The following is a 72,089-nucleotide window of genomic DNA, read 5'->3' as shown; positions in this document are numbered from 1 at the left end:
CCGCAATCGCTAGGCGAGCGCAACTCCCATGTGATGGATGCATACGGCTGATTACCGCAACATCCATGCGTTGATCGACGCATTCGGCCTTGAAATGGAGTGTTTCTCCACATGCGGTTGTCTATGTGGTGGTCCAGTTTTCGCGGTTGCGTCCATTTCCTGTTTTAGCTACAAAAAATAAAACATTTAATGCATAATAACACAAAATAACGGGTTAGCTGAGATTCAACATGCTGATCGACGCAAGCTCATTTTCTCGTTAATTCCTATCATGATTGCTGCATATTCTGCCTAACAACCTTTATAATTCTAAGTAAAAGGCCTAAGATGACATACATTTCTACATGTCATCAAATATTGCTTCAAATTCACCGATCTTATAATAATTGGAGAGACAGTTTAAAGAAAAAATGGTTCTACAAATATGATACGGTTGCAGAAGTTTTAGCAAATATTCTGCCAGAAATTACAAAAGAAGATGCAGAATATCTTTCAAAGTTATGGAAGTAACTGAATATCAGGTTGTATTCTAATATTTTTTTCATGTACATAATAAAAAAAAGTTGTGCTTATTGATTTATTTTTTATCGATGCTCATACGCTACTTTTGAAATACAAGAGATATGTGAAAGAAGCCAAAGAACCATTCTAAATTGAATGTATATCACATATGTGGTTCACAAAGTATACAACAAAGAGTTGAAAAAAAGGTAATTAAATGAAAAATTATATAAAATTACTTTAATTTAGTGAAATTATCTAATATATAATATTTTTCACTTAAATAAGTTCAAGTCACTAATGAAGAACCGAGTCAAATTAGAATTTGGGAGCTAATTCACTTGAGCAATAATGGATTGGCTGTGAATGAAACTACATAAGAGAAAATGGCAAGTAAAATAATGGATAGATATGATGTTATTGATTAGAGTTTGAGCAATGGTCATTAATTTATCATCTTTGTTGCTCTGTTCTAGAAAGGATTGACTTAAAGAAGTCTCCTTAATGTGTGTTCGGATTTGAATTTTGATAGAATTTATGTACTATATAAATGTTGGGTTTACTTTAGAATCTTCCAATTTAGAAATATCTAACCATACTTAGTTGTTGTTGTGATGGGATAAAGAGAAGCATAGAACATTTTAACTTTTAGGGCTTTTCTAAGTTTTTGTAAGTAAATTATTTGTTGATCTTGTCTTTTTAACATGTTAGTTAGAAAGCATTTGACTTGAAATAGAGGACACTACAAATTGGATCGAATAATGGTTTATTTCTTGCCCAATTATATTAAAGTCAATATATTATGTTAAACCATCAATGTTTATTTTGTTGTAATTGAGTGCAAATTGTTGTATTAATTTGAATGATAATGTATTTCGATGATAAATGATATGGGAAACCTTGACATTATTAGATGATGTATAGATTTTCATGAAGTGACATGCGTTTGTTCTAAACACTTGAATTTATATGTCTTAGTTTTGAATTATAATATATGAATTTGTATTTGTAGTCAGAACTTAAATCATATTCTTCTCAAGTGATTGATGGTATACTTGACATGAATGAGGATGAGATCTTCGTACGAATATTTGGAACGGAGAAACAGGGGCATGTTCATGGTTACGGAGTAGGTGTTACTCCTTCTGAGTTGTTTGGATCATCGTCTATTACACGCGATCTTGAGTGTCGTCTTAATGAGTCCAAACCACGGCTTCAAGCATCTGAACGACAAAGAAAAGAATCTGAACAACAAAGAGAGGTTGAGGTAGAACCACTTAGACATTAAATAAGCGAATTATAAAATTGTTTTGAAGATAGATTTCAAAAAATGATGGTAGAGATGCGTAAAGAATTTGTTTCTAGTTGATCGATAGTAATTTGATGTTATAGAATTTCGATAGTCTTTTGTTATACTTTTATGACATATAAGTTTACTTCCATCCATATCATTGCCTACTTTCTATTCTATTATTATACTTTGTAATTCAAGGTACTACAGATAGATGAATTAGTAAAAACAACCTTCTGAGATTTGTCAATAAATGTATTAAAAGGTTTTGTAAGAGAATTTTTGAAGGATGTACAATTGTTGTAAATAAGTATTTAGGAAGGTTTTAAAATTTTTGAAAATAACATGATAAGCCTTTAAAAATAATGAACAACTTCGAAAAAGATCACTTGATAATAGGTAATTATCGATAAACAATTTGACAATTATCGAAGATATATATCCTTTGAAAAATAATGTTGAAGGTTAATCAACTTTTGAAAAAATAATACTTTTCGAAGGCTAGCAAACCTTTGAAAAAGTTTTTTCAACAGGATCTATTTTGACACTTTTTAAAGGTTCAAATAACCTTTGAAAAAAGATATATCGAAGGTATATTGAATGTTTTTTCAAAGGTTGTTGCCTTCCAAAATTGTCAACTTTCTTGTAGTGATCTAATATGTTTTTCCCTTATCTCATCCCCATATCACATAAAAGAAAACCTAGGGCTTTCAAGATGAGCCAACCTAAAAATTAGGTCCAATTGGGCTCAGAAAACACAAGTTTAAAATAAAATATTGCTTATGCAACAAGTAGGCTGGACATCCACAACTATCTCCCCCTCCAGCCCAATAAGGGGAAGACTCAATCACATTCATGATCACTTAAACCTCATCCCGACAAGCTTACTACAAAGCTCAATCTTGCTTCCATGAACTAACTTAGTTAACATATCTGCATTATTCTTGTCGGTGTGGACTTTCTATTTTGATCATCAAGAAATATTAGAGAGCCAACAAGTTTCATGCTCTCATATGTTTACGTTATCAAAGATAAATAATCTGCCACAGCCGTAGCTCTATTCCTTGTGTTTTGAAGAATCACTCTTAGTTGGTTGATTCGTGTCTTTCTTGTAGCATCAAAGATCCCATCTAGGGCTAACCAAACTTTTTTTGAAGTTGATAATTTGACAACTTGAGCTGCATCAAATGGAGGCATTAACTCAAACATCCATCCTAAAAAAAGCCTGATTAGTTGATTCACACTGTTATGTTGTGGATGTCCAACCCACTTGTTACACAAGCAATACTTTATTTAAACTTGTGTTTTATGAGCCCAACTGGGCCTAATTTTTAGGTTGGCCCATCTTAAAAACCCTAAGTTTTCTTTTAGGTGTGATATGAGGATGACCTAAGGGAAAAAAAGATGAAAAAAGGCAAAAAAAATCAAAGAGAAAGACAGCAGTTAATTTTTCAACTACAGGCTCCACAAAGTTGTTGATTGTCAGAGTTTGAACCGTTAGATCGTGCTGAAATTTGGGGACACATAAGGTCACATTTTGAACGGTCGAATCATTATTTGGAGCTCTGGTTTGTCCGTAATCACTGTCGAACAAAACTTATGGGTGATTTTCATTTTTTTTATCTCTCAAGTATTGATCTTTTATGTATGAAAGTATTGGTGGACAGTGAACATTTGTAGAACTGATTTGAGTTTTTTTCTCCCAATTTTATTATAATAAGAGAGGTTGACAAGGATGGACTCCTCATAAGTCCTGTGTGAAGAGTAAAAACCACGTATAATTCGTGTGTGTTCTTTATTTTTAGTCTTCCAAAAATTTTGTTGTTTATTATTGTCCATTGTTGATTGATTGTTTGGTGATTATTTAATGATTTATTTATGGTGTTTTGGAGAACAATTATTTGGTTGATTATTTTGGAGCAGATCCTAATGGGATTTGTTATATTGTTTGGGTTCTATCATGTTCAAAGGCAGGGTTAGTGGTGGCTTCTATTCTCGCAGGTCCGAAAATGTCCTCAACTTTGATTAAAGGGTGAAAATTGTGAAGGTTGGATTTTAGTACAAAGCATGTTAGGGAGGTAAATAATAACAAAAAGGAAAAACAAGGAAAAGAGGAAGAATATCCAAAAAGGTGATTCACCAAGTCTGCCATCTGTTTGTATTATTTTGTGCCCACAACTGAGGGCCACTATATATAAAATGACAGATGATTATACCCAAAATACTATAAGCAATACAAGGGAAATATTCATCCCTAAAATAGTCATTCTTCAACTTGGTATCAGAGCTCCATGGCCAATGCCACCCCTACCGAAAGTTCTTCCTCCATTGAACCAGTGAAGTTCAGTACACCACCACTGAACCAACTACTCAACCAGCTCATCACAACAAAACTTGAACGAGGCAACATCATGCTATGGAAAACTCTAGCCCTACCCATTCTATTCAGCTACAAACTCAAAGGACATCTCTCGGGGCAGATCTCCTGTCCTTCCATGTTTGTCCAAACAGCCACGATCAGCAACGCCTCTGAAGCCACCTCCAACTCCCAGGTGGTCAGTGATGACAATGTAAATCCATCAGTAGAGAGATTCCTGAATCCCTAATATAAAGCGTGGTTGGCCATCGACCAACTACTACTAGGATGGCTGTACAACTCAATGGCTGTAGACGTTGTGGTCCAACTCATGGGATATGAGAATACTAAAGAACTTTGGGAAGCCATCCAGGAGTTGTTTGGTGTTCAATCTAGAGCTGAAGAAGACTACCTACGATAAGTTTTCCAACAGACACGAAAAGGAAGTCAAAAGATGAGTGAGTATTTGAAGTTGATGAAACTGCACTCCGACAAACTTGCTCAGACGGAAAGCCCCGTTTCAACTAGAGCATTGATCTCTCAAGTTCTTCTTGGCCTTGACGAAGAATATAACCCCGTAGTCGTGGGGATACAAGGTAAATTAGGTATTTCTTGGTTAGATATGCAATCTGAACTTCTTTCATATGAAAAACATTTAGAATATCAAAACTCTATCAAAATGCATAACTCCTTTGCCTAGAATCCCTCTGTCAATATAGCTTTCAACAGGCACACAAAGGGAAGAAAGCCACAGTTCAATCCTGCATTCAATACAAGTTGGCAACAAGAAAACAATCCAAAAGGTAACAGTCCAAACCACAGCCCATTCAATGGGTAAAATGGAGGTCGATGACATGGAAGAGGACGAAACAATAACACAAGTCGACCAACCTGTCAAGTTTGTGGAAAATACGGTCACTCTACCTTGGTCTGCTATCATCGGTTTGATAAGGAGTTTTTTTAGAACCCCGGTCAAGGCAGAGGCAATCACGGATCATCTGGTCCCAATAACAATACCACTACTGTATTCTCGGCCTCACAGGCTTCCAACCCTTTCATGGCTACACCCGAAACAATAGCAGATCCTAGCTAGTATATCAATAGTGAGGCTACGAATCATGTTACACCCGACTACAACAACATCAACAATCCCACTGAGTATGGAGGGAATCAACTTGTTATTGTAGGAAATGGCGAAAAACTACATATCTCTCATACTGGTCAATCTTACTTATCTGACGGACGAAATGAATTTATACTGAATGATGTACTATGTGTGCCTAACATTGCAAAGAACTTGATTAGTATATCCAAACTAGCTCATGACAATTATGTGGTTATTGAATTTCACACTGATTATTGCATCATAAAGGACAAGGATACGAGAAAAACACTGTTGAAAGGGGAGCTTGACAAAGAGCTGTACCGACTAAAAGGAGCTGACGCACTAATAGGCAATACAGAGAGAGTGAAGGAAATCGATCACGAGGATTTCCATGAGCAGCAGAATAGATCATTCCAAATTAAAATCATGTATGAACATTACATGTCACACCCCGTCCTAGACCACCCTCTTAGCCTAGAGAATGGCGTGACTGCAGCAGTTACCAACCCTTGGGTTGACACTTACTGCCTAATAACTTTTGCGGAATAACACTGATACCAATTATAATTCATATGCAACGGGACGTCTTTAGGCCCATAATTTATTAACTTAGAACATAATATGTTTAGAGCCATTACAACACTAGATTTACAAGCCTCAAAATCCACAAAATCCTAGTCCCTATGAATAACAATAACATGTGTACAATATTAACAGTAACCACCTAGCAAACGGTTATAAGTCTTTTAGTCCTTTAGTGGCAGGGCAGATACTGAGCTACCTTCAGAGGATTTGACCGCTACCTGTGNATACAAATTATATGCAACGGGACGGCTGTAGGCCCACAATTTATTAACTTAGAAACTTAATATGTTTAGAGTATTTACAACATTAGATTTACAAGTCCCAAAACCCACAAACCCTAGTCCCTATATGAACAATAGTAACATGTGTACAATATTAACAGTAACCACCTAGGAAACGGTTATAAGTCTTTTAGTCCTTTAGTGGTAGAGCAGATACTGAGCTATCTTCAGAGGATTTGACCGCTACCTGTGGTGGGCGGGGGGGAGAACAAAACATTTGAAAACAAGGTGAACTTACGCCCAGTGAGTGATCGAGAAAACATAGTAAATTCTCATGCATAATTTCAGTAAAGAGTTTTAACTGAAACATAAACTTTTACAGTGCTTGTACTGCAGCATAAACATTTTCCAAGCGTAAAACATATAAAGTTGTTTTAGTCATAAAACAGTAAAATCATTTCTCAATTCAAAGTACCCCTGCTATGGGTAAAATAACCCCAACACCAACTACTAGTCCAGAGAGAACCATTTTGCTCAATCTCTAACTTTATTCACCTGTGGCCACACTATGTACCCTCACACATTAGGTACTTCTGCTCAGATATCTTCTCCATGTCCTTCAGTATTGAGCTACTAGGATACCTTCTCAAACGTCCTTCAGTATCTCGTTGGCTTGGTACCTTCTCAAACGACCTTCAGTACTAATAGATACCTTCTCAAATGTCCTTCAGTATCTAGTTAGGTGGATACCTTCTCAAGTGTCCTTCGGTATCGCATTTTATCAAAACTATTCATAAACGACTTTTCTCTTTAAACCATGTAAAGTATAACACATATAAAACATGGCTTTAAAGATGTTAACGCATGCTGGATAAAATCAACACATGTAAATAGTTTTTCAACAATATGCATGCGTTCAAAACACAATTCAAAACTTGCTTGGAAACCATTTCATAAAACTAGTAGGAATGAGAATATTTTTTAAAACATGCTTTCTGTAAAACGTTGTAATCAAACAGTTTAAGTAAAAATTTTTAGTCAAAACATTTTAGCCACTCACCTTGCTTTCTTAGGAACTTTTCACTCTAGTAGCTCCTCGGGCTCCTTTTCACCCCTAGAATCCAGATTCAACTTACAGCTTAGATTACTCATAGTTTTGAACCTTATTTTGAAATACTTTCTTCTACAAACTTATTCTAAAATTTCTCATAAAGTTTAACGTAAAATATCAGCTTAGAAATTCTCGTGGTTTGGTCGGAATCTCAGAACCTGTAAGACTGGCCCAGACTGATCCGACAGTCTGACACTTCTGCCTTCTTCTCAATCTCCAGCCCAATTCCTTTGCGTTTTTTCTCCAGCAGCCCTACTTTGAAAACTAGACTTTCAGAGCTTTCAGATGGCTTTAAAATCACTCCAAACGCACGAGTAGATTGGGAGATCTCCTCGTCCAAAATTGATGCGTTCTTCTCAACCATCACTGCTCTCCCTCTCTTTTTATGAATTTTATGATTTTGGTGATTTGAAAATGAAATCCCAAAGGCTCTATTTATAGGCGTCCAAAATTCCTCTGGTGTTGACACCACCTACTTGGCTGCATGGCCAAGTTTTTACTTCTCCCCTTATCAACGCAAGCTTGCATCATCTTGGCCCAAAGTGTCTTCTTCATATGCGTCCACCACAATTCTTTAGCCCTTAAGAATTTCTCTTAAGAAGACATATAATTTGGCTGACGTTTGCCTTTGCGTTTTCACCCTCCTTATGTGTTCAATTTAGGGTTTTCAATGCATAATCCACAAGAACGCAGCCAAATTCATCGCACAGATGCTTGCCCGACTGTTCGATGCATAGGCGAGGCCCTTCGATCTCGTGGGCGAGGCGTTCGAATGCAGCTCCAGACGAGGCGTTGCTGCACAGACAGGCTGCTCTCGCTCTCTCCACTTTCTCGCTGGTCTCGTTCTCTCCATTCTTGCTCTCTTCCACTTTCTCACTCAAAATCTCGCTCTCTCCACTCTCGCTCTCTCCAACTTTCTCGCTCAAAATCTCGCTCTCTCCACTCTCGCTCTCTCCAACTTTCTCTCTCAAAACCCCATTCTCTCCAATCTCGCTCTCTCCCATTTTCTCTCTCAAATTCTCATTCTCTCCAATCTCGCTCTTTCCCATTTTCTCTCCAATCTCGCTAATCTCGTTGTTTAGCTACTGTAAACATTGTTTGTCTCCGTGCAACTTCTACACGTTTGCCCACCTCTTTATGCCACTTTTACACGAATTTTCCAGATTCTCCCTAACTAATTTTCCATATTTTTCTCAGTTCTTCAATTCTTTCTTCAGCCATAACGCATTTCACATAATTTCTCCATACTTAGCCAATTTTTCCCAAATTTTCCAAACTCAATTTCCATATTTTTCTTTTCAAATCCCCATTCCTTCTTCACCATTCCACACTAACTTCCTCGTCAACCTACTCATTATACAAATTTCATTACAATTTTACCAATTAAAATTCAACTTAAATTATTCAAGGAAAATCTACTTAGCATTTAGAAATTTCCTTCCCTTTAACTTAGGATTTAACTTTCACTTAGTTAATCCCTTTTATCACATGCTTAAGTAAGGAAAATAGAAATCCGGGTTTCACATTACAATTACAGTCATAAACAGAAACAAACGGTCATGTATTCATTACAGAAATTACAGCATGAAAATACAAATGAACAAGGAGAAATGCTACGAACATTTTTCGACTCGTCTCTACGCTCGAACAACATGACCGCTACACAGCATGAACACCACACACTTGTCCTTAGTGATCGCCTCGGTCACGAACACCCCAGCAACATGAACGGCCTCCATAGAACCTCGACGGTGTTGAGTTGAGTATGACACCACCAAAAAGGCTACCTTGATATTCTCGGTGTGAGAATACAGAGGGTGGGCTCTATGTGGACTTGGTTTGAGGCAAAAGAATGGAGGAATCAACAACCATGTAAATGATTGAGCAAGTGGGAGAAGACAGAACCTATCGTATTGATCGATGCCCAATCGTTTAGCAAAAGCTAAGTGATCGTCTAGCAAAAGTTAAGCAATTATTTAGCTCATCGCTTAGCACCGTGTCTGTCGCCTACAAACACTACACGATCATTTACCTTTTTCAAGTTGTTGCTTAGTAAATCATATTTATTTGACAACTACTTTTCCGAGAGAAAATTTACCAATTCAACATTTGCAAAAACTTACTAAAAATAGGAAAACAATTTTCTTTTTATCTCACGGTTACCATGAACCACCAATAACCTCCCACTCAATTGGTTATTAGATAAAAATATTTAATTATCCAATAATTAATATTATTATAAATATAAATGATAACCAACTTATCATACTATATCTATAACCTATAGTTTTAATATTTCATCTCATGAAACATATAAACCATAGTTCTTTTTCTATTCCGTGGTACTTAATGTAAATCTTATTTACATTAATCCTCCACTAGATGTATCTCATACATCATACCGATTATATCACCTATAAGAAAATACCTCTTGTCGATTTGAACAATTCAAATCAACACCAAGAACTGCTCCTCAACTGAATCCATTGAGCTACCAAGGGGACCTTATGGACTTGTAGCTCGAAGCTCCAACGATATGTGAACAACTGACTAAACTCTTTAGTCACGGGATCCACCATTCGTTAACTGGCAGACACTCCACTAAAGACCGACAGTTGAACTCTCCTTACCACGGATATATTATGTGTCCATCTTAACCAATCAGCAGTGCGACAACCCTTCACAGATTGCTCGTAAGTACAGCTCGGCCAATAATCGTTATGCTCCTATAGTTACATCTAACTCCTTAAGTACCACTGATCCCTCTAATGAACATAAGTCATAGTCCTACTATGGCTGAGTTCTCTCTTCCAAAGAGAAGCTATGGCCACTATGTTTAAGACCCAGAATCAGCCCTAAAGGGAGCAATCTTTTTACTTATCCCTACTTCGGGAAAGGAGTGAATTCCATCTTGTGGATTGAGTTCTCAGCTTCCAGATCAGGCAAGTCCCCAAAAAGGTAGGCATTTTGAGTTTGCAATTGGCCACTCTCATCCATACTAATCAAAGGTCCGCCCAAAGGTAGGAATTCCCAAAACACTCAGGATTGAGGTCGTATCACCTATGGTCGTTTAGGTGAGATGTAAGTCTATAGTATTAACACTGTTATATACAGAGTCTAGTCATCTCGTGGTTCGATCTTATACAAAATCTTTGTATAGGACACCCTCGCTCACACATCTTCATATGAATGGTTAGGATCTACCATCTGTAGTAGTTTACAACACTTGCAAACCTCTACAAAGTGGGCTGTATCCGTAATGTCACTAAGATCAGGTATCCCACCTTAATCCTTATACTACAGACCTATTTAGGTTATCACTTAGGGCATGATCCACTTGTATATCACATATACATGCTTAAGTTCACATAAGATAACCAAGGAGTTTTGTTTATTGGATATGAGTAAATGTCAGAATTAAATAAAATTTATTTTATTCATCAAACAATATGTATCAATACAAACAATGAGACTCCAGGAGAATTAGGATATCAATCCCAATAGAGGGGAGGACCGGCTCAGTACAAAAATAATCACCCAACTGCACTTATTCAATCAGGAATCAGGATAAATGTAGTTAAGTCAAGAGCTACTTGGCATAGAAGACTAGGACACCCATCAACTAAGACATTATACTATATCATTGGAGAATGTAATCTATCTTTCAAATCTAATGAAGAAAATGAATTTTGTGACTTATGTCAACTAGGAAAAGAAACTGCTCTGCCATTTCCAAATTTTAAATCTCAAGCATAAAAAAAAATTGAACTAATACACACTGATGTATGGGGACCAGCCTTGGTCACCTCTACTAACGGGTATCAGTACTACATACTGTTCTTAGATGACCACAACAGATATGTATGGATATATCCCATGAGACAAAAGAGTGACACATTATCTGCTTTCAATCACTTCACTCAACTCATCAATACTCAATTTAAGTTAAGGATAAAAACACTCTAGTCAGACAATGGAAAAGAATATGACAAAATTCACCACATTTGTGAATCAAAAAGTATATTAATAAGGAAGTCTTGCCCATACACCTTTGCACAGAATGGCCGAGCAGAATGTAAGCATCGACATATAGTTGAAACTGGACTTACGCTACTTGCACAAGCATCTATGCCTCTGTCATTTTGGTGGGAGGCATTCTCCACAGTAGCCTACCTGATCAATGGCATGCCTACAACCGTCCTGCAAGGTAAATCACCCGTCAATTTAATGTTTGACACTAACATTGATCTCTTCAATCTCAGGACATTCGGATGTGCTTGCTTTCCATATTTATGGCCATACCACAGTCACAAATTTCAACTACAGTCAGAGAAATGTGTGTTCATTGGACCCAGCTCACACCATAAAGGATACAGATGCTTGAGTCCATCGGGCCGAATCTATATCAGTAGACATGTGAAGTTCAATGAGAACGATTGTCCATTTTCATCCCCATCGTTTACCAAGTTCGCCAAGGCGATAGACCCCACGATCGCTGAGCTCTCATCGCGTACAAAGATCGCCCAGACGATAGACTCCATGATCGCTAAGCTCCCATCATTTACCAAGATCGCCCAAATGATAGACACCATGATCGCTAAGCTCCCATCTCTTACCAAGATCGCCTAGACGACAGACCTCACAATCGCTGAGCTCCCATCGCTTACCAAGATCGCCCAGGCGATAAATCCCACGATAGCTAAATCAGTAGTTCCAAGCCTGCAAACAGTGCTTGACAACCTACCTCAGCCAAGCTGACATCACAAATGAATCCTATACCTATGCCATTATCCGACCAAATTCAAAATACTCACAGCAACACACCACCTCCACACCATACACCCTCCCATAATCCAATCTCGAATTCCTCCCCGTTCTCAAGTACCAAACAGGTCTCACCATGTCCCACGAATTAGACCAGCTCGGACTAACATGATAGCTCACTATACCAACTATGCCATATCCTCTGAATAACTTGTCCTTGGCAAACTAAGCACAAACTATAGTCACCTCCCGCCCTTCAATTGTTCCAACTCACCCCATGATAACCAGAGCAAAGGCTAGTATATTCAAACTCAAACCCTGGATGACAAGCAAAGCCACTAACTGGTCTTAAACAGAACCAACACGGATCCAAGTTTCCCTCGCAACCCCTCAGTGGAAGAATGCTATGGATGTGGAATACTCTGCCCTCATGAAAAATAAGACTTGGACATTGGTCCCACCTTCTCTGTCATACAATGTAGTTGGTAATAAGTGGATATTTCGATTAAAACGAAATATGGATGCTTCGATACAACGGTACAAAGCCCGGCTCGTAGCAAAGGGCTTTCATCAACACCATGGCGTGGACTTCTTTGAGACATTCAGCCCTGTAGTGAAATCATCAACAATTCGGGTAGTAATCAATGTTGTTGTATCACAAGGCTGGTCCCTTAGACAACTTGACTTTAACAACGCATTCCTAAATGGTAAGCTGACAGAGGATGTATACATGTGCCAGCCTCCTGGATATGTCAGCTTTCAACATCCAAACTATGTCTGCAAACTTGATAAGGCCATCTATGGCCTAAAACAAGCTCCACGAGCGTAGAACACTACACTAAGCTCCATCCTAACACAATGGGGATTCTACCAATCTCGCTCGAACACTTCACTATTTTTTTATCGATCGATGGTGTTAGTAATCTTTCTACTTGTCTATGTGGATGATATCATCATCACAGGTAACAAACCCAAACTAACTGTGCAACTAATCAAAACTCTTGATGTTCAGTTTGCACTTAAGGACCTGAGGAAACTCCACTACTTCCTAGGCATACAAGTTCACTACACTGAGTCTGGTGTATTGATAAATCAATCCAAATTTGTGGATGACTTACTGCACAAGCTGAACATGTCTGATGCGAAGCCAATGCCCTCACCCTGTGTACAAGGCAGAAAATTATCCAAGACTGATGGGTAACCAATCTTCGGTCCATATATCTATCGAAGCACAATAGGCGCTCTTCAGTACCTAACACACACACGACCAGACATCACGTATGCTATCAACCAACTTAGTCAGTTCCTTCAAACACCAACTGAGATACACTGGTAGGCTGCTAAATGAGTGCTCCGATATTTTAGCGGCACCAAACACTTTGGTATTTTCTTCCAACCAAACCCGAACTTAACAATATCCGCCTACTCAGGCGCTGATTGGGCCTCCAACCTCGATGACAAAAAATCTATTGTAGCCTACTGCACATTTATTGGAAACAACATTGTCTCATGGTCGTCAAAGAAACAAACCGTAGTCGCATGGTCAAGTACAGAGTCCAAATACAGGGCACTGGCACATGCCACATCCGTAGTCCTATGGCTTCAGCAGCTACTCTGTGAGATAGGTTTAAAGACAAATGTCCAACCGGTCATATGGTGTGATAACCTGGGAGCAGAAACATTAGCAGCCAATCCAGTCTTTCACTCTCGGACTAAACACGTTGAAATAGGCATTCATTTTGTTCGCGACCACGTCCTAAAAGGAGAGATTTTCATATGTTATATTCCATCGAGAGATCAACTTGCAGGTTGCCTCACTAAACCACTCAACAACACTTAGTTCTATACTTTAAGATCCAAACTAGGAGTATTTGAAGTACCCTCCAGTTTGCGGGGATGTTAGGGAGGTAAGTAATAACAAAAAGGAAAAACAAGGAAAAGAGGAAGAATATCCAAAAAAGTGAGTCACCAAATCTGTTATAAATTGGTTGAAAAATATCCAACTCCTCCAAAGGACGTCTGCCATCTATACTAATTCTTTTTTTCCTTTTGTATGATTTTACGCCCACAACTGAAAGCCACTGTGTATAAAATGAAGGGTGATTATACCCAAAATATTGCAAGCAATACAAGGGAAATATTCACCCCAAAAATCCCTAAAATATTCATTCTTCAACTGAGCACAAAGCCTTCTGCTCTCACTACTAAACCCTCTATTGAAGAAAAAGAATTAGAAGAAGATCTGAGAAGGAGAAAAATATCTAAGAAGAAGAAGAAGCTCTGCCATTTCAAACCTAAAGAAATAGAAGGGAAAAATAAAAAGAAGAAAAAGAAGAAAATGGAAGACAGTAATGGAAAGATTTGGAAGAGGAGAGGGAAATTTTGGGCATTTGGGATTCTAGGAATGAACATGGAGAAGAAGATGGTGATAGTGAAAACTTGTTAGATGTTTTTTTTCAATTTCCATTAAGAATAAGGATTTTTTTTTTAGCCAACAAGAGTATAGCTCAACTGGCATAGTGTTTATACTATCAACCTCGTGGTTTGAGGTTTGATTCCCCCACCCGACACTTTAATTACAATATCTTTCTAAAAAAAAGGAATAATGAGGCTTCATTTCCCATAAAATTACAAAATTGCACTAATTTTACTGAGGGTGTTTTTGTGTTACTAGAACCAAAATGGCTCGACCCGACCCAACACTTCAGACCCGCACCAAAACGAGCCGGGTTTCGTCGAATTTTGTCCGTACAAAATCAATACGGTTTGGGTCGGGTCAATTTAAAAGAAAAATCGACCCAACTCTCGACCCATTCACACTCCTACTATATATATATATATAATTATATACTAGTTTTTAAAATGTGCTTTGCACGTGGTGTTCCATTTTATTTTATTAAACTTTATATTTTCATTTAATTTTAACATAAAATATTAGATTGATATACTTACAATTATATAAATTATTTATAAAGCATGTGTTTAAGAAAAACTTCACAATGAGACCAATAATAAACAACATTCTCATGATCAATGACCATTATCCAAGTGTCGCCGGTCACAAAGGTTTTGACATGCATTCAAATTAAAGACTCGTTATCAATATGATAGGAAAAAGTACCAAGTGGTTATCAATACTTTCATGTTCTAAATAATTTCATTCTTTTCATAATTTGTCACTTATATGAATTCATTTATTTTTTATAATTATTTAAAAATAATTTTAACCTTGAAAATCATAAATTTTAGAGTTGAATCTTGAAACAAAAATCGATAAATATTTTTATTAAGTTTCATATTTTAACTTTTGAATTTCTTAAGGTTGTTATTTTCTAGGAACGCATTTAATTTATTAGTTTTAATGTACTTTTATAGCAATATTTAAAAATTTTATATGACTATTAATATTCCAAGACGTTCAAATCTTAATTTTAATTAGAAATATGGTATTTTATTTTAGAAGTAATAAAATATGGGGTGGATATGTGAAAAGGTTTAATTAAAAAGAAGTAGAAATGATTGTATTTATATGTGAGTAGATGAATTTTTATTTAAACGACTACTTATGACATTTTGTATCGAAATATGAAAGTAGTTGAATTTAAAAATATAATAAAGTAACATAAATGTGAATTAAGTAATATAATTTAAAAATATAGTAAATGTGAATTTTATTGTATTTAAAGAGGAAGTGAACTAAATCAGGTTAGATTGATAAGCTCAATTTTTTTAAGAATTATAACTATATTCATAAACTCTTAGAACAAATATGATAATAACATTAATTTCAAAATTTTTTCAACTATATATATAGTATGATGTATATATTAGTGAACTAAGAAATTTTTGTCAAATCTTCCTATCTTCTATTGTATTAAAAAAAAGATCGAATTTATAGAAAAAAATTAAAATATGTACGAGACAGATGAATGCATTCATCATGAATATTATTTTCTTCAAATAGATATAGGTGTCGCACATTGGTGTTCAAGATCAAACTAAAAATTATTTCTTGAAATCACAAAAATACATATAATTGCTAGACAACTTACTTAACAATTCATTATAAAAAGAAAAAAAATTGTGTTGCTTATTTATCATATAACCTATACCATATGAAACCAAGAAACCACTTTTGAAATTTTGATATTAATTGTAATTAAATGTAAAAACCATTACTTTCCCAAACTTATCATATTCTTGTATTGAATGTGAGAATATTGAAGGTTTATGATTTTTAAAAATAAATGTTTATTAAAATAGAGAAGATTAATTTATTTAATGGTCTTATATTAAAGCCACCACTTTTTAATTAAGAATGAAATTTACATTTAAATAGAACAAAATTGAAAAATAATAAACCCCAACCAGTATTATGGAAAGTGGGAAGAGGAAACGATGGAAAAGGTGGTCATCTAACAATTAACAAATGAATAATTATAATATTATTCAATAAAAAATATATATGTAACCGAGAAATTATTCAATAAAAAATATATATGTTATGATTTTCATTGATTTTTTTATTCTTTTTTGTTTTTATGAAAAATTGAATGTTTTTTGAAAATTGAAGAATGCTAAAATCATAGATTAATTATATTGTGTTGTAAAAAATATTATATAAAAAAGGCTTTGCATTAATGGTGAATTCATCAAATTACAATAATCACTATAAGAAAGTGACAATTTTTCAAGGTCATTTAATAAACTTTCCATACATCTTTTTTAGAAAATTATCTCAACCTTTGAAATGCGTCGAAATAGATCTTATCGAAAAAAAAAAATTTAAAGGTTTACTAACCTTCGAAAATTATTATTTTTTAGAGATTACATACCTTCGATAATTTTCAAATTATTCATCGATAATGATTTATTGTCAAATAGTCTTTTTCGAAGGTTTTGATTATATTTGAAGGCTTATAATACTATTTTTGAAGATTTTAAAGTCTTCACAAATACTTCTTTATCAACAATTGAAAATCCTTCGAAAAGGTCACCAAATCATATAATTAAATAAGAACTCAAAATTGTAGATAACCAAATGAACAAACAACATAGTCTCATAATTCCCTATAAATTAACCTCGAACTATTTTATAACTCATCAACCTCGTTCATAAGACATAATAGATTAAATTGTATCTCATGAATGAAAAAGGGAATTAAAATATGTCGAGTGACCTAAATGATATTTAAGAACCAAGGGTCGAAAGTGGGCATCGATATAGCAAGATCATAATCAGACATATTTAGATTCTCTGATGATAATCAGACATATTTAGATTCTCTTACAATTCATCATCATCTATATTTGGAACTCTATAATTCTAAAACATAGAAATTAGATCTATACTAGTAAGCAACATACCCCTAGAGGAGATCTCCAACTAGCATCCAACTTCCCTCTCTATCTTCATATGTAAACACAAACTCGAATGATCCATCCAAAAGTTTAGACAAATTTCTTGCTTTTTCTTGATCTCCACTTGTAAAGAAGTTGGATGTCTAAATAGAGTACTTCATTTCAGGTCTGCTCCTAATTCATAGAAAAATAAAAGCTATACATAAATTAAATATTTCACTTTCAGCAATAAAATATAAAAGCTAACAAAAATAAGTTAGACAAGCTTTAAAATTCTAGTACCTTATGCTCAAAATCACCTTCTGTTGGAAATAACAGGGCCTTCATAACGATAAACTGAGTCGTCAAGGCACGGCAGTCAAGCGAAGAGTAAAACTTGCAAAACAGAAACTCATTATAGGCTTTGTCACGAAGCTCACTCTCTTTAACACGTTTCGCGACTCTGCCTAAGTGTGCAAGCAGGTCTAAAAATTGCAACGTCGTCTCCAAGATAAAACAACCAAATGAAACTGATCGGAAATACACCATTACCGATTGTAACGTACACCCTTTCTAAACTCACTGCTCGGAAAGCTAAGATGAAGGAGGAGAGGAAAATGAAGAGAGAATTTTGAAAATGAATTCTGTGTCTTACGAACTGCTGAAGGCCTCGCCTTTTATAGGCTTTCAGCATCGAAACGGACCGTTCTAAAATTAATCAACGGACCATTTTAAAAATTAATCAACGGATCGTTTTAAAAATTAATCAACGGACCGTTTTAAAATTAATCAATAGATTATTTTAAAAATAATCAATGAACTGTTTTAAATATAATCAATGCACCGTTTTAAATATAAATTTGTACCCAACACTTTCATCTTATGATCTCTTCTTCAAATTTTACTACCTTAACACCTTATTAAGCAAGCTTGAAATCAGAGAAAACAAAAATCACTTTCTCATTCAAATCTTTAGCATGTTTTCTTACAAAAATCACTTTCTCATTCAAATCTTTAGCAAGTTTCCTAAAAGAAAACAAATATATCAAAAGAAGACAAGTGAATATAACTTTAGATTTAACTCTTATAATACATCAATCAATAAATGAAATTAATATTATAAAATGGCTTTACTCATGTTTGTTACTTTACATCAACGCCTGATATTGCATTAAAAAGAAGGTGTAATAATGCTAATGGCTTGAGATATGCCTTGAATATTAAGCAGCAGCAATATCAGCAACTAAATACACTAACAAAGGAGAGATATCAGCAACTAAATGCTTAAGAACAGGAACCAATTTTAACTTGAGTCATTCACTAAACATTATATATTAATTTAGCAGTGTTAATTTTCACATTATAATCTCTTTGGTGTATTTCATTTATCAATGAAATGGTTTCTAAAAAAAATGCACAAATTCTTAAACCAATAAGACAAGCACACCAAGCATTCAAACCAGGGAAACAATGAAGTCTCATACTAGAGAATCATATTTTACAAAAAAGGGAAGTGATGAAAGTCATTTTTCCGATATCACAAACATAAAAATGCAGAGATTATTGCTTATATATCTTAATTCGAACAACTAGCCTTTACTACGGAAGGTGCGTAGATGAGGAAACATCGAGGAAAAATGACGGAACAATGATGTTGAAGGAATTGATGGTGGTGACGAGGTAGGCGCCAAACTTGATCATTCGTAGTAAGTCCAGAGAGTGGAGTTCGAATAATATAAAAAGAGTGGATGCAAAAAAAGGTATCAAAGGAAAGAGATAGAGACATTTCTTCTTGACTTTGGACAAAGAACAATCCAAATAATGTCAAAATCGTCCAAGTATGATTTATATGCCCTGAAAAATCGATGATAAACTTGACTTACCAAGATTTATTCGTCTCCCAATATAATAGCCACATCCATTAGTTCTTATTTTCAGTTTCACAAGAGGAAATGGTGTTGATCTCTTGTCATCACAAGGAACAGTGTGTACCCTTGAGGACAATCTTCAATCCTTTCCTCTCGAACGAATTTTCGAGTCACAAAATCTTCGTACAATGAAATCTCTCTCAAACTTGAAACTCCTTCCAAGAATACGACTATGGAATCTTCCTTACTATTCTCGGGATAAGAATCAAAGGAGTTGTTGGCTCTCCGATTTTGGTAAGAGAAGACCATTTGAGAAAGGGATAGAACTATGATGTATTAAGATGAAAAATATGAGATCTTTCATAACTCTTCTTCTATTCTTCCATTTTCACATAACAGTTCTGTAAAATTTATGGGAGGGGAGATAAGTTCCCTCAATCTCACATTAACTCCCCTTCAATCTCACAAATTAAATCATATTTAGTGTAATATTAAATTAAGTTAATTAATCAAATATCATATATTTAATTAATATCACATTTGAATCATATTCAAATATATTTTTTCTCATATATTATAGTTTTAATATGAATCTCATTCATATTAAATAATAGTTAAATCTTATTCAAATACACTATTCTCTCATGTAATCTATAGTTTTAATATAAATCATCTTCATATAAATTTTAACCTATAGTTTTATATGAATCTCCTTCATATAAATAACATTTGAATCATATTCAAAAATTTATTTCTCTCATATATAGTATTAAATTATAAATCATATTTATAATCAACTATATATTAAAATGTATCAATATACATTATATGAATTGTATCTTATACAATTAATCCTATTATTTAATCTGAACAATTCAGATTAATCCAAAATTAATTTATTCTTATTTTTAACCTTTGTGAGCTAGCAAGAGGACTTAATGGACCTACAGATTAGAAGCTCCAATGATTCAAGATCAATTAATTAAATTCTTTAATTAAATTAATTAACATTCATTAATTGTGATTAACTCCACTAAAGAGTCATAGCTGCACTATTCGCACTGTAGATATATTTTTGTGTCCATGGATATAACCAATCAACAGTAAGTCAACCCTTCACGAATTGCTCGTAACTATAGATGGGTCAAATTATTGTTTTACCCTTGTAGTTACATCTAACTCCTTAAGTACCACTAATCCTTCTAACGAACAAACAGTCCATAGTTCAACTATAAATTAACCCCTCTCAGGCCAATGAGAGGGTGAGGCTTCATTGTTCAAAACATAGAATCAGCTATTAAGGGAACAATTCATCTACTTACCCTAAAGACGGGAATGATTAAATTCCATCTTGTGTAGTTGTGTTCCCAACTCCCTACTCAGATAAATCCCAAAAATGGTAGGCATATTGAGTCGAAAAATCTGGTCACTCTCACTCATATAAAACAAAGAATCACCCTCATAGACAGAAGTTTGCAACTCACTCAAGATTAAGGTTAAATCACCTATGGTTTTCCTAGTGAAATGTAAGTCTCTTCAAGTAATGGTACGGTGTTATAAAGTGGTGCAATACCCAAAGATTAATTTTTTAATGAAATGATTCTATCTCAAAATGGGAGAGAATGATCTTATTTATAGAGAAAATTAGTTACAAGATGTTTAACTAACTATCATAACAACTAACAATTAGCTAACAATTAGCAATTAACTAACTTCTATCCTTTCTAACTAGTTATTTACAAAAGGGGCCTCTCATCCACCAACCCACCCCTCCCAAAATCAAACTCGTCCTCAGTGAGCTAAGAAGCTAAATGAAAGTCATCTGGGACATAAAATGGCATCAAATCAACAATATTAAAGACTAGATTAATATGTAGGTCACAAGGAAACTCAATACAGTAACTTGGTTTGAACATCGGTTTGCAAATGAGAAGTAGGGCTTAAGTGCAGTCTTCCACTAATCCCTCAGCCTTATTCAAACCCGGTGGTAGTCACTATTCAGATCCACTTTTGAAAAATAAAGGCTCCTCCAAATTGATCAAGTAAATTACCTATTCTAAGGATTGGGAAGCTATACTTCACTATAATTCGATTGATAGCTCTACTGTCAACGTACAACCTCTAACTACCAACTTTTTTAGGCGTGAGTAGGGCTAGCACTACACATGGGCTAAGGTTTGGTTGAATATGGCCCTTTCTTAACAATTCTTCAATATGTTGGTGGAGGATCTCATACTCCTTAGTACTCATCTTATAATGAGGAAGATTAGGGATTGTAGCACCCGAAACCAAGTTAATATGATGTTGAATGTCTTCACTGTTTTTAATTTTTTTAATTTTTAATTTTTATTTTTTTATTTTTTGCCTTTTAAGAAACTACAAGGCCCAATATATCAATATTTCTCTCTTTAACAAACATTTTGCAATGTATTTGAGGACTAAGATCTCCTTTTGGAGCAATCGACAACGTTTGGAGAAAACAAGACATCCTATCACCTTCATCCATCTCAATATAATTGACTTCTTCCTCACCATTTTTACTGCATTCAACCAACGAATCCTCTTCCTCATCCACATATACTGCTATTTTTTTATTTTTTTTGGGACACTGTGAGACAAGTGACCCACTTGGCCACACCTAAAAACTTGCCTAATGTAGGCCAATTACAAGGATTTTAAACTTTCTTCTTGTAAACAACCTATGTTACAAGGATTTTAAACTTTCTTCTTGTAAACAACCTATGTTACCTTGTCATCAATCTCTTCTTGCTCTTCTTTTTCCTTTTCTTCAGTTGTTGTTGGTGAGGAAGAGTGATTAGTAGAAGCATAACTCGAAGTGCTAGCTTTTCTACTAAGGGAAACATCCCATTGAGCCTTTCTTAAACTTTTCTTGGAGCAGATTTCATTTAGCTCTTCCACTGTTTCAACATAAAAAATTGCATCAACTAATCAATGAAATTGTTGAAGCTTTACCTTCTCTTTGATATCCATTCTTAGCCTGCCAATGAATCGTCCCCCCAATGAACCGTGCAATTAAATGTTGCTCGTTTTTAGCCAAATTAGTTCTTGCTCTCAAACAGTGGAATTCTTCCACAAAATTAGCTATTGTTCGAGGGCTTTACCTACAATTTTGATATTGATTACAATGTTTGTTCATAACTAGGAGGAAGGAACATTTCTTTCATCAACCTCTTCATTTTTTTGCTACATTCAGATAGGCCTTTTACCTTGTCTTTGTCGATTGACCTCTAATTGGTTCTACCAAGCAGAAGCTCCCCCTTTCAACTTAAATGCTACCAAACATACCTTCTTATGATCCGCATGCCCATGTGATCAAAAAAATTCTCAGTGTTTTTTATCCAATCAATAAATGATTCAGTGCCACGCTTACCATTGTAGAATGGCAAGTCAATCTTCATTTTGTAGTAGTGTGGATAACCTCGAGCATCATATCTTCCATCTCGTCCTCTTTTTAAAGCATAAAACTCTTCTTGATCATACTCCCTCGAAGAATCCCAATCTTGAAATTATTTTTGCCATTCTTGCCTATTCAAACATCTTTTTGGATCTTCTTAGAGCTGTCTATGCAATCTTTGAGCCATTTCTTGATGAATGTCAAGCTGACATTGGAAAACTCTTGGTTGTTCAACACCACGTTTACCTCTTTTTCCTCAAACTTGATTGAATGTCAGGTCATTTTCATCATGTTGGGGCGGTGTTGTCAATACATCCAACCTTCTTACAAGCGTTGCCACCATTTCTTGAAGGTTGTTCAATGATCCATGAATACCCTCTAAAGAATCTTCAACGGAGAGCAAACGTACTGTTGTAGTTCTTGGAGAGAGGGTGGGGGTTTCTTCTACCTCTTGGTCATGCACTTGAACGTCTCCTCCTCTCAAGTGGGCAACCCTTCTTCCTACCATCAGCCTGGATTCTTAAAGTGCTCTGATACCAAAATTTAGTGCAATACCAAAAGACTGATTTTTGATTGAAAAGATTTTCTCTCAAAATGGGAGAGATGGATCTTATTTATAGAGAAAATTAGTTACAAGGTGTTTAACTAACTATCATAACAACTAACAATTAGCAATTAACCAACTTCTGTCATTTTTAACTAGTTATTTACAAAAGGGCCCTTTCAACCTTACACAAAGAGAGACTAACCATTTCGTGAATCAATCTTATACAAACTCTTTGTATTTGTAACACTTCAAACTATTATAACAACTACAAATAGTTTGTATAAGACCGAATCAGGTAGATTCGGTATTATACAAACTATTTGTATAGGATACCCCCATTCACATATCTTCACATGAACGATCAGGATCAGATCATTTGTAACACTTCACAACTATTGTAACAATTACAAAGTGGCTCGTATCTATAATGTCACAATGATAATTTACCCAGTCTTATCCATATACTACAGACCATTTAGGGTATCACATAAACATGATCCACTTGTATGTCAACCATATAAATGTTTGAGTTATATAAAATATCTTTGGATCTTTCTTTAATAGATTATTGCATATATATAATAATCAACTATTATTTTAAATAACATATAACTACCAGGGTTTAAGGCATACATCCCAGCAATCTTCCACTTGCACTAAAACTGATGAGACATAAGTCGGTGAGACATGTGTTGGGATTGGTGTCCTAAATATAGTGTATCTCGTGGTTTGTAGTTTTGTTAACACAAATTATTTATCTAATAAAATCAAAGGTATTTTATTTGACATTTAGACAACATTATATCAATCCAATAAACTAAGATCCAAGGTTATATAATGACACTTGAACATTATGTAGTTGACATACAATTGGTTCATGTTCAAGTAATAAACTAAAAGATTACAGTAAATGGATGAAAGTTGAGTGCCTTATCCTGGTAACACTGCGGATATGGCCCACTTTGTAATTGTTACATGAGATGTAAGTGTTACAGATAATATGAACCATATTGTTCATGTAGAGACATGTGAGTGGGAGTATATAAAGGAGTTTATACATAGACTGGACCGCAAAATAATTAGTTTCTCTTTATAAGACCTCTACTTGAAGAAACTAATATTTCACTAGGATGACCATAGAAGACTTGACCTTAATACTGAGTGGGTTGTGAACTCCTATTTATGATGGCAGTCCTTTGATCTATATGGGTGAGATTGGTCATGATAGCCAACTCAACAAGCCTACCATTCTGAGGATTTTTCTAATTAGAGAGTTGGGAACACAGCTACACAAAATGGAATTCACTCCTTCCCATTCCTTAGGAAAGTAGATAAATTGCTCCCTTAACAACTGATTCTAGGTTTTGAATAATGAGGCCTCAACCTCTCACTGCCCGAGAGATGTTAGTTTATAGTTCGACTATAAACTATTTGTTCATTAGAGAAATGAGTAGTACTTAAGAAGTTAGATATATCTATAGGGGTAAAACGATAATTTGACCCAATTTTAGTTATGAGCGATGTGTGAAGGGTCGACTCACTAGGGGTGGAAACGGTTCGGTTTGGTGGTCAAACCGAACCGAACTGATTTATTGGTTCAAACCAAACCGAACCGAACCGCATGCGGTTTGGTTAAGTTTCAAATTCGATTTTGGCATTTTTAAAAAATCCATATTATATTCTTTTTTTAATTAAAAATGGTTCAGTTCGGTTCAGATTTGTTCTTTAAATTAAAAGCGGTTCGGTTTTAAATTCAGTTTTACTCTTTTTCTAAATACATAAATATATATATATTAATTAAAAATGGTTCGGTTCGATTTCAAATTCGATTTTCGAAAGTGAAATCGAACCAAACCGATTTCACTGAGTTTTTGGTTCGATTTTTGCAGTTTGAATTACCACCCCTAACTATTGATTGGTTATATCCATGGACATAGAAATATATCTACAGTGCAAAGAGTTCAGCTATCAATCTTTAATGGAGTCATTGCTAGTTAATGAATATTGATTAATTAGATTAAAGAAGTTTAATCAATAAATTTCATATCATTGGAGTTTCTAATCCATAGGTTTATAAGACCCCCTTGTTAGCTCTCTAAAGGATAGTAATGATGAATGATTTAAATTATTCAAATCAAATGAGGGAATTTTATATTAATAAGATTAATATATAATGGTTAATTATAGATGTGATCTAATAATCCAAATTATATAAGAGAGATATATTTAAATAAGATTCAAATATAGATACATATGAATTAGATTCATAAAGAGATGTATACATATAAATATATGATATTTATTTGTTAATTAACTCTATATTTAATATGATTTCATATAGTTACTTAATTAATTAATTAATGTTTAATTAATTGATTAAGAATAATGGAGATTGGCGATTAGCATAAATATATGATATTTATGATGATTAATTAAATGTATATTAAATAGATTTAATATATGGTTATTTAATTAATGTGATAAAAGAAAATTCTTGGGGAAGGAGTTAATCCTTCCCCATATAAATACATCCTTATAGCCATTTTAGGTAAGGTTTTGATATCACACAAAAACCTAGCCTCCATCTTCTTTCTAACTTCTCTCTAGAATTCTCTACCCTTTTCCTCCTCAAAGTTCTTGGAGACCACACTTCCAAGTTCTTTGAATCCTAGAGAATAGCAAGGTAATCTCGTTGGTGGTGTCCTTCTACATTGAAGAAGTTTGAGATTATTGACAACAGTGGAAGAAGAAAACTAGAGGAATCAACAAAGGTAAATTGTGATCTCTCCTATTCTTCCTTTTTCAATCATGGACTTTCTTTGAATGTTTATTCTATAAATGCATGATTTGTTTTCTGTTTTTTGTTTCTTTAAAAATCGATTATCGAAATGCAATGTGTTCACACACTTCCATGGGGATTTGATCCCTTCAATTGGTATCAGAGCCAATGTTTTCTTGCATTTTGATTTTCTATTTTTTGAAACAAAATTTGGTTCATGAGGTGGGGTTTTTTTCTGCATTTTGCTTGAAAAAGTATAAGGTTTGGCTTAATAGATGTTTTCGATATTTGGTACATAGACTCATTTTACTTGATTTAATCATGTAAGGGCCCATTGTTTTTAGAAATTTTACTGTAAATCGAGTCTAAGTTCGTGTTGTTCATGGCAAAAAGTTTTTGTGAAAAGAACTCGGGAAAACAAAGGCGAAACAACAAAAAAAATAAAGAGAAACAGTGCAGTTCAGTTTTTCAGGGACAACATTCACTAATTTGTCAATTTCTGGAGTTCTACCCGTTGGATCGAGCTAAAATTGGTCAGTATGTTTAAGATACCCAGGGTCTTATTTTGAATGGTTGGATCACCGTTTTAAGCTCTAGTTTATCCGTCGTCGTTGCCGAACAGAGGCAGTTTTTTTTTTTTCTTTGTTTTCTATTAGAATTTTCTAAAATCTAAGGTTTTAGATTTTATTTGTTTGTAATTAAATTAGTATAATTCGATTATATTAATTTAATTGTTTTATTAGGGTGCCATATTTCAATCTATTAATATCTTTTATATAATTGAATGTGTATGAATTGTATGCTTAAATTGTATGATTTATATATTGCACATTGTATGTCATCACCTTAGAGTAAACATGTTCATATATCATATCTAAATATAAATGTTATATTTCTAGATGCATAATTGTCACACCCCACCCCAGATCACCCTCTTAGCCTAGAGAAGGGCGTGACTGCAGCAGTTATCAACTCTTAGGTTGACACTTACTGCCTAAAAACTCTTGTGGAATAACTCTGATACCAGATACAAATTATATGCAACGGGATGGCTGTAGGTCCACAATTTATTAACTTAAAAACTTAATATGTTTAGAGTATTTACAACAGTAGATTTACAAGTCCCAAAACCCACAAACCCTAGTCCCTATATGAACAATAGTAACATGTGTACAATATTAACAGTAACCACCTAGCAACGGTTACAAGTCTTTTGGTCCTTTAGTGGCAGAGAAGATACTGAGCTGTCTTCAGAGGATTTGACCACTACCTGTGGGGGGGAAAAACAAAAACATTTGAAAATGGGGTGAGCTTACGCCCAGTGAGTGACCGAGAAAACATAGATAATTTCAGAAAATAGTTTTATCTGAAATATAAACTTTTGCAACATAAATATTTTTCAAGCGTAATGTATATAAAACTATTTTAAACATAAAACAGTAAAATCATTTCTCAAATCCAACTACTGTATAGCTGGTAAAATAATCCCAACACCAACTACTAGTCCAGAGAGAACCCTTTTGCTCAATCTCTGACTTTATTCACCTGTGGCCACACTAAGTACCTTCACACATTAGGTTCTACTGCTTAGATACCTTCTCCTTGTACTTCAGTATCGAGCTACTAGGATACCTTCTCCAACGTACTTCAGTATCCCGTTGGCTTGGTACCTTCTCAAACGTACTTCAGTACCAATAGATACCTTCTCCTTGTACTTCAGTATCTAGTTGGGTGGATGCCTTCTCCTTGTACTTCGGCATCGCAGTTTACCAAAACTATTTATAAACAACTTTTCTCTTTAAAGCATGTATAGTATAGCACATATACAACATGGCTTTAAAGATGGTAACACATGCTGGATAAAATCAATACATATACATATGTAAATAGTTTTTCAACAATATGCATGCGTTCAAATCACAATTCATACTTGCTTGGAAACCACTTTAGAAAACTAGTAGGCATGAGAATTATTTTCGCAAACATGCTTTCTATAAAACGTTTGCAATCAAAATAGTTTTAAAACGTTTTAGTTCGAAAACATTTTAACCACTCACCTCGAACTCTTTAGGAACTTTTCACTCTAGTAGCTCCTCGGATTCCTTTTCCACCCCTAGAATTCAGATTCAAGTTACAACTTAGATTACTCATAGTTCTGTACCTTATTTGGAAATACTTCCTTCTAGAAAATTATTCTAAAATGTCTTAGGAATCTTACCCTAAAATTTCAGCTCAGAATTTCTCATGGTTTGGCCGGAATCTCAAAATATTCAAGACTGATCCAGACTGATTCGACAATCTGACCCTTCTACATTCTTCTCAACCTCCAGCCCAGTTCCTTTGAGCCTTTTCCTTCGGCAGCCCTTCTCTGAAAACTAGACTTTCAGAGCTTTCAGATGGCTTTGGAATCACTCCAAAGGCACGAGTATATTGGAAGATCTCCTCGTCCAAAATTGACACATTCCTCTGAACCCTCACTGCCCTCTACTTTCTCTATGAAATTTATGATTTTTGTGTGATTTGAAAATGAAATCCCAACTCCATATTTATAGGTGTTCAAATTGCTCGTGGGATTGACAGCACCTACTTGGCTGCATGGCCAAATGTTTAATCCTCCCTTTATCAATATGAGTTGACTTCACCTTGGTTCAATGTGTTCTTCCGAAACGCATCCAACACAATTTCTTAGGGTTTAAGAATTTCTCTTAATCAGACACCTAGATTTTAATTGACGTTTGCCCTTACGTCTTCAAGGTTTGTTTGTATTCAAATTAGGGTTTTTACATGCATAATCCACCCCAACGCGTCCAAATACATTGCCCAAATACAATGTGGTCTTGCTCTCTTCAATCTCACTCTCCCTCTCGCTCTCTCCAGCTTTAACTTTTCTCTCCACTCGCGCTCTCTCCAGCTTTCTCGTTGGTCTCGCTCTCTCCCATCTTCTATCCAATCTCGCTTCCTCCCATTTCCTCTCCAATCTTGCTGGTCTCGATCTCAATGATCTCGCTCTCAACAATCTCGCTGATCTCACTTTCAACGATCTCGCTCTTAGCTACTGCGAACATTATTCTCCATACACGTTTGCTCACCACTTTGATGATACTTTTACACGGATTTTCCAAATTTTTCCAAAGTAATTTCCATATTTTTCCCATTTCACATAAATTCCATTTTTTCTCAGTCCTTCAGCCATAATGCATTTCACATAACTTCTCTATACTTAGCCGAAATTTCACAAACTCAATTTCCATATTATTCCACACTAGCTCAACCTACTTATTATTTTTCCCCAACTTTCCCAAATCAATTCCATATTTTTTTCCTTTTCAAATCCCCATCCCTTCTTCACCATTTCATACTAACTTTCTCATCAACCTACTCAACTTATTTATACAAATTTCATTACAATTTTACCAATTAAAGCTCAACTTAATTTATTCAAAGAAAATCTACTTAATACTTTGAAATTTCCTTCCCCTTAACTTTGGATTTAACTTTTACTTAGTTAATTCCTTTTTATCACTTGCTTAAGTAAGGAAAATAGAAATCCGGGTTTCACAATAATTAATATAAGCATGCTCATGCATTATAATATAATTGTTATATTATTTGAATGCATGTTTTGAGTAAGCATATTCATGCATCATAAATGTTATAATGTATGATGAATATACATGTTTAGTTTCCATGAATGATAATTTTAAGCGTTATTAGATGAAAAAATGAACTTTGCATTGAACATGACATTACTTAGTTTAATATAAACGTTATATTTAATCAAAGTCGTCCTAATGCAAATGAAAAAGTTTTTGCAGAATTCATTGTTTTATAAAGGTTATAAGTTCAATGAATTCGAATTAAAATTGATAATCAAGAGTTGCATGCAAACATAGGTCATAATTAATTTTAAATGGTTTAAAATTAATTCACCTAGACTTATGTTAGACGGGTTTCTAATGAGGTTAGAAATAGGATAATCTTTTAATTCATGTTAATAGGATTAAAATGAACTTGGTTAAAAGATCAAATTTATAAAATAATTGCCCATAAGGGACCTTTGTCTGAGGAACATTCTATCTAGGCTGAGGTATTTAAGCTGACAAAACGAAAAACCTCTACCTGGGAATGGACCTGGAAGGTGAATTGGGCAAATATTTTATAAGCATGCAATAAGTGATCAATTTTGTTAAAGGATTTAATGAATGAGATCATATATTGTTTAATATTCAATATAAGTGTTATATTGAGTAAATTAACAAAGAACTTAGTTGAAAACTGATTAGTCAGATTTTACTAAGTTAATCAACCCAAAAGATAGAACACTTAGTGGGAGGAAAAAGATGTACATGATACGTCATTTTTCCACCCACACTCCCCCTAAAAGTTCACATAGGTGAGATTCATGCTTGGCCTCATGGTGCCCTTGGCGCACCCTCCCTTAGGAAGGTATTTTCATGTGTCAATATCAAGGTGAATGGAGAAATTGTTTATAGTAAGTGGGAGAAATATCCTACGATCTCCTTCATTAGTTTGTAATGTTTCTTTCATATTCAGCCTCGTGCTGCCCTAGGTGCACCCTCCCTTAGGAAGGTACTTGCATAAAGGAAGGGCACTACAAACTCCAGAAATAGATAAGATCGCTATAATCAATTGTTTCGATCATGTTTTTATCTAAGGCAAACTCATTGGGGCGGGGTTACAGGGTTGAAAATGAAGGTTTACACTTATAATAAAGCATTAAGGCAGTTAATGTTTTATCTACCAAATGAATGGTAATTAAATATTATGTGAATAAGGAGTTATTCTGGGATAATATTTGGTTGAGAGTGACTCACTTTAGTGATAAGAATAACTGTACACCCTGAGGTGGCATTTATTCTAAATCACTATTGTTTTTGCAAAACTGATTGGATTAAACTGAAAAATGATTTTTTTGCACAAGTGTCTAATATAAGTAATTTGTGTTGTATCAGCATGTCTGGCTCAATTGTTACTTTGCTTGGGCCGAAAAATTAATTGAAGAAAATTATACAACATCGAAAAATTCGATGAATACAATTTTGGTAGTGGATGACCTCACATTCGTTCTCACGGAGGAATGTCCTCTAGCCTCTGGGCCCAACACATCACGAAGTGTTCATGATGCTTATGAGAGATGGACTAAGGCCCATGACAAGACAAATGTTTATATTTTTCGCAGGCTTATCTGAAGTTTTGGCTAAAAAGCATGAGACCACGATCACTTCACGCCAGATCATGGACTCATTGTGTAACATGTTTGGAAAAACTTCTTCACAAGCCATACATGATGCTCTTACGTTCATCTTCACTGCTCGTATGATTGAAGGATCGTCTGTTAGAGAAAATGTCTTTAACATGATGAACCATTTCAACATCGCTTAGATGAATGGAAGTCTCATAAATGAGCCCAGTCAGGTGAGCTTTATCATGAATTGCTGCCATACATCTTTCTTGTAATTCCATAGCAATTGTGTTATATGAACAAAATTGACTACAACCTCACCACCCTCCTTAACGAGCTACAGAATTTTGAGTCTTTGATGAAAGCCAAAAGAAATAATGGGGAGGAAAATGTTGCTTTCTCCAAAAAGAAAAAGTTCAACAGAGGTTCAATCTCTGTAACTAAATTTGTGCCTCCATCTTCATCTAGTGTTAAGAAATGGTAAAAGAAGAATGGTTGAAAAGGGAATAAAGCCACCACTGTTGTTGTTTCCTAAAAGGCCAAGAAGGTCAAGGTTACAAAAAGAACATGTTTTCACTGCAACCAAGATTGGCATTAGAAAAGAAACTGCCCAAAAGATTTGGTTGAGAAAAAAAAGGGAAAAAAGGTAAATATGATTTACTGGTTCTAGAAATGTGTTTAGTGGTAAATGATAACCATTCCTGGATATTTTATTTAAGAGCCACTAACCACGTTTGTACTTCTTTGCAGGAAACTAGTTCCTAGAAACAACTGGCAGCGAGAGAGATGACTCTGCTGGTTAGAACAGGAGAGGTTGTCTCAGTGGTTGCAGTTGGAAGTTTGAAGTTATTTTCTGAATCAAAGTTTATGTTGTTAGACAATGTTTACTATGTTCCTAATTTCAAAAGGAACTTGATTTCAGTTTCATGTTTGTTAGAACAATCTTTTAATGTATCTTTTATTCAGGATAAAGCGTTTATTTCAAAAAATAATATTGATATTTGGTCTGCAACAAATGAAAGCAACTTATATATACTAAGACCATTAGTATTAAAAATGCTCCACAATATTGAAATGTTCAAGATTGCAACAACTAAAACTAAGAAAAGAAAATTTTCTCCTAAAGAAAATGTTCATCATTGGCATCTAAGACTAGGCTACATTAACCTCAATAAGATTGAGAGGTTGGTTAAGAACGAACTTCTAAACGAGTTAGAAGAAAATTCTTTACCTGTATGTGAATCTTATCTAGAAGGAAAAATGACAAAACGACATTTTATTGAAAAGGGTTATAGAGCCAAAGAACCCTTGAAGCTTATACACTCAGACCTTTGCGGTCCAATGAGTGTAAAAGCCAGAGGAGGGTTTGAATATTTTGTCACTTTTACGGACGATTATTCAAGATATGGGCATGTTTACCTGATGCAACATAAGTCTGACACACTTGAAAAGTTCAAAGAGTATAAGGTTGAAGTTGAAAATTTGTTAGGTAAAAAAAATAAAACACTTCAATCAAATTGAGGTGAAAAATACATGGATATTGAATTCCAGAACTATTTGATAAAACGTGGAATCACATCTCAACACTCAGCACCTAGTACACCTCAACAAAACGGTGTATCAAAAAGAAGAAATAGAACCCTATTAGACATGGTTCGCTCTACGATGAGCTATGTTTCTCTACCTATCTTATTCTGGGGTTATGTAATGGAGACTGAAGATCACCTCTTAAAGCAGGTTCCATCAAGGAGTGTTACCGGAACACCCTTTGAATTATGGAGAGGTCGTAAAAGTAGTTTATGACATCTTGGGATTTGGGGATGTTCGACACATGTGCTTGTGGAAAATCCAAAGAAATTAGAACACGTTCAGGATTATGCCTATTTGTAGGTTATTATAAAGAAATGAGAAGTGGTTTGTTCTTCGATCCAAAAGAAAACAAAATATTCGTATTGAAAAATGCTACTTTCCTAGAAGAAAACCACATTATAGAACATAAACCAAGGAGCCAAACCATATTAGATGAAATTTTCAAAAAAGCTACTGAAACTTCAACAAGAGTTGTTGAAAAGGTGAGCACTTCAACAAAAGTTGTTGATGTTGCTTCATCTAGTCAAACACATCCTTCTCAACTATTGAGAGAGCCTCGACGTAGTGGAAGGACTGTAACCCAACCTACTCGCTATTTGGGTTTAACATAAACTCAAACCGTCATATTAGATGATAAGGTTGAGGATCCATCATCTTACAAGAAGGCAATGGTTGCTGAAGATGAATGGATCAAAGCCATGGATCAAGAAATGGAGTTTATGCACTGTCTGGAAACTTGTAAATCAACCTGATGAAGTAAAACCCATAGGTTGAAAATGGATCTACAAAAGGAAACTGGGTGTAGATGGAAATGTACAAACCTTTAAGAATAGACTAGAAGCAAAGGGTTATACCTAAGTTGAGGGAGTAGACTATAAAGAAACTTTCTCACCTGTTACTATTATTAAGTCTATCCAGATTCTCTTATCCATTGCCACATATTATGACTATGAGATATGGAAAATGGATGTCAAGACTGCCTTTTTGAATGGTAATCTTGACGAAATCATCTACATGATCCAACTTGAGGGATTCATTGAACAAGGTCAATATCAAAAAGTTTGCAAGCTTAATCGGTCCATATGGATTGAAACAAACATCTCGATCTTGGAATATTATGTTTGATACTACAATCAAATCTTATGGCTTTGATCAAAATGTTGATGAGCTTTGTGTTTATAAGAAGATCATCAACAGTTCAATAGCTTTTCTTATGTTGTATGTGGATGATATCATTCTCGTTGGGAATTATGTTGGTTACCTGACTACCATTAAAGAATGGTTAGCTGCTCAATTCCAAATAAAAGATTTGGGTGAAGCACAACTTGTTCTAAGGATTCAAATTATAAGGGATCCAAAGAAAAAATCACTAGCCTTATCTCAGGCATCCCATATTGACAAAGTGCTTGTCATATAGTCGATGCAAAATTCCAAGAAGAGTTTGTTACCTTTCAGGCATGAAATTATCTTGACTAAGGAACAGTGTCCTAAGTAACATCAAGAGATTGAGGAGATAAGACGGATTCCCTATGCATCTGCAGTGGGTAGCATGATATATGTCGTGTTGTGTACTAGACCCGACATCTGTCATGCAGTGGGAGCAATCAGTAGATATCAATTCAATCCAAAATTTGATCACTGGACACCAGTTAAAGCTGTTCTCAAGTATCTTAGGAGAACGAGAAACTATATGTTTGTGTATGGGACTACGGATTTTATCCTTATAGGATACACTGACTTGGATTTCCAGATTGATAGGATTCAAGGAAATCCACATGAAGATTCGTGTTCAATCTAAATGGAGGAGCTATATTATGGCACAACATTAAGCAAGTTTGTATTGCAGATTCCACCATGGAGACTGAGTATGTAGATGCCTGCGAAGCTGCTAAAGAAGTCGCCTGGCTTCGAAAATTTCTCACAGATTTGGAAGTTGTTCCAAATATGTTCTTTCCCATCATAGTTTATTGTAATAATAGTGGTGTTGTGGCAAACTCCAAGGAGCCTCGTAGCCACAAACGTGGAAAGCATATAGAACGCAAGTATCATATTATTACAGAGATTGTGCAATGGGGAGATATGATCGGCACAAAGATTACCTTAGAGCACAATATTGCTTATCCATTTACAAAGGCTCTCAAAGCTAAAGTATTTTAGGGCCACCTAGAGGGTCTTGGTCTACGAGATATGAGTCACCTAACCTAGGGCAAGTGGGAGATTTTATTGGGTATATTGTATGCCCTAGTTTATTGTATTGTAAATTAATACTTTAATTTACATTGTATATTGATACTTTACTTTCCCACTTGTCCTTTATTGTATATTGATACATTTCACTAGCTTTGGACAAGTAGGAGATTGTTGAGATTGATGTCCTAAATATAGTGTATCTCGTGGTTTGTAGTTTTGTTAACACAAATTATTTATCTAATAAAACTAGAGGTATTTTATTTGAAATTTAGACAGCATTAATTCAATCAAATAAAATAAGATCCAAGGTTATATGATGTCATTTGAATAGTATGTAGTTGACATGCAGATGGTTCATGTTCAAGTAATAACCTAAAAGGTCTGTAGTAAATGGATGAAAGTTGGGTGCCTCATCCTGGTAACACTATGGATACAGCCCACTTTGTAATTGTTACATGAGATGTAAGTGTTACAAACAATATGGACCATATTTTTCATGTAGAGACATGTGAGTAGAGGTATTGTCACACCCGCACCAGATTATCCTCTTAACCTGAACGGAATGGTGACTACAGCAGTTACCAACCCTTTTGCTGGCACTTACTGCCTGTCTCACCTTAAAACAATACTCAAACCCTAAATACATACATAATATCACAGAGTTTAACACATTTCTTACATTACAGGGTTTTACAACATTGTTTTTACATAGATAATACAACTTAGTCAGCCCCACCAAGAATTGAAGTCACTAGACAGACACATGTGTACTAACTAATACAGGTCTTCAATTACGCTTCCTTCCATCTGAGTCTTGAGTGCCAGAGCAGCAGCAGAATAGTCCTTTGGGAACTGACCGCTACCTGAAAAAGAAAAACGTTCGAAACGTGAACTAGAAGCCTAGTGAGTGACTTAATAAAACATATATCTCATGCTCTAAAACCTTAAGCTTGAAAACACAATACTAAAACTAGAATAAACCAAGTAAACGTATACATAAAAACCTTTAAAACCATCGTATCTAGAACCTGAATCCTAATTGAGAATGAACACCCACTGTTCTAATTCCCAACATCAAGCCATGGTCGGATGAGACCACTATCTCGACCTGTTCACATTAAACTATGGCTAGAAGTGATCCCTACATCAATCTCTTTAAATATTCTGATGGCATCTCAACAACTTTCTTACGACATAAACATTGATAACAACTCTTATACATCAATAATCATCATTACATCTTAGTTGAGAACGAGCATACATCGCTCTAGCTCCCAATGTCTATTATCGGCCAAGAGACCTATATTTCAGCCTTCTTTTACTGTTGTATGGCCTAGGTGATTCATACTTGGCCTCTTCTTCAAACTACCCATATGTACGTGGAGGTTTCTATGTACCGTCAACACCTTAGGTACATTTATTCATATACCTTTCTTACCTTCAATACTCCTCTTCATTGTGTTTAGGAATATCAACGCATGTGCTTTAGCAATCTTAGGTATATAAACATAGCAAACCGAGCTTAGTTTTAACCCTAACGCATGCTTCATACTTTATAAAATAAGTTGGCTTAAAACATATTTAACCAGCTTGTAAAACCACTAATCATGCATTAGACATGGAAAACATACTTGGAAAACTCACACCTTAGTACACGTCAAGCGTTGATAAACATTCACAAGCATTAGAAACTTCAAGCTATCCTTCTAGCCTAGAAGAATATATGACTATCTTTATTCTTAGTTGAGAGTGAACTAATAGTTCTAACCTCAACGTCAACCTTAGTCGGGGATAACTCTTTTGTCCAATCCCTTGACGTCGTATTACCTACGTTCACGTGGTTATAACTAAGTACCGTCGTACCTTATGTACCTAACTAGGATACCTTCTCATTGTCCTTCAGTATCCTCAGATACTTCTGCTCAAATACCTTCTCAAACATCCTTCAGTATCAAGCTGCTAAGATACCTTCTCATATGTCCTTCGGTATCAATTTGGTCGGATACCTTCTCAAAAGTCCTTCGATATCAAATTGGCCAGGTACTTTCTCAAGTGTTCTTCAGTACCAAATTGGTTAGATACCTTCTCAACGTCCTTCAGTATCAAATTGGACGGATACCTTCTCAAAAGTCATTCCGTATCAAATTGGCCAGGTACCTTCTCAAGTGTCCTTCGGTACCTTGTTTTAAGTAAGACTAGTCATAGAAATTTAGTTGAAAGGATACCTTCTCATTGTCCTTCAGTATCCATCACATAACTAGTCACAAACATTTAGTTGAACACTAAAGATTAGTGCTCAAATCATCATACTAGCTCGTCTATCATACTGAATCATCATAAAAATGGAGCTATTTAAACCTACTGTAAGTATTTGGACAAGATAACATATCTACATCAATCCCATGGAAAACATGCTCTACTCAGCCTGAGAAAGAGTTTCACAACCATGTTGCTTGGCACATCACTTAAACTCTTAACATGAGAAATATTTCCAAAGAAATTATAATTTCTAAACCATTAAAACAGTAAGCCATCAAATAGTCACTCACAGCTTGTTGGCCTATTAACGAGTTACATGCTTCTTCTAGCTCCTCTTGGCCTGAAAGGACATATTTCCCAGTTAAACCACTGAGAATTCTTAGTAAAATACCTCAATTAATTCATTTATTAAAGGAATTTTACACAGACAACTCTACTGAGATCCCCATGAGCCACACCAGCGAGATCCCCTAGAACATCACCAGCGAGATCACCACGAGCGACACCAGCGAGATCACCTTGAGTGATACCAACGANAGAACATCACCAGCGAGATCACCACGAGCGACACCAGCGAGATCACCTTGAGTGATACCAACGAGATCCCCTAGAGCGTCACCAGCGAGATCACCACGAGCAACACCAGCGAGATCACCTTGAGTGATACTAGCGACACCAGTGATACTTAGCCCCTAGCGACACCAGTGATACCTGCCCAATTTCTAGCGAGATTCCCCTCTAGAGTAAGATCCTCTTCACAATTTTAGTGAGATCTCCTTCATTAGCGAGATCCTCTTCACAAAATTAGTGCGATCTCCTTCATTAGCGAGCTGTTTGCTTGTTCTTCCCAAGCAGCTGTCTTCTTATGTACAAGTTCTCTGTTACAACTTTAAAAATTCATAACTCAAAATCCAGAACTATTTTGAAGAAACTTTCTTCTACAAATATGTTTAGAACTGAGTTACTTTCTTATCTTAAAATTTCAGCCACAAATTCCTTATAGTTTGGCCTAGAGATCCCAATCTTCACCTCGGGCCCTGATTAACCCAAGATTCTGTCTCTCCTGTAATTTCATCACTTTCCATTCTTCTTCTCCTGCCCTCTTTCTCTGGCAAGACAACTTTGAAAATAGATTCTCTCCGCTTTCGAATGGCACCAATTTTACTAAATTTTCTCATGTAGATTGCCAAAACCAAACTTTCAAAGTTCCTTTTCGCTTTTAATCTTCCTGTCGCCTCCCAAATTCAAGGATAATTCGCCACGTCAACTCATATCTAATGACTCAGCCCAAGCCAATAAGTGAGTTTCTTTATTTAATACGTTTTTCTTTCCCTTTCTTCTCAACCTCTATAATTTGTATGGATTTTCACTTATATGATATTTAATATATCATTTCTTTGGCGAAACATACTTGTTTAGGAACTTAGATTTCGGGGTTTACACTTAGTTTACACAAGCTTATTTCTTCATGCTTCTACCCTCTATCCTTCCTAAGTCATGGCTTCATTCAACTCATTAATAAACATCTCATTACCTACTCTTACTTAAAAAATAATTAGGGTTCGAGCTTTACAGTTATCCTGTATAAAGGAGTTTATACATAGACCAAACCACAAAATAATTAGTTTCTCTTTATGACACTGTTACTTGAAAAAACCATATTTCACTAGGATGACCATAAGAGACTTGATCTTAATTCTGAGTAAGTTGTGAACTCCTGTTTATGACGGTAGTCCTTTGATCTATATGGGTGAGAGTGGCCACGATAGCCGACTCAATAAGCCTACCATTTTGGAGATTTATCGGATTAAGGAGATGAGAACACATCTACACAAGATGGAATTCACTCCTTTCCATTCCTTGGAAAAGTAGATAAATTGCTCCCTTAACAGCTGATTCCGATTCTTGAATAATGAGGCCTTGACCTTTCACTATCTCGAGAGGTGTTAGTTTATAGTTAGACTATAAACTATTTGTTCATTATAGGTATCAGTGGTACTTAAGGAGTTAGATGTAACTACAGAGGTAAAACAATAATTTGACCCAACTGTAGTTATGAATGATTTGTGAAGGGTTAAACGGTTTATATGTTAATTAACTACAGGGGTAAAACGATTTATAACGTAAGGAGTTAGATATAACTACAGGGGTAAAACGATTTATATGTTAATTAACTCCATATTAAATATGATTAGTATAGTTAATTAATTAATTAATGGTTAATTAATTGATTAAGAAATAATGGAGATTGGAGGTCAGCATAAATATATGAAATTTATGATGATTAATCAAATGTATATTAAATAGGATTTAATATATGGTTATTTAATTAATGTGTCAATAATTAAACAAGGGTTATTTAATTAATTAACATTAAGGGCATAAAAGAAAATTCTTAGAGAAGGGGTTAACCCTTCTCCATATAAGTACATCCTTATAACCATTTTAGGTAAGGTTTTAATATCACACAAAAACCTAGCCTCCACCTTCTCTCTAGAACTATCTACCATTTTCCTCCTCAAAGTTCTTGGAGACCACACTTTCAAGTTTTTTTAATCCTAGATAATTGCAAGGTAATCTTATTGGTGGTGTCCTTCTATGTTGGAGAAGTTCGAGATTATTGAAAATGGTGGAAGAAAAAAACTAGAGGAATCAACAAAGATAAGTTGTGATTTCTCCTATTCTTCCTTTTTGTAAGCATGCCTATGTTTTCTTTCAATGTTTATCCTACAAATGCATGATTTTTTTTCTTTTTTTTGTTTCTTCAAAAATCGATTATCTAACTACAAGGCGTTCACACGCTTCCGCGGGGATTCAATCCCTTCGACATGTATCCTAAGGCATACTCTATACTCAACATGCTCTTCCACTTGAACTAGTGCACTAGAGACGTGTCTCATAGTCCTAGACATTCTAGGAGATCATCTCACACTTGAGCTTAGAGAATCTTTTTATCTAATTCAAACTATTATTTCAACATATACCATCTAGTAACCACCATGATATTTCTCTCACTCTGTTTTATTCCTATGACTTGGTGTTTACTACTATCGTCAAACGTAATCCTTGCACCACGTTATCTCATAAAGTGGATAGCCTAGTTCATATCTGAAACAACTTTCAAATGTTTAAGGATATACTTGACTATGAAAATTATTGCTTCACAAGCAAAGATATTGTCTTGTAGTCCAATTGACAACACTTGGGATAAAACATGGATTTCTCTAAATCCAGTATGAAACAGTGTATCTCGTAAAAGATCAAATCTTAAACATTAACAACATTTCATTATTCATAAGTTATAATTTCTAAATTCAATGGCCATATTATTGAGTTAACTGATGTAATTAACCAATTGTGTATTAAATGTTAATTAAGTCTTATGTAAGATTTAAATACCCTCAACACTTTAGGTGTCTTAGGAAACTTTTCCTTTAGACATATTAACTTCATTGTAGAATAATACACTACCATTCCATCTGAAGCTCTTGCATCGAATATTAAACAACAACTTTGTAAATGTAAGATGCATGAGACAAATTTAACATCATGTCCTTAACATCTTTATGTGGACTTTTAATATACAAAAACACGTCAAATCAATTATTTGAAAGTTGTTAAACAGTTAAACTTTCATACTGATTTCTACGACATTTATAATGAGTAAATATCAATATAAAAATATATAAACATCTGCTTTTCATTTTCTTGTCTGTTCAAAAATATTGTCATTGTTCAAAGTCATGGGTTATGATACTGTATCAAACCTTTATTCTCAAAGATCCTAATTGTGAAATTCATTTCTCAAATGTACATCACAATTTTGCAAATATTTTGCAATTCAATCTTTGAAAATTTACTTGAATTTGTGTAGATTCATTGAACTCCTTTTCATAAAAGAAGCTATTCATTTTTACATATCTAATATACAACAATGAATCAAATAATGCATAAAGACTATTAAAATGACTAATAAGAAAAATGGCTCATAGTCTATTTTCACCCACTAGTTCTAGCACTAGTTCCCACCTGATGCCAAGAGCCTTACTTTGAAGATCTCTAGCTTCAAGTTCTTCATTCATATTCTTTGGGTTTGACCCCATCAATGAAAATCTTCAAAAAAAAAAAAAAATGACTGAGATTAAGTACACTACTTTATCTCAAACTTTATGACTTTGACAAAATTTCTTTTTGTCAACTTCTTTCGATCATTTTCATCCATTATGACAATTTTGACTTCTAATAAACCATAGCAGAGGTTTAGTCATCTCATAACTCTCTCACTACTTTGAGATTTATAAGTTTTCATCTTGTCATCTCATATGACAATATAGACTTCAAGTAAGCCTTTGTAAAGGTTGAGTTATCTCATAACTCTCTCACTACGATGAAGACTTATTTGGTTGACAATTAGAAATTTGTGTTCAAATGAAAATAAATGGTTAACAACACTTGTTAACTATTAAGTGATTTTACTTGGAATTAGTCAATCAACACAATTTAACCTTGTTAAAGGTCTACAACCTTTTATTTTAACGTTCCTAATCAAACCAATATTTGTCACACAAATACATTATTTTATTTTCGACTCTCCAGAAGGCCATTTTATTAACTTCTCAAGGACTACCTATATTTAGGAGTACTTTTGAACATTCATTTTGCCAAGGGTTTGTTTTAACATAAGTGTCTCAATTTACCCAAATACTGAAATGTCGTAAACCAGTTTTACAACACTTACATAATCCAAAATCGTTTTACAATAATGTTCAAAATTGCAATCTTTATTGCATATCCTCGGTGAATCTGGCACTAGTGTAATGTTTATTTTCACAAAGTACTTAACCCATACTAAATTTAACAAGACCGTATTTCTCCTGCTTCAATACAATTTCATCTAAATTGTACCTAAAGCTCGAAGTTGAGATCTTATCTCATCTTCATCAATTAGGCATAGTACATTAAATTTCATGTACTAATCATTATGATCTGATCATAATGTCACATAGACTAGCCTAAATTACTTTAGCTTTAGTATGATTTCTTTTGAACATTTCAAAGATAATAAGACTCAAGTTGCATTAGATTAAGATTCTTTCGTTCATAAATACTTATGTATCATATTAGTGACTTATTTATGAAGTCAGCCTTACTCTCTTAATCACAAGACCACCTGAATCAAAATATGTAAGCCCAACAGATTCTTTGGCAAGGTGCCTTATCTAATAAGGTTTCATGACACGTTTTCATGAAAAGCAAGACTTTTGACAAGTAATAGTAATTTAACTCTAACTTTTAGAGAATTACCCATAACAATCACTTAAATGCCAAAGACAAGTATCCCTTTAGGAGAAAAGAGTTTATCTTTCTTTCTGGATTCATTAACCCTTACACTCTCTCAGTTTAGCATTTAGATGTGTTAACTTTTAACACACAAAAAAATGTGCTTATTTAAAGTTGAACACATTTTCAAACAACTTTTGAAAACATTTCTTATTACTAAAATCATTCATACTCTATGAATTATTTAGTAATAAAGTTTGGAGAAATTGCAATTCTCTTATGGTGATAAAAGCACCATATTCAGCATTAAATCAACGAAATTTTAATGTTTCAATGTCTCTCACTACTTTAACTGAGACAAGCTTTTCGTTACCAACTACTAGAACTATCCTACTGAATTAAGTATTTGGTAATGAAGAAAAATTTTGATAGTGAATTTCTTTATCAACTATCAAGGTGTGAATTGTATTCGTATCAAGAACTTAGTAAATCAAATTTACTTATTCCTATTTTTCTTCCTTTTGAGGTATTTCTAAAATCCCTCATCACATGTGACATTCCAAGCTAATTTGGAAATATTTTCCTTATTTGCTCTAGTCACATAAATTTTTCTTGATTCAAATAATACTTTATTTTGAAGTCATTTAGCAAAGGTGTTCAAAAAACCCGATAACTCAAAAAATCCATCAACCCAACACAACCCATTTGGTTTGGGTTAGGCTATGAACTCTTTTGGGTTAGGTTGGGTTTAAATAAATGAAAATTTATTTTATGGGTTGGGTTGGTTCAAGGGTTACCTAAAATAACCTGAACCAACCCATGAACCAACCCGAATTTATTATTAACTTTAATATATATATATTTGCTTAGGTACAATTGGATATACTCTATTTACTTCAATTTAATTTAATTCTATAAATTTTTTGGATAATTTATTCTTTAGCAACTCTTAAAAAAATGATTTTTTTTTTTTTTTTTTGCACTTTGAAAAAATATTATACATTATATAAATTGAAATTGAGTTGTTGATCTTCATTCACATATGAATATAGTTAAATTGAATTTTTACATATAAACATTTTACTTCCTTTTATAAAAAAAAATTAAATAAATAAGTCGAGTAACCTGAACTAACCCAACCCAAATATCTTAGTCTTTAAGTTCCACTATCTTCTAATGAACAATTAGTTTAAGATCCAACCTATAAACTGAACCCCTCTCGAGCCAAGGAGAGGGTGCGGCCCCTTGTTCAAGACCTGGATTAGTACTAAAGGGAACAACCTATCTACTATCCCTATAACGGGTAGGAGTGAATTCCGTCTTGCACCCTATGTTCCCAGCTATCCACCTGATCTTACCCCTGAAATTGGAGGCTTATTGGGCCAGCAATAATGAGTTGCCCTCACCTATGCAAATCTAAGGATAATTGCGAGTGAACAGGAGTTCATAGTTAGCTTAGGATTAAGAATAAATTACCTAGGTCATCAATTAATGAAATAGTCAATTTTATACATAAAACGGCGTTTAGAATGTAAAAAGTGACTATTTCATGGTTCAGTCTTATGTAACTCTTTACATAGGATGCCTCCACTTTCATGTCTCCACATGAACGGTTTAGGATCACATCGTTTGTACTAACTACAAAATGGGCCGCATCCATAGTGTCCCCAGAGTAAGGCACCCAACCTTATTCATATACTATATACCATTTTGGCTATATATTTGAACTTGATCCACATTTATATCACTACATAAAGTTCAAACCTAAACTTAATAGCCTCGGATCCTTAGTTTATTGGATTCATGAATATAAAATTTAATTTTACTAAAGATTTTCAATAATCGCTTTATTGAACAAGAATATGATATTACAAACTACGAGTTTTAGGACATAAAATCCAACAAACTCCTACTTTGACTAAAACTCCTAGTAAGATCAAACGATGCTGAATTTAACTGTAAGAAATTAATATTACATATGAGTATAATAACCATATGAATACAATAAACTAGGGCATTCACGCCCAACATAATCTCCCACTTGTCCTAGTTTAGAAATATCATAGACCTAAACTTTGTAGGTGACCCTAAAAAACTCTAGCCATGAAGGTTTTTGTAAAAGGGTCAGTAATGTTTTGCTCAGAAGGTATCTGGGTCACTACAACATCACCACGGTGTACGATTTCCTGGATAAGGTGGTACTTGCATTCGATGTGCTTTCCCCATTTATGACTTCGAGGTTCTTTTGAATTTGCAACTGCAAGCTGTTGTCACAATATAAGGTGATAGGTAAATGCATATTCGGAACAACTTCCAAATCTGTCAAGAATTTCCTCAGCCATACTGCTTCTTTTACTGCTTCGCAAGCAGCTACGTATTCAGCTTCCATTGTGGAGTCAGCTATACAAGTTTGTTTAATGTTTCTCCACACTACTGCTTCTCCGTTAAGAGTGAACACTGATCTAGATGTAGACTTTCTAGCATCTTTATCAGTTTGGAAATCAGAATCAGTGTATCCAGTAAGAATCAGATCCTTAGAACTATACACGAGCATATAGTCCTTAGTTCTCCTAAGATACTTTGGGATGTTCTTAACAGCAGTCCAATGATCATGTAACAACCCAAATTTGTACGCATACACTACAGGAAATTAAATGTCAAATGTTAAGCAAGACAAAATTTTATTTAAAGGAGTGGTAAATGTAATACCCTAACCTTAATTTAGAAAGCAGGAAAATAAATAAAATATATAATTAAGAATGAAAAATATATAAACTTAATAGGAAAATCGGGTGGAAATTTAGAATTGGAAAAAAATAAGAAATTTATTAATTATCCAAAAAATAATGAATAAGGGGGCAGAATCAGGGAGGATTAATTAGAAGTTGGACACTAGCTAATTCAGGAGACAAAGGGCAGTAGATAACTTTTGTTTGGGCACTGCTCATTGGAAGAATTGGAGTGAATTAATTGTCCATATACTTTTAAAATTTAAAAGAGTTAAAAAGTGGAAGTGGAATCCACAAGCAGTGGAGGCAACCCACGAGTGAAAAACTAGCGAGATTGGAGAGAAAATTAGAGAGAGCGAGATTCTCAGTGAGATAGTGGGCGAGAGCGAGAGCCAAACCAGCGAGAGTCACAAGAGCCAAACCAGCGAAAAAACTGGAGAGAACGAGATTCTGAGAACAGAAAGAGCGAGATTTGGACAGAAGTATGGATTATGCGTTGAATTTAGCCACGATCTTATAGATTATACATGGAGAACCCTAAAATTGAATACAAACAAAGGTTGAAGACGTAAGGGCAAACGTTAGCCAAAATTAGGTGTCTTATTAAGAGAAATTCTTAAACCTAAGTAATTTTTAAAAAGCCATTTGTAGGATGAGTTGTCACACAGAGAAGAGCTAGAAATAGCTATAAATAGGTGGCTTTGGGCTGGAAGTTAAACTCATTCTCAAACAAAATTCAGTAGTAAAAATCGTGTGAAAAAGGTGAAGTAATTCTGTTATTTGAAGGAGGAAACGCCAGGGAAGTGCTGCCCAAATTTCCTCCTGATTTAAGAGGGAAAGCTCTACTGATTAAATCATAAGGAATAATAAGGAATAACTAGGATCGCAGTCAAGGAAAATAGTTTATCTCACCCTCTCTTTAAGTGTTTCATGGTAGTGTACCTTTAATATGTTGCATAATTATGTTATTGTTATGTTGCATTACATGTTTAAAATATGTTTATCGACAAAGGACTTCATGCATTATGTTTGTTCATAAGATTAAATTTTAATTAGATAAAGGTTATGCTTCTAGGGCTAGCAGAGCATGTATGGTTGCACCCCTCTAGACCCACTTCTATGTCAAGTTTATGCTAGGGACTAACAGGGTATGTATGGTTGCATCCCTCTAGTCCAAACTTACGTTTATGTTAACGGTTGATGTTGGATGCGACTCTGGCCCTACTGACTGCATAACTCGCTAATCATCAGATGGGTTATTTTCCACCTAAGTTCTCATCTTCCTATAAGGGCGGAGAAATTTACGTTAGAAGCATAACCGACCACCACATGTTATTATATGTTTTCGGTCCCAATCATATGTTTTCAGGACATGTTGCATGTGATTGTGCATTTGGTTACTACCTTATGTGAGAACTACTTACTGGGTATACTATATACTCATCCTATTTTTACAGACTTTGTAGGTAAGGACACAGCGTAGGTGGTAGAACTGGACGTCACTCAAATGGCCAACCATGAAACTCACTATTATAGGCATATGCATTTTTGTATCACTACGCTAGTGTTTTATGGATCCTGGTGTTTTTTAAAATAAACTTTTATATAGTTTTCTACCTAATTAATAAAATCTTAGATATGTTCTTTTGAGATTTTTACCAAAATTCATCTCATAATAGAAAAGTCTAAGCATTCATGTCATAGCGGTCGGACCATAATATGTAAGGATCCGGTCGTTACAGATCACGTCCAGGATTAGACTGGTACCTACTGACGATCCCTACTGAGTAGCATATGTCAGGTCTAGTACATAACATTGCATACATCAGGCTTCCAACAGTGGAAGCATAGGGAATATTTCTCATATCCTCAACTTCAGGAAGCTTGATAATAGCAGTGAAGGCTAGGAAATTGCTAAGTAAAAGATGTGAAGCCTATTTGGCCATATGACGGTTTCATAGGATGAGAAGATGAGACCTAAGGATGTACCAATTGTATAAGAGTTCCTGGATGTTTTCCCTGAAAAGTTATCAGATTTACAATCTGACCAGGAAGTTGAGTTTACTATCAATTTAATTCTAGATAGAATACCTATTTTTCAGGTACCATTAAGGGTGGTGTCAGAAGAACTTAGGGGAGTTGAAAGTTCAGTTACAGGAATTAACAAATAAGGGTTACAACAGATCCAGTGTGTCACCTTGATGATATATTGGTATATTCAAGCAGTAAGAAAGATCACAGGAACCATTTGAGAATAGTTTTACAGACGTTACGAGAGAAGCAGTTGTATGCCACGTTCAGCAAATGTGAATTCTGGTTAGACTAGATTGTATTTTTATGGTTATATTGTTCAAGCAGCGGGAATGAGTGACTCTAAATGCTTTAAATGTTTTAAGTAAATAGCTAAAACTTATGAATGTTTAGCAATGTATGTTTACTAAAAGTTATTTATGACAACTATTCTCAAATAGTTACCAAACAACGCACCTCACATTAATGTTGTATTTATACTATGTTCTTATAATGACCATAAGGATGTGTTAGTAAGGAATGTGTATGAACAACTAAGTTGTTAAGAGATAAGAATATGCAAGCAAGTAAGTATAAATATCTCAGTACTGAGATACACGAAGAAGGTACTGGAGCTTAGACTAGAATGTGAATAACTCAGTACTGAAGTACATAGAGAAGGTACTGAGGCTTTGCCATAGAATTTGAATAGCTCGATACTGAAGGACACGGAGAAGGTATCTGAGCAATAGTATCTAAGGCATGGTGGTATTTGAACTAGAATTGTACAAACGAGGGGAAAATTGTGATTAATAGTGTCGAGAACACTCCATTCTAGTCATAAATTGATTTGAGGGGTTGAGTAAAGATTTTCTCTCAACTAAGAATGCAAGTTATGATTCTAAGAAGAGAACCAGAAGAGTTCCTTCCCAGTTAAGTAGTAACGCAGTAAAGAATCATAAGGAGTAAGCAAAACGGCCACCCTAGATTAATAAACTAAGGCATAGTCTAGCAAAATAAGAAAAGTACTATGTGATGTTTGATTTGTCAACCAGTAAAACCTAAAGGGTAAAGGCCAACAGGGTTACTCAATTCACTACTAGTACTTGAGTGGAAGTTAGGAGTCATACAGTTAAACATAGACTTTTCACTAAAAATAGAATGTATAGCAGGATTGATCAGAGGTTGGTGGCAAACGTAAAGTCTACTCTAGAGAATTCAGAGAAAATGAGGTAATCTAGAGGAAGTCCTAGTCAGATTGCTCCTAAAGGAAGGGAAATGATGAGCAACAGTGAACTCGAAATGTATCAAGGGGACGTTGAGTATAAAAGTAAGGAACAAAATAGTCAATGGAAGAAAAAAAAGGAAAAGGTCTAGATTTGTTGATGTTCTAGGTAATAGCTCGAAGTTTGAACTGTGACTGAGCTAGAGACTGGTACAGTTAAGAAAACCTTACGTATACAGTATGGTAAGCCATAGTTTGCGAAATGTTATAGTGCAAAGAATGTCTTCTCTTAGGTATGGAGAGAAAGGACATCCTAAAAAGAGTGCCCTCGGTCAGGTCGAGAAGCCTAGTTGACACAATATGATGTCACAACTAGCAAGTAATTCAAAGGTATAACAGCTGGAAAAGAATGTTCCAGTAGTATTGTTGGGAAATGGAAAGGACCACCCTAGTAGTAAACGAATACTATGACTCAATGGAAAATGAAAGAGTAACTAGAGGAATGTGACAAATACAGTGAACTATGATGATCAAGTTGTTCATACATACTAGTATTATTTAATATGAACAAAGTTAATATCAGAGTAGCACAGAGAAAGCATAGTAAAGAGGAAAAGAAGAAGGTTGTAAAGTTTACAATCAAAGGATGTTGTCAAAGCCTAAGTTATAAGTAGGTTCGAGCAAATTTCGAGGATGAAATTTCTTTTAGGGGAGAAGAATTTGTAAAACTCGAACCCTAATTACTTTAAGTAACAGTAAGTAATGAGATGTCTCCTAATGAGTTAAATGAAGCCATGTTTCAGGAGGGTTAGAGGTTGGAAGCAAGAAGAAATAAGCTCTTGTGTAGCTAAGTGTAAACCCCGAGTTCAAAGTGTCCTAAACAGGAATGTTTGGCTAAAGGAATAAATATTAAATATCATATAAGTGAAAATCTATGTTATTTAAAGAAGTGGTAGAGAAAGGAAAAGAAAAACATAAAATAAGAAACTCACTTATTGGCTTGGGCTGGAGGCATTATGTATGATATGACGTGGTGGTTATTCCTTGAATTCGGGAGGCGGTGGGAAGGTTAAAAGGAAGAAGAATTTTGAGAGTTTGGACTCGATAGTCTACATGAGAAAATTTAGTGAAATTGGTGCCATTTGAAAGCTGGGAGAATCTAGTTTTCCAGGTTGTCTTGTTGGAGAAAGATGGCAGGAGAAGAAGAATGGAAAGTGATGGAATTATAGAAGAGACAAAATCTTGGGTTAATCAAGGCTCAAGATGAATATTGGGAGCTCTAGGCCAAAATATAAGGAATTTTTGTCTGAAATTTTAAGATAAGAAAGTTAACTCAATTATAAACATGTTTTTAGAAGGAAGTTTCTTCAAAAGAGGTCTGGATTTTGAGTTATGGATTTTTAAATTTGTAACAGAGAACCTGTGCATAAGCAGACAGCTGCTTGGGAAGAACAAGCAAACAGCTCATGGTGGAGATTATAGCGAAATTTTGTGAAGAGGATCTCGCTAATGAAGGAGATCTCGCTAATTTTGTGAAGAAGATCTTGCTAATGAAGGAGAGCTCACTAAAAATTGTGAAGAGGATCTCACTCTAGAGGGGATTCTCGCTAGAAATTGGGCAGGTATCGCTGGTGTTGCTGGTGAGTGGGTATCTCTGGTGTCGCTGGTGGCTAAGTATTGCTAGTGTCGCTGGGGGCTGAGTATCACTGGTGTCGCTAGTAATAAGATCTCGCTAGTTTCGCTCATGGTGATCTCGTTGGTGTCGCTCGTGGTGATCTCGCCGGTGTTTCTCTAGGGGATCTCGCTGGTGTGGCTCATGAGAATCTCACCAGTAGAATCGTCTGTGTAAAATTCCTTTAATAAATGAATTAATTGAGGTATTTTACTAAGAATTCTCAGTGGTTTAACCGGGAAATATGTCCTTTCATGCCAAGAAGAGCTAGGAGAAGCATGCAACCCATTAAGAAACCAACAAGGTGTGAATGACTATGTGATGAATTAATGTTTTAATAATTTAGAAACTATGGTTCCTTTGAAGCTATTTCTCATGCTAAGTGTTGGAAACTATGATTTCTATGAAGTTAGTCTCATAATAAGTGTTTAAATGATGTGCCAAGCAACATATTTGTGAAACAGTTTCTCATGCTAAGTAAAGCATGTTTTCCATGGGATTTGTGTAGATTTGTTATCTTGTCCAAATACTTTTAGTAGGTTTAATGATGAACCAGTATGATGGATGAACTATTATGATGATGATTTGAGCACTAATCTTTAGTGTTCAACTAAATGTTTGTGACTAGTTACGTGACGGATACTGAGGAATAATTAGAAGGTATCCTTTCAACTAAATGTTTATGACTAGTTTTACTTAAAACGAGGTACCGAATGACACTTGAGAAGGTACCTGGCCAATTTGATACCGAAGAACTTTTGAGAAGGTGTCTGGCCAATTTAATACCGAAGGACATATGAGAAGATATCATAGAAGCTCGATACTTAAGGACAAATTTGAGAAGGTATCTGGGTGAAAGTACTTAAGGATACTGAAGGACAATGAGAAGGTATCCTAGTTAGGTACATAAGGTACGACGGTACTCAATTATAACCACGTGCACGTAGGTAATACGACGTCGAGGGGTTGAGCAAAAGAGTTCTCCCCGACTAAGCTTGACGTTGAGAGTTAGAACTATTAGTTCACTCTCAACTAAGGATAAAGGCAATCATATATTCTTCTAGGCTAGAAGGATAGCTTGAAATTTCTAATGCTTGTGAATGTTTATCAACACTCGATGTTTACTAATGTATGAGTTTCCAAGTATGTTTTTCATGTCTAACGCATGATTAGTGGTTTTACAAGCTGGTTCAATATGTTTTAAGCCAACTTATTTCACAAAATATGAAGCGTGTGTTAGGGTTAAAACTAAGGTTTAATAAAGCTTGACGTACTATGTTTTAAATACCTAAGGTTGCCAAGGTACATGCGTTGGTATTTCTAAACATAATGAGTAGAGATACTGGTAGGGAAGGTATCTGAATAAATGTACCTAAGGTGTTGACAGTACATAGCAAACTCCATGTGTATGTAGGTAGGTATGAATGAGAGGCCGAAGTATGGGTCTCTTGGCCGATAATAGACGTTGGGAGCTAAAGCGGTGTATGCTCGTTCTCAACTAGGATATAATGATGATTATTGATGTATAAGAGTTGTTATCAACGTTTATGTCTTAAGGATGTTGTTTGAGATGCCATCAGAATATTTAAAGAGATTGATGTAGAGATCTCTTCTAGCCATAGTTTAATATGAACAGGTCGAGGTAGAGGTCTCATCCGACCATGGCTTGACGTTGGAAATTAGAGCAGTGAGTGTTTATTCTCAATTAAGATTCAGGTTCTAGATACGATGGTTTTAAAGGTTTTTATGTACACGTTTGCTTGGAATATTCTAGTTTCAGTATTATGTTTTCAAGCTTGAGGATTTAAGCATGAGATTTATGTTTTTATTAAGTCACTCACTAGGCTTCTAGCTCACGCTTTCAAATGTTTTACTTTCAGGTAGTGGTCAGTTCCCATAAGACTTTTTTGCTACTGCTCTGCCACTCAAAGAAACAAGTTGAAGGAAGCGTAATTGAAGACCTGTATTAGCTAGTACACATGTGTCTGTCTAGTGACTAATACTTTTGATTGGGCTTACTAGGTTGTATTATCTATGTAAAAACAAATGCTACGAAACCCTTTAATGTAAATGTGTTAAGCTCTGTGTTATTATGTATGTATTCAGGGTTTGAATATTATTTTAAGGTAATATAGGCAGTATGTGTCTGCAAAAGGGTTGGTAACTGTTGTAGTCACCATTCCATCCAGGTTAGGAGGGTAATCTAGTGCGGGGTGTGACATGGCTAGTGTCATGTTCTTGCGATTCTGAACAATTTGGATCCCAAGAATATACTGTGCATTTCCTAAATCTTTCATTTGGAATTATGTATCTAGTCATTGCTTGACATTAGTAAGATATCCTATATCATTCACAATGAGTAAAATATCATCGACATATAAAACCAAGAACACTACCACAGAATTAATGATCTTTTTGTAAACATAAGGCTTGTCAACATTTTGTTCAAAACCATAAGATTTGATTGCAGTATCAAACCTTATATTTCAAGATCTAGAAGCTTGTTTTAATCCATAAATGGATTTCTCAAGCTTACAAACCTTTTGTTCTTGACCTTGAACTATAAACCCCTCTGGTTGAACCATATAGATACTCTCTTCAAGATTGTCATTCAAAAAAGTTGTCTTGACATCCATTTGCCAAATTTCATAGTCATAAAAAGTTACAGTGGATAAAACTTCAACATGGCAACGGGAGAGAAAGTTTCTTCATAGTCCACTCTTTCTCTCTGGGTATAATCCTTTGCCACAAGTCGAGCCTTAAAAGTCTATACTTTACCGGCTTGATCTCATTTTCTCTTGTAGATCCATTTGCAACCAATTGGTTTCACATCACTTGGTTTATCTACAAGAGTCCAAACTGAATTAAAGTACATTGACTCCATTTCGAGGTCCATAGCTTTTATCCACTGGTCACGGTCCACATCATTCATTGCCTGTTTATAGGTCAATGGATCCTCTACGCCCTCATCAAGTATGATGATTTGAGTTTCAGCTAAACCCAAATAGCGGTCAGGCTGATGAACAACTCTCCCACTACGTCGAGGCACTCTCAACTCTTGAGAAGGATGTGATTGACCAGAAATACTTGCTTTATCTACTACTTTAGTAGATGAACTAGGTATATTTGTAGCATCTTTTGAAATTTCTTTCAACACTATTTTACTGCATGGTTAATGATTTCTAATGTGGTCTTCCTCTAAGAATGTGACATTTGTTGATACAAATACCTTGTTTTCTTGAGGATGATAAAACAGACCACCCCTTGTTTCCTTTGGATAACCTACAAATAGGCATAACTTTGAACGATGTTCCAATTTCTTAGGATTTTGTACCAAAACATGAGTTGGGCAACCCCAAATTCTAAAGTGACGTAAACTACTCTTACGCCCTTTTCGTAGCTCACAAGGTATTTTTGAAACACTTTTATATGGAACGTTGTTCAAAATATGGACAACAGATTCAAGTGCATATCCCCAAAAGGAATCAGGCAATTGAGCATAACTCATCATAGAGCGAACCATATCTAATAAGGTTCGGTTTCTTCTTTCTGATACACTGTTCTATTGAGGCGTACTAGGTGCAGAGAGTTGTGATTGGATCCCATTTTTTAACAAATAGTCTTGGAATCGTATGTTCATATACTCTCCAACTCGATCTGATCGAAGTGTCTTTATTGTTTTACATAATTCTTTCTCAACTTCAGCCTTATATTCTTTGAACTTTTCAAGAGAATCAGACTTGTGATGAAGCAGGTAGACATGACCATACCTTGAATAATCATCAATAAAACTGATGAAATATTCATACCCACCTCGAGCCTTGACATTCATTGGTCCACAAGGTCCGAATGTACGAGCTTTAAGGGTACTTTGGCTCTGAGACCTTTTCCTGAAAAGATCTCTTGGTCATCTTTCCTTCAAGACAGGATTCACATGAAGGTAAAGAGTTATCTTCTAACTGACTTAAAAGTCCACTCTTGACCAATCTTCCAATCCTATTGAGATTTATGTGATCAAGTCTTACGTGCCATAAATAGGCGTTGGAAGAAAACTTTTGTTTTTTATTCTGAGTTTCTAATGTTCTAAACATTTCAGTATTTAAAACAAAATTTGCTCTAGTTGGTCTTAACTTATATAAGTTGTCTTCAAGTGTAGCAGAACAAATTTGAATACCTTTACAAAAAATGAACACTTCGTTTATATTAAAAGATACTGTCAAATTCCTCTTCAAAGAGGTGCATACAAAACATTTTTAAGTACTAGATATCTATCTTTAGAAAACAACTTCAGATCTCCCACTGCTTTAGCTGAGACAACCTCTCATGTTCCAACTTTGAGGGTTATCTCACCTTCTTCAAGCTTTTTCCAAGAACTAGTTTCCTGAAACGAGAAACAAATATGATTAGTGGCTCCTGAATCTAGTATCCAGGTTGAAGTATCATATTCCACTAAACATGTTTCAACGACCATTAAATCATATTTACCTTGTGTCGTTTTCTCAGCTTTCTTCTCTGCAAGGTACTTCAGGCAATTTCTCTTCCAATGCCCGTTTTTGTTACAGTGGAAACATTTTCTTTTATCTATAACTTTCTTTCCCTTTCTTATCTTTGGAGCCTATCCTTTCCCCTTCTTTATCATTTGAGCTTTAGAGGGTCCAGCTTTGTTTCTAGACGACAATCCTCTTATAAATTTTTTCTTACTGGTAGCAACATTTGCTTCCACTTCCTTCCCCTTACCTAAAGTAAGGTTTTGGAATTGCTGGAGCTCGTTAAGAAGGGTAGTGAAGTTAAATTCTATCTTATTTAAAGATGCATCTGTCTCAAAAGGTATAAAACTCTTCAGAAGAGATTGTAAGAAAAAGCTGACCTGATTAACCTCATCAATGGGTCCGCCATTTACTTCAGCGATATTTAAGTGCATTATCATGTCCAGGATATGTTCTCTAATAGAGGTCCCCTCCTTCATCTGCTTTGTGTAAATTTGCTTAATTGCCTCGTGTCTAGGGGACCATGATGGTTGCCCAAATATTTCTCTTAATGAATCTATAATCTCTTTAGTCGTAGCTAAGGATTCATGTTTCTTTGCCAAAACATCAGACATGCTGGCAAGAATGTAAACACGGGCCTTTTCATTGGCTTTGACCCATCGATCGTATGCTTCCCAAACAATTCGATTAGCATTTAAGCTTGGGGCTTGAGGACATTCCTCAGTTAAGACAAAGCTTAGATCGTCAACTACCAGTATTGTGTTTAGATTTGATTTCCAAGCCGAATAATTACGGCCGTTTAGTTTCTCGGAAGCTAAGAGTTGAATTATCAAGCTATTCATTCTGAAAAAAATAAACATATTCTTTTAGAAAAAACTATAAATACAAAGAAACCAATTTAATTTAGCAAACAAAAAACTAATAATGTACCCTTCATTATATATTTTGCAACGATATTTCAAAAGTTTAGAGTAACCTCCATCGAAGGGTAGTCGATTATTCCTCTTTTGAACCAAGATAATCTTGACTAGATGTTAACCCCAGAATAACTCGTTATTCTTATAGCACTTTAGTTATCGCTACTTTGGTCGAGAATATACTAACATCTTAGTAATTGTTGTAAGTGTAACCTTCCATTTTTGGATTTTAGAGACCAAAATCAACATGCTCTCGATAGTGGAAAGTCAGTATGAAAATTGATCTAAAAAAGCCTATCCAGATTTGGAGTTTGTGGTGTTCTGAATCCTATAATACAACCCTCCGAAGGGAAAGGTCGCCTCAGGGCAGACATGCAGGCGCATTATAGGAATCTCACGGTGCGACCTAATGGAAGAGACCGTGGGATATGTTGTTACATACCCCTCACCCACTTACTATGAACTACTTTCCCTATTCACCTTGATATCGATCCATGCAAACACTCTCCGAAGGGAGTCTGCTCCTAAGCACAGCCCAAAGCCTTGCATGGACCTCACGATGTGTCACACCCCACCCCAGATCCCTCTCTTAGCCTAGAGAAGGGTGTGACTGCAGCAGTTATCAACCCTTGGGTTGACACTTACTGCCTAATAACTCTTGCGGAATAACTCTGATACCAAATATAAATTATATGTAACGGGACATCTTTAGGCCCATAATTTATTAACTTAGAAACATAATATGTTTGGAGTCATTACAACACTAGATTTACAAGCCCCAAAACCCACAAACCCTAGTCCCTATATAAACAACAGTAACATGTGTACAATATTAACAGTAACCACCTAGCAAACGGTTACAAGTCTTTTAGTCCTTTAGTGGTAGGGCAGATACTGAGTTACCTTCAGAGGATTTGACTGCTACCTATGGGGGGAAACAAAATATTTGAAAACGGGGTGAGCTTACGCCCAGTGAGTGACCGAGAAAACATAGTAAATTCTCATTCATAATTTCAGTAAATAGTTTTAACTAAAACATAAACTTTTGCAGCATAAACATTTTCCAAGCGTAAAACATATAAAGCTATTTTAATCACAAAATGGTAAAATAATTTCTCAATTCAAAGTACCCCTACTGTGGGTAAAATAACCCCAACACCAACTACTAGTCCAGAGAGAACCCTTTTGCTCAATCTCTGACTTTATTCACCTATGGCCACACTATGTACCCTCACACATTAGGTACTTCTGCTCAGATACCTTCTCCATGTCCTTCAGTATCGAGCTACTAGGATACCTTCTCAAACGTCCTTCAGTATCCCATTGGCTTGGTACCTTCTCAAACGTCATTCAGTACCAATAGATACCTTCTCAAATATCCTTCAGTATTTAGTTGGGCGATACCTTCTCAAGTGTCATTCGGTATCGCATTTTACCAAAACTATTCATAAACGGCTTTTCTCTTTAAAGCATGTAAAGTATAACACATATAAAACATGGCTTTAAAGATGTTAACGCATGCTGGATAAAATCAACACATGTAAATAGTTTTTCAACAATATGCATGCGTTCAAAACACAATTCAAAACTTGCTTGGAAACCACTTCATAAAACTAGTAGGCATGAGAATATTTTTGAAAACATGCTTTCTGTAAAACGTTGTAATCAAACAGTTTAAGTAAAACATTTTAGTCAAAACATTTTAGCCACTCACCTTGCTTTCTTAGGAGCTTTTCACTCTAGTAGCTCATCGGGCTCCTTTTCACCCCTAGAATTCAGATTCAACTTACAGCTTAGATTACTCATAGTTCTAGACCTTATTTTGAAATACTTCCTTCTAACAACTTATTCTAAAATGTCCCAGGAAGCTTACCCTAACATTTCAGCTCAAAACTTCTCGTGATTTGGCTGGAATCATAGAATCTTCAAGACTGGCCCAGACTGATCTGATAGTCTGACCCTTCTGCCTTATTTTCAACCTCCAGCTCGTTCCTTTGATTTTTTTCCTCCACAGCCCTACTCTAAAAACTAGAATTCCAGAGCTTTCAGATGGCTTTGGAATCACTCCAAACGCACAAGTATATTGGGAGATCTCCTCATCCAAATTTGATGCGTTCTTCTCAACCCTCACTATTGTCCCTCTCTTTTACGAAATTTTTGATTTTGTGATTTGAAAATGAAGTTCCACAGGCTCTATTTATACGCGTCCAAATTTCCCCTGGTGTTGACACCACCTACTTGGCTGCATGGCCAAGTGTTTACCTCTCCCCTTATCAACGCAAGCTTGCATCATCTTGGCCCAAAGTGTCTTCTTCATATACATCACCCACAATTCCTTAGCCCTTAAGAATTTCTCTTAAGAAGAAACATAATTTGGCTGACGTTTGACCTTGCATTCTCACCCTTCGTATGTGTTCAATTTAGGGTTTTCAATGCATAATCCACAAAAACGCAGCCAAATTCATCGCATAGATGCTTGCCCAGTCATTCGATGCATAGGCGAGGTTCTTCGATCGCATGGGTGAGGCGTTTGAATGCAGCTCCGGACGAGGCATTGCTGCACGCACAGGCTGCTCTCGCTCTCTCCACTCTCTCTGGTGTCACTCTCTCCCACTTTCTCGCTCATAATCTCGCTCTCTCCAATCTCGCTGGTGTCGCTCTCTCCCATTTTCTCGCTCTCTTCAATCTCGCTCTCTCCTACTTTCTCGCTGGTCTTGCTCTCTCCCATTTTCTCTCCAATCTCGCTTTCTCCCATTTTCTCTCCAATCTCGCTCCCTCCCATTTTCTCTCCAATCTCGCTAATCTTGTTGTTAGCTACTGTGAACATTGTTTGTCCCCGTGCAACTTCTACACGTTTTTTCCAGACTTTCCCCAAAATAATTTTCCTTATTTTTCTCAGTTCTTCAATCTTTTCTTTAGCCATAACGCATTTCACATAACTTCTCCATACTTAGCCGAATTTCTCCCCAAATTTCCCAAACTTAATTTCCATATTTTCTTTTCAAATCTCATTCCTTCTTCACCATTCCACACTAACTTCCTCGTCAACCTACTTATTATACAAATTTCATTACAATTTTTCCCAGTTAAAGCTCAACATAAATTATTCAAGGAAAATCTACTTAACACTTAGAAATTTCCTTCCCTTTAACTTAGGATTTAACTTTCACTTAGTTAATCCCTTTTATCACCTGCTTAAGTAGGGAAAATAGAAATCTGGGTTTCACACGATGTGAACTCTTAGGGATGCTAGAGCTAAAAATACACTACTTCTCTCTAACTGAAGTGTTCTATAACGGTTTAGGGTATAAAAAAAACTTTGAGATATATTTTGGTAAAAATTAAACATATCCTAAGTCTAGGTGATAGATTCATGTATAACTCTTATATTGGATTTTAACCTATGATGTCTAGGTGATAAACAAATTTTATTACCTCACATCTCTCACGCATGCTCATTAAAACTAGGGTTATTTGACTTAGACGCCAGTATGATCTCCAGGTAGGAGGTGTTCCGTAAACCATCATCTTAAGAACCCCCAACCTTAGACAAGATCTCCCCGAGTAAGTAAATAACTCTTTGTTTAACAAGTAGTCGACCTATTCTAACTCTTTAGAAAAGCCAATTAAAATTGCACCAATTTAATCCTAGGTGAGCATTCAACTTTTACCTTTGTTATAGATTTTAAAGTCTAGGTTATTTTATAACAATTATAAAAAAAATATTATAACCATTATAACCCTAGAATCATACATCTATAACATACATCCACACTCAATGATCATGTTTTAATATAACACTTTATATTAAAAAAAAAAAAAACTTAACATGCATACTATTTACATTATAACAATTATAACATAATCAAATGCAAGTACATGTTAACGTATGGTGGGATTTTAAATCTATATAGCATACTATATGCACAACAAGATTCAAAAAATAATTAAAACATACATCAACATGCATAATTAATTAAACATCCTAAAATGGATTGGTTTTAGCTCTTAAATTAAGCCAAAAACTAAATTATTACAATAATAATTTGGTGTAGTACAAAAAACCGCTCTCGAACCAGCTTCAAACACTTTTGAATCAACTCGAACCGCCCAAAAAATTCTCGAACTGGCCCAAAAACTCCAAAAACCAAGTTGAACCGGTCAAACCGGTTCCATAGAATCGGTCTAGACCGTCTAGACCAGCTGGTCAACAAACGCTGGAGCGCGGGTCGGCCGAAGCGGGCGAAGTGCGCAAGTCAGATCCAGGCAACGGGTCGGGTCTGGGAGCAGTGTCTCAGGTCTGGTGGCAATTTCGGGTCTGTGAGCCAATTTTCTCCAAATTTGAAACTGTCCTCTTTCTCGGAACCAAGCAATTACAGCCTAATTTCAACTCTAATGACTCTAGCAATTTTGCAGACCCTTTGCCACACAATAATGCTCATAAACATGTGAGCAATTACAAATTAATACTACAAAAAAAACTTAATTTAATTGTCAAAACCTAAAAACCATTTTAGTTTCTAATCTCAATTTTACCCTATAAATTGATACCCACCACATGCAATTGAATAAAAATAAAACATGCTATGATACCATATGATCGAAAAATAGGCTTGCGCAGCAGAATTGAGGACCAATTTTACTCTAATTGCACAAAAATAACATACAACCCTAAATTAATTAATTAGGATTTTTGAAATATTACCTTTGAAGTTCCCGAAACGCTTCTATCTCCGCCCGAACACGAACCGGACAACCACTAGAGCTGACCTACTATCCTCTGGACCAGAACCGGGTTGTGGGACTCGATGGATGAAGAAACCAAGAGAGAGAAAGAGATGGAAATAGGAGATGGATTTTTTTAGGTTGGGTTTGGGTTTTAAACTAATTTGGCAAAATTGACAAAAGTCCTCTATCCAACTTGAAAGCCCAAATTTATAGAAAAAAAAACATACAAAAATTGCATGATACAAATTCATAAAAAACCCAACACCTCAAAATCCACTATCTAAGTGGGCTTGATGTCTCCACTATAAGCCAACACCTAGCCCACTATCTTGTTAGTGGAATTATCCAACAAAAAGTTTGGATTTTCCCACTAACTTTAGTCAAAGGGCAAAATGGTCATTTTGTCAAAGTCAAATTTTGAGCGAAAAGTTAACATTTTGACTTTTTATGATTTTTTTCGTGTTGACTAATTTTGACCTCCCGAGCATTAATCCGTATTCATTTTTCTCGAAATTCAAATCACATTTAAATATAAGGCCGGTCAAAAGTCAATTCTTTGACTTTTTACATCTTTGACCATTTCCATTATTTTCGAGCTTCCGAATATGAACATATTCATATTCTTGATATTTAAATCACATTTAATCATTAAAGCTATATCTCTAAACTAAAAACCATCCACTATATCACATATACTTGTCGGCTTCTCTCTCTTCACCTAATTCGAACAATTTGAATCATTCTATCATATTGTTCTAAGTTTATTCCATATGAGCTAGTAAGGGAACCTAATGGACCTATAGGTCATGGGCTCCAACGATCCGAGATTAGCTGGCTAAACTCTTTTAGACGAAGCTAATCAACATTTGTTAACTAACGGGTCATTCCACTATAGTCCCGTAGTTGCACTCCCCTCACTATAGATATATTTGTGTCCATATGATATAACCATGATTAGTAAGCTAATCCTTCACAGGTTGTTCGTAATCTCAGTTGGGTCATAAAAACCGTTTTACCCCCAAGACTATATCTTATTCCTTAAGTTTCACTGATCCTCTAATGAACAATTAGTTTAACATCCAACCTATAAACCGAACCCCTCTCTCAGACCAAGGAGAGGGTGGGGCCCCTTGTTCAAGACCTGGATTTTGTACTAAAGGGAACAACCTATCTACTATCCCTATAACGGGTAGGAGTGAAATTTCGTCTTGCACCCTAGTGTTCCCAGTTATCCACCTTATCTACCCCTGAAATGGGAGGCTTATTGGGCCAAGCGATATTGAGCTTGCCTTTACCTATGCAGATCTGAGGATAATTGCGAGTGACAGGAGTCCATAGTTAGCTAAGATTAAGATTAAGTTACTTAGGGTCACAATTAATTTAAATAGTCAGTTTTATACATAAACGACATTTAGAACGTAAAAAGTGACTATTTCATGGTTCAGTCTTATGTAAATTCTTTATAGGATGCCTCCACTTTCATGTCTACACATGGAACGTTTAGGATCACATTATTTTACTGACTACAAAATGGGCCGCATCCATAGTGTCCCAGAATAAAGCGCGCCAACCTTATTCATATACTATAGAACCATTTTGGCTATATATTTGAACTTGATCCACATTTATGTCCATACATAAAGTCAAACTTAAACTTAATAACCTCGGATCCTTAGTTTATTGACTCATGAATATAGAATTAATTTTACTAAAGATTTTCAATAACAACTTATTGAACAGAATATGGTATTACAAACTACGAGTTTTGGACAAAATCTACAGAATATATAAAAATTGTATTTAGTATTTATATTTTAATTATGAATTGAAATTTTTTATTATTATTAATTATTTATTATTAAATAATTTATTGTTTAATTTTAACAATTAATTATGGACTCTACACCCCCACCCCACCCCCCCATTTCTCTCCATCACATATGTGGGTTAGTGGCACAAAAAGGGTCTTCATCATCTTCCTACAAAGTAGAGAAGATTGTGAGTGAAAAAAAAATACAATCTTTTTTTCCCTAGAGGAAAATTCTTTCTAGAGGAAACCGAGGTTTCCAAGTGGTAGTTTCATTTGGGATTCCAAGGGTTTCACAAGTGAAGAAAAGTCTTCAAAGTTAAGTTTTCTAAAAGCCCTATTTCTTTCTTTTAATTTCAGCATGATGTATAATTTTACAAATACATGTTTTTTTTCTATCTTCTCTGTAAATTTTTTTCCCAAAAGAATTGGGTTTGGGACGATCCCACTTCAGCTCACGTTCTCCTCACAAAGGTTCTTTCAATTGGTATCAGAGCGTGGTTGTAATCCCAAATTACCAATTTTTTTTTTTTTTTGTGAATTGATTTTACTGTTGAAATTCATATGATGAATGGTTTTTATATGTAACGTAGTTTGTTAATGGATGTTTTCAGGGTAGGGTATAGTTTTTATGGTTTTTTATGTTTACAATTTGATTGTAAGAGCCCATGTTTTTTTGGCATAATTGCTATAGAGTCTGTATTCATATTGTATTGAGTCATTCGTGCTGTTCCCGGAGGTTTTCTGGCATTTCAAGGCTATTTTTGGACGTTTATTCGAGGAAGATTGTTTTTGTACATTGGTGACTATATCACAACGTCGCGACACTGTGCCCTAGCGTCACGACACTCCGAGTGGCGAACGGGGAAATTTCTCCATAGCATCGCGACGCTGTGACGCGGAGAAATTTCTCCCATTTTCTCATGGTTTGCTTGGTTCAAGCGATTCATGGGTGGTTCAGTTGAAGGTTGGATCGGTTCATGGCTTGGTTCAAGCAATTCAAGGCCTGGTTCACTTGTTTCGAACCGGATGGCTTTTATTATTGTAATAGTTAGCCATTTTTATTTTTTTTAGTGTTCTATCCAGGCCCATTAACTTTTATATCAGATATACACCTGATGCATGTTTTATTGGATTATATGTCATATTGTATGTCATATAGAATTAAATCCCACCATAGGTTATGTAATTGTTTTCATGCATCATTTCTATATTATAAGTGTTATAATATTAGAATATGCATGATTTAATTATGAAGCATGCTCATGCATCATATAATATAATTGTTATATTATATACATGCATGCATTAATAACTTATACATGCATCATGAATATTATAAGTTATAATATAAAGTATGAATTTATGTTTTTTTATAGTATGTTATTAATGTCTTTCATTACTTTATAATATGTAATTGTTATATATATTAGTAATGAAATTGAGATTGCATGAAGCATGATACTACCTTAGGTTAATTTATAATTGTTATAATTAACTAAAGTATGTCAAGCATGCAATGAATGGTTTTCAATTGTTTCATTTATTTATAATCGTTATAACTAAATGAAATTAGAAATAAAATCAATAATAAAGAGTTGCATGTTAACATTAAGTTATAATCATTTTTTAAAATGTTTTAAAATATGATTGAGATAGACCTAAGATCATATTTCTAATAAGATTAGAAATCTTAGTATAATCTTTTAATCGGGTTAAATTGATTCTTAATAAAATATTAAATATGTAACAAATGTATCTATAAGGAACCTTTTGTCTAAGGCAGGTTCTGTCTAGGTTGGGGTACTTAAGTTGACGAAAATATCGCACCCCTACCAGGGAACCTACCAGATAGATTTGTTACATGCATGCAACTTTGATTGAAGTTTATTAAAAGTTTATTAAAGAGTTTAATAAGACTTCAATCAAAATTGTTTAATTATCAAAGACAAATGTTGTTTTTGAGCAAATTAAACGTTCACTTAGTTAATAATCAGTAGTCGAGTTTTTCCTAAGTTAATTAACTCTAGGTAAGCATTCAGTGGGAGGAAAATGGGGTATATGATACTTCATTTTATCCTTTACACATTTCTCCCTGTAAATTCATATTGTGAGGTCTACACTCGGCCTCGAGGCACCATGGGTGACCCCTTGTGGATGGCATTTGGGTAGATCAATAACAAGATGAATGGAGAGAGTGTTTATAGTAAGTGGGAGCGAGACGTGTGACAACACATCCCTCAGTCTCTCTTATTAGGTTGAAGTAAAGTTTCATGCATCGCCTCGTGGCATTGTGGGTGTTCCCCTAAAGGATGGTAGTATTGGATGACGCTTTATTCAATCTCCAAGAAGGGATAAGGTTGCTTTAGTTTCATGTCCCAATTGATTTTTAGTTACGGTTGACTCATTGAGGTGGAACTCTATGACCTAAAATGAGGAGTTACACTTACAAGAATCGTTAAGCTAGTTTAACGAATTCTGGACCAAACAATGGTGACTAATAGTTATAGTGACAAATGGGAATGTTTCATTTCAGTGAAGGGACACTTGATCACCCTACAGTGATTTTTGTCCTGCCTTACTGAAACATCATTGCAAAATTAGATGTCAATTACAGTACATTAGAACTTTGCTAAAAATGAGTAGTTTTTTTCATCGTTAATGCAAAGTAAACTAATGCGTAAATAGTTTGTTCATTTTCAAGAATTTTTATTATGCCTACCGCTACATTAAACTTCTCGCCGCAGATAAATTAATGGGCAAAAACTACGCTAGTTGAAAAAACACAATCAATACAATGCTAATCATCCATGATCTTCATTTTGTCTTAATGGAGGATTGTCCTCCCATTCCAGCTCCCAATGCTCCTCAAAACGTTTGAGAAGCTTACGAGCGTTGGACACGGGCAAATGAAAAGGCTCAAGCGTATATCTTGGTAAGTCTTAATGAAGTTTTGGCCAAGAAGCATGAGCCCATGCTCATAGCATGTGAGATATGGAGTCCCTGGGGGAAATGTTCGAACAACCAGTTCAAGGCTGCAAAGGAGCAGGAATCCAGCTCAAGGCTACAAAGGGAATTTGTTTCCATTGCAACCAAGATGGGCATTGAAAGAGAAACTGCCCCAAATACTTAGCAGAAAAGAAGAAGGTCGGGCAAGATAAATATGATTTACTTATTTTAGAAGCTTGCTTAGTGGAGAATGATGATTCTGCCTGGATTATAGATTCTGGCACCACTAACAACGTTTTTTCTTCATTTCAAGGAATTAGTTCCTGGCAATAACAATATGTTGGTGAGATGATGATTCGAGTTGGAACTGGGCACACCGTCTTGGCGGTGGCAATGGGTGGAATCTGGTTGACTTTATAAAACAAATTTCTTATTTTAAAGAATGTATATATAGTTTCTGATTTAAAAAGGTACCTTCTTTCTGTAAAGTGTTTGATTGAACAATCTTATGCTATCAATTTTCTTTTAAATAAAGTGTTTATTTCTAAGAATGGTGTTGATATTTATTCTGCAAAACTGGAAAATAATCTTTATGTGCTAAGACCATTAGCAACTAAAGCCCTTCATAACACAGAAACGTTTAAGACTGCAGTAACTCAACATAAAAGGCTTAAAATTTCTCCTAAAGAAAATGACTAACTTTGGCATCTAAAACTAGGACACACCAATCTCAATATGATTGAGTGATTGGTGAAGAATGGACTTCTAAGTGAATTAGAAGAAAATTCTTTACCTATGTGTGAGTCTTTCCTTAAAGGAAAAATGACTAAAAGATCTTTTACTGGAAAAGGTCACAGGGCCAAAGAACCTCTAAAGCTAATACATTTAGATCTCTGTGGTCTGATGAATGTCAAAGCAAGGGCAGGATATGAATATTTCATCACCTTTACTGATGATTATTCAAGATATGGGTACGTTTATTTAATGCAACATAAGTCTAAATCTTTTAAAAAGTCCAAAGAATTCAAGGCTGAAGTTGAAAATGCATTAAACAAAACTATTAAAACATTTTGATCTAATCGAGGTGGAGAGTTTATGGATTTAACATTTCTGAACTATTTAATAGAACATGGAATAGTATCCCAACTCTCAGCACTTGGTACACCTAAGTAGAATGTGGTGTATCATAAAGGAAAAATCGAACTCTATTGGACATGGTTCGGTTTATGAGAAGTTATGCTACCTTACATGACTCGTTTTGGGATTAAGACTACAATGTATATCCTAAACTGCATTCCATCCGAGAGTGTTGCTAAAACACCTTTGAAATTATGAAATGGTCATAAAGCTAGTTTACATCATTTTAGAATCTGGGGTTGCCCAGCACACGTGCTTAAGGCTAATCCTAAGAAATTGGAACCACGTTCAAAATTGTGTCTATTTGTAGGCTACCCCAAAGGAATGAGGGGTAGTTACTTCTTTGATCCTAAAGAAAACAAAGTGTTTGTATCAATAAACACAACTTTTCTTGAAGAATACCGCATTAGGTAGCCTCGAAGTAAGATTGTGTCGAATGAACTTTCCAAAGAAACTACCGAATCTTCAACAAGAGTTGTCGAAGAACCTAATACTTCAACAAGAGTTGTTGAAGTAGGATCATCTAATAGGTCAAATCCACCTCAAATGTTGAGGGTACCTCGACGTAGTGGGAGGGTTTCGAACCCCCATGTTCGTTGTATGGGTTTAATAGAAATCCTGGCTATGGTGACTAATGACGAAGTTGAGGATCCATTATCTTACAAGAAGGCAATGGAGGATGTTGATAAAGTTGAATGGATCAAAGCAATAGATCTCGAAATGGAGTCTATGTACTTCAATTTCTTATAGGATCTTGTAGATCAACCTAATGGGGTTAAACCTATAGGTTGTAAATTGATCTACAAAAGAAAATAGGGTGTTGATGGGAAGGTGCAAACCTTCAAGGCTAGATTAGTGGCAAAGTGAAACCAGGTTGAGGAAGTCGACTATGAGGAGACTTTCTCACCTGTTGCCATGTTTAAATCTATTTGAATACTCTTGTCCATTGCCTTATATTATGATTATGAGATTTGGCAAATGGACGTCAAGACTTCCTTTCTGAATGGAAATCTTGAGGAGACTATTTACATGGTGCATCTCAAAGGATTCATAACCCAAGGTCAAGAGCAAAAGGTTTGCAAGCTTAATCGGTCCATTTATGGATTGAAGCAAGCTTCTCGATCTTGGAACATAAGATTTGATACTGCAATCAAATCTTATGGCATTGATCAAAACGTTGATGATCCTTGTGTATACAAAAAGATCATCAAGAGTTTAGTGGTACGAGACCTGACATCAGCTTTGCAGTGGGGATAGTTAGTAGATAGCAGTCTAATCCAGGATTTAATCACTTAACTACCATTAAGAATATCCTCAAATATCTATGGAGAACGAGGAACTACATGCTCATGTATGGTTCTAAGGATCTAATCCTTACTAAATACACGGACTCTAATTTTCAGACGGAGAAAGACTTTAGGAAATCCACATTAGGATCAATGTTCACTCTTAATGGAGGGTAGTAGTCTAGAGAAGCACTAAGCAAGAGTGCATCGCTAACCCCACTATGGAGGCGGAGTATGTATCGGCTTGTGAAGCTACTAAGGAAGCTATTTGGCTTAGGAAATTCTTGATTAATTTTGAAATCGTTCCAGACATGTCAAGCCTTTCACACTTTAGTGTGATAATAGTTGTGTTGTTGCTAATTCCCGAGAACCTAGGAGTCACAAACACAGCAAGCATATAGAGCAAAAGTATCATCTCATCCGAGAGATTGTGTATCGAGGGGACGTGATCATCACGCAAATAGCTTCAGAGCACAATATTGTTGATCCATTTATAAAGGCCCTCACAGCTATAGTGTTTAAGGGTCACCTGTAGAGTATGGGTCTATAGGACAGGCCACAGTTAGACTAAGGCGAGTGAAGATTTGTACTGGGCACGTGTTATGCCCTAGTTTTTTATTTGTGTACTTTGTATTTTGACTATATTGTACACCCCACTAGCTTTAGGTCAAGTAGGAGATTGCTGGGGTTTATGCTCTAAATCTCGTAGGGTCCTATAGTTTGTAAATGTTTTATACAAACTCATTGTTTATTTAAGAAAATATATGATATTTTATTCCATATTTGTTGCATTAATCACAAACCAATAAACTAACATCCAGGGTTATCTTGTAGCTTAAACATGTATGTAGAGATATAGGGGTGGATCATATTTAAGTGATAACATAAATGGTGTGCAGTAGATGGATAAGGCTAGATACCTTATCCTGGTGACACTACGAGTATGGCCTGTTTTGTAGGTGTTATAATTGTTGTAAAGTGCTACAAATTATCTGATCTTGATCATTCATGTATAGACATGTGAACGGGGATATTCTATACGAATGAGTTATGATGTTGGACTTAGAGTTGTGTTGTGCACAAGTTTGGAGGTGGTGTTGGGCTTGAGCCTCAAGTCAGATAAGTTTCTTGGACGCCTTTGGGATAAATAGTAATCTAGAATCTAACAATAAGGGGTTACATTAATTTTTTTGGCTATTGTTATAGGTTGGTTCGAGTTTTTACAAGATAGTTTATTTGGATTAAAATTTGAACTTAAATTTGAGGTAAGTTTCTTACTATTGGTCTACCTTCAAACCAATCGTCCCAACCAAATGACGATGTTAAGATTGTGTAAGTATATAGAATGTTATGGATAGTTTAGGTTACGTTTCTATGATATATTGATTGTGGGCATTCTGGTATTTTTCACGGGTTATGTGTTGTGAACATGAAACAGGATATTATGTTGATAATTTGCTCACTGAATGTGATGATCATGTTAATATGATTGTAGTTATATTATGAGGTTTAATGATGATTTTTGCATGCTAATATTGATGGTAACTATTAACCTTCTCATTGGGTGGTATACTCTTTATGGTTGATATGCGCTCCATCAGGTTCACACCTATGACTGTTATGAGTTCCTTCGGATTCACACCTATGAATGTTATGTGTTCCTTCGAGTTCACACCTATGACTGATATGTATCCCTTTGGGTTCACACCTATGACTGATATGTATCCCTTTGGGTTCACACCTATGACTGACATGTATCCCTTGGGTTCACACCTATGACTAATAAGTGTTCCTTTGGGATCACCACGACTAATATGCTATAGGATGTACACAAATACCTAAATAAAAAGGTTAACATGTTTACCTAGAGGGTCCAATAGTGGGTCACTTACTGAGTATTTTATACTCATCATTTCTTATATTATGTTTTTCAGGTAAGGAAGAAACAGACCAGGGAGTGACAAGTGGGACCTGTGATCGTGCCATATGGGACAAGAAAATCACTTCCGCTTAGTTTATATTTTCAAGTTATTTAAATTTTTGGATCCATAACTCGATGTTAGACTAAAAATTTTATCTGTTCTGAATGTTATTTTTCCTTCACTGATTTAAGGGCCCTGATAAAAGGTTTTATCTATTTGTTTATTTATTAGTTTTATAAATTGTTTTGGAAGTTATCTTTATTGTCTTAATAATTTTTTCTTCAATGGTCAAAATCCTTAGGTTTGTTTTTAAGAAAAAGTGAAATTATGAAGTAACGGCCCTTGTTAGAGATATCGAAAGGTCCGATCGTTACATGTTATATATATTTTTTCCTCCCACTTAGTGCTTAACAATTGAGGGTTCATTTCTTAGGTAAATTAGACTAAGAAATTCATCTAAGTCTTGTTAAATTTGTCCAATAGAATTCTTATATTCGATAGTTTAACAATGTATGATTATCATTTATTAAACACTTTAATAAATTTAATCTTCTATTGCATGCTTATAAAACATTTGAATAATTCATCTTCTAGGTCGGTTCCCATATGGGGATGTTCCATTTCCATCGGCTTAAATACCCCAATCTTAGACAGAACGTTCCTTAGATAAATGTTCTTATAGACAAATGTTTCATAAATTTAATCTTTTATTTCTCATTCTTAATCCTATTAAAAGAAAAATAAAAGATTTATTTTAAATTTAATCTCATTAGAAATAAAATTTGAAGATTAATTAAGACGGTTTTAAACCATTTAAGACAAATTAATTAACTTTATCCTAATCGCATTAGGCTAGCTAGCAATTGAACAATATGCATCTCGTGGTGTTATTAATTAAATAAAACAATTGTAAACTAATTAATAAAACCATACCTCATGCATATCACATTCATCAATATACACAATATAACTGTTATATTAATGTTATTGAATTATTATATAGTTAATCATGCTTTTAACCAATCATTAAAACAAATAATATAACACTTATACTATAAATCTAAACTTTAAATATAACAATTATATTTAAATATGATGCATGATCGTGCCTTTTTATTAATTAATATACCTCTTATATTAATACTAATTAATATAACTCTTATTATAGCATGCAACCATATAATATAACATTTATATTAAATATGATGCATGTACATGCTTAAATCATGCAACCATATAATATAACATTTATATTAAATATGATGCATGAAAATGTTTATCCTAAGGTAGTATTTTAAACTATATGGCATATAAAATGCAACATATAATTAACATTAATTTAATCAAACATCATATGCAAAAACTAAACTAATAAGCAAAAATAGATCGAATTTTGGCACCCCTAAAAATTAATTAAATTAATATAATCATATTATATCAATTTAATTAATTAAAATACATAAAAAGAAAATAAAAAAATGCAAATGCTCCATGCCAGGCTCGAACCCATGACCTTGCATTATGGGCGTTGCGCTGCCAATTAGATTTGAATCTCCTCGCACGCGTATCTAAGTTTTGGAGAGTTGCAACGCTCGTGCTAGCCTTCCGTGCTGCAACATAAAGGACAACATTGCAACACTTTCCCTTTAACTTTAGCACAGAATGCGATTTCTTGCTTCAAATTAAGTTCGTTGTTGATTCAAATTGCACTGATCCTCTCAGAAAAACTTGCATCACGATTAACATGGACTTACAGACTCAATAGAAAAAATTTAAATGCCCAAAAACAATGGGCCCGTACATTTTGATCTTATTAAAATAGTAAACTAAGTGCCAAAATTCGAAATTGCCTATTTTGCAAACCCTACATACATTATGCAGAAAGAAACCCACCTCTTCTCTGTGTTTCATTCCAAAACAAAAATCAAAAGCACGATATGGCTCTGATACCAAGGAATTGAATTCCTCAGCAAAAGTGCATGAACGCGTGACATAAATACATTTAAGCATGCTCTTAAAAGAGAATAGAGAGATTAGAAGACTAACCCTATCTTCAATGCTTTCCTCTCGAATGAATTCTCGGGTCACGAACTCTTCATACAATGAAATCTCCCTTGAACAGCTTGAAGCTCCTTCCAAAAACACAACAACCGAGTCTTCCTTACTATTCTGTCGAAGGAGTTGTGGGCTCTTCGATTTTAGAAAGGGAAGGCCATTTGAGAAAGGGAGAGAACTATGATGTGCAAAAGGAAAGATATGAGATCCTTCATTACAAAAGAACTCTTCTTTTGTTCTTTCATTTTCACATAACAGTTCTATAAAACTTGTAGGAAGGGAGATAACTCCCCTCTATCTCATGTTAACTCCCTAGCTAACTGCATGGAAATTAACTTTAGTATATAATTTAAAAATATTAAATCGTATTTAATTTAATATTAAATTAACTAATCAAATATCATATATTTAATTATATCATATTTGAATCATATTCAAATGTATTTCCTCTCATATATTATCATTTTAATATGAATCTCATTCATATTAAATTTAACCTATAGTTTTATATAAATCTCATTCCTATAAATAATATTTGAATCATATTCAAACATCTATTTCTCTCATACATATTAATTATAAATCATATTTATAATTAATTATAGGTTAAAATGTATCTATATACATTATATGGAAGAAATTGGATATAAATATGATTTATTTATAATGGAGGAAAAATACTATGATTAATATATGATATTAATTCATAAGTTATGAATATGATGTGATCATATTCATCGCTATTAATTGATCGGTTAAA

At 34.8% G+C, this 72,089-nt stretch overlaps 1 protein-coding gene across 1 annotated transcript; it reads right to left on the bottom strand.

The window, feature by feature from the left end:
* Positions 1–54,656: 54,656 nt before the first annotated feature.
* LOC120079204 lies at positions 54,657–55,370 on the bottom strand. Its single transcript, XM_039033367.1, has one exon. It carries the CDS (start codon positions 55,368–55,370, stop codon positions 54,657–54,659), a length of 714 nt encoding a protein of 237 aa, XP_038889295.1.
* Positions 55,371–72,089: the final 16,719 nt, after the last annotated feature.

The sequence above is a fragment of the Benincasa hispida genome, chromosome 6 (assembly GCF_009727055.1).
Source record: "Benincasa hispida cultivar B227 chromosome 6, ASM972705v1, whole genome shotgun sequence".
Classification (NCBI taxonomy): domain Eukaryota; kingdom Viridiplantae; phylum Streptophyta; class Magnoliopsida; order Cucurbitales; family Cucurbitaceae; genus Benincasa; species Benincasa hispida.
Note: the sequence above shows the minus strand (reverse complement) of the source record. Positions and strands in the feature narration are given on the sequence as shown.

What these genes read in the sequence shown, in the direction of transcription:
- LOC120079204 (XM_039033367.1), bottom strand. Translation starts at nt 55,370, where the DNA reads ATGAATAGCTTGATAATTCAACTCTTAGCTTCCGAGAAACTAAACGGC.